The sequence below is a fragment of the Musa acuminata genome, chromosome BXJ2-10 (assembly GCF_036884655.1).
Source record: "Musa acuminata AAA Group cultivar baxijiao chromosome BXJ2-10, Cavendish_Baxijiao_AAA, whole genome shotgun sequence".
Taxonomy (NCBI): Eukaryota; Viridiplantae; Streptophyta; class Magnoliopsida; order Zingiberales; family Musaceae; genus Musa; species Musa acuminata.
Genome location: NC_088347.1, coordinates 16,335,050 through 16,407,138, shown reverse-complemented (window position 1 = coordinate 16,407,138; position 72,089 = coordinate 16,335,050). Strand labels below are relative to the sequence as shown.

Sequence of the window (72,089 nt, the reverse complement as noted above, 5' to 3'; positions counted from 1 at the left end):
TTTCATAAGTGTATGAGAAAATTCAATTGTTAAGCAAATCCGAAAATGAAATTAACACTTTCATGCATTCTGACAAGACTATGCTATAGATTTTCAAATACAATCATGAAGACAAAACATGCTTATTGTTATGGAAATTTTTGTATTCAACACATAATTTTCAGCATGTTATTTAGGCATGTAATGACAATCAAGTGATTTGATCATTCAATAAAGTCCGAAAAATAATTTTAACTAGTTTATGTATTCGGACACATCAACATTCCTAATTCTCTTCTTATGAAATCAAATTGTTCTTCACTTAGAGGTTTTGTAAAAATATCAGCTAGTTGATGTTTAGTATCAATGAACTCTATGATTACATCATGATTATTAACATGATCTCGTATAAAGTGATGTCTAATATCAATATGTTTTGTTCTTGAGTATTGTATAGGATTCTTCGTTAAGCATATTGCACTTGTGTTATCACATTTAATGGGAATATTTTTAAGATGAACTTTATAATCTTCTAAGGTGTTTTTTATCCATACAACTTGTGCACAGCATGCACTTGCTGCAATATATTCAGCTTCGGTTGTTGATAGTACAACCGAGTTTTGTTTCTTAGATGACTAGGAAACAAGGGCATGTCCTAAAAATTGACATGTTCCTGATGTGCTTTTTCTATCTAGTCTACAGCCAGCAAAGTCCGCATCAGCATAAGCAATTAACTCAAGATTATCTGATTTTGGGTACCATAATCCTAGATTTGTGGTACCATTAAGATATCTAAGTATTCTTTTAACTGCTTTGAGATGAGATATCTTAGGGTTTGATTGAAAACTAGCACAAAGTCCTACACTGAACATGATATCTGGTCTAGTTGTAGTGAGGTAAAGTAAACTTCCTATCATGCCCCTATAAGTTTTTTTATCGAAGCTTTCTCCACTTTCATCAATTTCTAACTTAGTGGAGTTGCTCATAGGAGTGTTAATAGCTTTTGAGCTATTCATATTAAACTTTTTCAGCAAATTCATAGCATATTTAGTTTGACTAATAAAGATTTCATTGCTTAGTTGTTTGATTTGTAAGCCTAAGAAGAATGTTAATTCTCCCATTAAACTCATTTCGAATTCAAGACTCATAGTTTTAGCAAAAGATTCACAAAGAGATTCATTCGTGGAACCAAATATAATATCATCAACATAAATCTGAACAATGAGAAAATTATTTTCAAAATTCTTGATGAACAATGTAGTATCAACCTTGCCTTTTGTGAAATTATTTTCAATAAGAAAAGAACTAAGTCTCTCATACCAAGCCCTCAGAGCTTGTTTTAAACCATAGAGAGCTTTAGTTAATCTAAACACATGATTAGAGAGGCTCTTATTTTCAAATCCAGGAGGTTGTTCAATATAGACTTCTTCGGAAATAAAGTCATTAAGAAAAGTGCTTTTAACATCCATTTGAAACAACTTAAAATTATTACTACTAGCGTAGGCAAGGAGCATCCTTATGGCTTCAAATCGAGCCACAGGAGCGAAGGTTTCTTCGTAATCGATACCTTCTTCTTGGTTGAAACCTTTGGCCACTAATCTAGCCTTGTTTCTAACCATGATACCATATTCATCTTGCTTGTTTCTAAAAACCCATTTAGTACCAATAACTAAATAGTCATTTGGCCTAGGAACAAGCTTCCACACCTCATTTATCTCAAATTGATTTAATTCATCTTGCATTGCGATAATCCATGAATCATCTTTCATGGCTTCGTCAATACATTTGGGTTCAATTTGGGAGAGAAAAGTGGCGTTGGAACAAAAAATTTTAAGAGAAAAATGTGTTTGAACCCCCTTTGATGTGTCTCCTAAGATTAGCTCCTTAGGATGAGCATCTACATACTTCCAATCCTTGGGTAAGGATGTTTCGGAAGTGGATGCATCCAAGTTGCTAGTTGGAGACGGGGTTTCATTTAAATTCAAGGAATCAAAAGTAACATCATCATCAAAATCATTTTTCCTAATTTCGAAAATCTCATTGAAAACAACATGAATGGATTCTTCAATAATTAAAGTTCTTTTATTGAAAATACGAAAAGCTTTAGAAACCGAAGAATAACCAAGAAAGATTCTTTCATCAGATTTAGTATCAAATTTTCCTAAGTTATCTTTTTCATTCAAGATAAAACACTTACACCCAAAGACTTTAAAATATGAAACATTGGGTTTTTTGTTGTTCCATAACTCATAGGGAGTTTTGGTGAGTAAGGATCTTACTAGAACTCTATTTAAAATATAGCATGCAGTGTTTACGGCTTCGGCCCAAAAATATTTGGGTAGGCTATGTTCATTCAATATGGTTCTTTCCATTTCTTGTAAATTTTGATTTTTTTCTTTCTACTACTCCATTTTGTTGAGGATTTCTAGGAGTAGAGAAATTATGGTTGTATCCATTGAGTTCACAAAATTCTTGGAAATCATGGTTTTGAAATTCACCACCGCGATCACTTCTAATTGACGAAATCATAGAACCCTTCTCATTTTGAATAAGTTTACAAAACTTGGCAAAATATCTAAAGCATTCATTTTTCTGTTTTAAGAAGTAAGTCCATGTGTATCTGCTATAGTCATCCACAATGACGAAGGCGTATTTGTTACCTCCTAGGCTTGTTGTAGAGATTGGTCCGAACAAGTCCATATGGATCAATTATAAGGGCCTAGAGGTGCTTATTTGATTCTTAGATTTGAAACTACCCTTAATTTGTTTACCTAATTAGCAAGCATCACATACATTATCTTTGATGAACTTGATATGAGGAATTCCTCTTACAAGTTCTTTAGATGATATTTGAGTGATTAGTTTCATGCTAGCATGACCTAATCTTCTATGCCATAGCCAAGCATCCTCATTCAAAACCGAAAAACACATTTCATTACACAAATCATTGATGTCAATAGTGTATATGTTATTTTGTTTTAATGCAATCATAGACGTGTTTTTGTGTGGTTTTTCAATGATGCAAGCATTAGATTCGAATCTGACAATATATCCTTTATCACATAATTGACTAATGCTCAAGAGGTTATATTTTAAACCATCAACTAACAAAACATCTTCAATAAAGAAGTTGGATTTGTTACCTATGGTTCCTTTGCCACTGATTTTACCCTTGTTGTTGTCTCCGAATATGACATAGCCTTCGTCTATGCTAGTGAGCTTAGAGAATTGAGATGGATCTCCGGTCATATGCCTTGAGCATCCACTATCAAGGTACCATCTCTTGCTCCTAGCTTGCGATGGTATAAGTTTCTACAAGAAAGGATTATCTTTAGGTACCCATTTTCTTTTGGGTGCCTCAAAAATATATCTACATTTTTTATCATGTTGCATAGAATTTATCATGGTTCCTTTAGGAACCCAAATTAATCTGTTTGGACTAATTTTCTTGAATGGACAATAATGTGTTTTGTGTCCAAGTTTGCAATAAAAGTTGCATTTGCTTTGGTGTCAAACATGTAAGATGGGGCCTTTTATGAAGATGGTTGGATTTTGGTGAGGACTTCTCACAAATCCGATTTCACTTCTTTTGGGAACGTGACCCTTGTTTGCAAGGATCATGTTCAAAGACTTGCTACCAACCTCGAATTTCTTCAAGGTGTCTTTAAGTAGCAAGTTTTCCTTTTGGAGAGTTTCTAGATCATGACATTTTATGCATGAACCTAAACTATTATGATATTCAGTTTTTAACTTATCGAAATTACAAGTAAGACTATCATGCTCCTTTTTTAGCAATTTGTATTTTCTACTAATAATCTTGCATTCATCGAATAAGTCATGGAAGGCATTTAATAATTCATCAAATGATAAATCTACATCTATTAAATTCGTTACCTCCTCTCCGATGGCCATTAAGGCGTAATGAGTAACTTGCTCAGTGTTGGACTCCTCTTCTTCGGACGTGCTCGAGTCATCCCACGTTGCTTTGAGTGCCTTCTTCTTTGATGTTCTCTTTTTGACTTGGGGACAATCACTTTTGTAGTATCCCGGCTTTTTGCACTCGTAGCAAATAACTTGGTCCTTCTTGGGTTCAAGTTTATTTTTGTGTCATTCTTAAACTTGTTTCTTTTAATGAATTTTTTAAATTTTCTTGTTAGAAGTGCCAAGTCATCGTCACAGTCCTCATCACTTGAGTTTTCTCTCAAGTGGTCTTCTGAAGTTCTAAGTGCCATATCCTTCCTGTTCTTTGGAAGGATGTCTTCTTGCTCTTCATGAGCTTTGCAAGTCATCTCGTAGGTCATTAATGACCCGATTAGTTCTTCAAGAGGGAAGTTGTTTAGATCTTTCGCCTCTTGAATAGCAGTGACTTTAGGATCCCAACTCTTAGGAAGGGATTTTAGAATCTTATTTACGAGCTCAAAATCCGAAAAACTTTTTTCGAGTCCTTTTAGACCGTTGACGACATCCGTAAAACGGGTAAACATGTCGCCAATAGTCTCACTCGGTTTCATCCGGAAAAGTTCGAAAGAATGTAACAAAAGATTGATTTTTGACTCTTTCACTCTACTTGTGCCTTCGTGAGTCACTTCGAGTGTGTGCCAAATATCAAATGCGGTTTCACAAACCGAAACACGGTTGAACTCGTTTTTATCTAGTGCACAAAATATGGCATTCATAACCTTTGCATTAAGAGCGAAAGCCTTCTTCTCCAATTCATTCCAATCGATCATTGGAAGAGAAGACTTCGAAAATCCATTTTCGACAAAATTCCAAAGTTCAAAATCCATAGAAATAAGAAAGATCCTCATTCGGATCTTCCAATAGGTGTAGTCCGTCCCATTGAACATGGGTGGACGTGTAATAGAATGGCCCTCTTGGTTTCTGGCGTATGCCATCTCTCTTGGGTTTTAATCCATTTAAGAGTTAACCCCGCTTTGATACCAATTGTTAGGATCAAGAGCACTAAGAGGGGGGGGGTGAATTAGTGCAGCGGAAAACCTTCTACGATTAAAAAAAAACTACGTTCGTTCGATAAAAGTGATTTCAGTAAGAAAGCCGATTTGTAAATCACTTTAACTTTTGATTAAGCGAGATGCAGCAAAGATATAAATGCAGTTTGCAGTTATGGTTCAAATCAGATAGTAGGCGTAAACTGAAATATGATATTCGTACGAAAAAATTGATTTACGTCTAAATGTTGATTCGTAAATCACTTGATTAAGCGAGATGCAGTTAAAGCAAGGATATAAAGGTAGTTTGCAGTTATGATAGAAATCAAAACGTAAACATAAACTGAAATATGATGATCGTACGATAAAATTGATTTACGACTAAATGCCGACTCGGAAAGTGCAAAGCTTGAAACCCAATCGTATATGCGCAGAAAGCAGTAAGCTTTTGAGGAGGTTTACAGTAAAGATAATATGCTCAAAGTAAATGCAAACTGAGATTTAGAGTGGTTCGGTCAATCTTGACCTACTCCACTTTTAGCTTCCTCCACCGACGAGGTCACCGACATCAACTAGAGGCCTTCCTTCAATAGGCAAAGGCCAACCACCCTTTTACAGTTTCACTCCTTTTGACGGGCTTAGGAGACAACCCTTACAGAATTTCCTTTCCTCTCTTAACAGATTAGAACTTGAAAGAAAAGAGGAAAAAGAACTTTCAACTCATACAACACTTTTGAGCTCTAAAAATCATAAAGTAAAATCAGAATTTCGGTGGTTTCTTGGTGCCCTTTCAGTGATGAAAGGGTCGGGTATTTATAGGCCCCAATCCAGTTTGAATTTGGAGCTCAAAACTGTCAATTCCCGGAATTCCGGGATATGGTGGTTGTACCGCCTGACTTTGGCGGTTGCACCACCTGGCAGAGCTCAAAGACTGAGCCTCTGGGCGGTGCCACCTCCTATCAGGGGCGGTTGCACCTCCTGCCAGAGCTCGAAGACCGAGCTCAGGCGGTGCCATCGCTTGACTGAGGTGGTTGCACCGCTCAGCCAGAGCTCGGAGACTGAGCCCAGGCGGTGCCACCGCTTGGCTTAGGCGGTTCAATCGCCTGGCAGAAATCAGGGTCCGAATGGGTTGATCCATTCGACCCAATTTGGGTTTTTCAAGGCCCAATTGCCCCAAGATTAAGTTAATGGGATCACCTCTCATTTTCAACTTAATCATTGTGCTAACTATGATATTTCCTAAGACATTTACTGTAACTTGCTCCGGTGCGTCAATCGCTTCTTCCGGCGAACTTCCGTCGATCATCCGATGAACCCTCAGTGATGCTCTTGCGGACTTCCGGCAAACTCCTGGACTTGCGACGATCCACTTGGCGAGTTCCGACGAGCTTCTTTGGCAAGCTCATGGACTTCTCGGATTTGTTCCCGCAAAACCTCCGACGACTGTCCGAACTTCCGTCGAACTCTCGAACTCCCAACGTGATCATTGTCTTGACTCCGGCGCAACTCCTGCTGCATATCTTATTTTCATCGTAGTTAATCCTGCACACTGATCTCAACATATAGATTAGATAACAAATGACAATTGACTTCATCATCAAAATCCGAGATTCAACAAACATGTTAAAACAAGTAGAGAGAAACTAGCTCTAATACCAACTGTTAGGATCGAGTTAGCACTGAGAGGGGGTGTGAATTAGTGCGTACTTAAAATTGAGTCAGTATAAAAAACTTTATATGATGAAAATGTATCGAAAAGATGCTTGACTTGAAAACGTTCATGAGCATAGTGTAAGTAAGAATTTAATTTTCAATTAAAATGAAAAGCTTAAAGTAAATACAAACCAGATTTTTATAGTGGTTTGGTCATCGTGACCTACATCCACTCCCGATTCCTCTTCACTTGAGGCCACTAGCTTCTACTACCGATCTTCTTTTAATGGGCGAAGATAAACTACCCTTTTACACCCCTTTTCTTATTTTTATAGGTTTAGGAGATAATCTTTACAACCACTCACTCCTCTTTTAAACTTCACCCAATACTTAGAGCTTGAGAGGAGTTATCACAATATTACAATAGCATTTTCCTTCTTTTTTGCTCTCAATTGATGTGTTTTCTGAGCGCATGGATGAATGAGGCTTTTATAGGCTCCAAATTGATTTAAAATTGGAGCCTAAAAGTATCTCATCCCCGATTTTTGGGGTACTAGCAGTACCACCGTCAATACTAGGTGGTACCTACCACCTTTCACTCTGACACTAGACGGTACCACTACCTAGTATAGCGGTACCTCCACCTAATAAAGTCTCAAAGACTGAGCTCTGGTGGTACCACCGCTTGACAACCTTTATGGCCGGTAGTACCACCGCCCAGACCTCCTTGGAGGCTGAGCCTCAAGCGGTTCCACTGCCCACCCTAGGCGGTGCCATTGCTTGGCATGGTTCTAAGTGATCGAGTGGTCCTTCCATTTGGCCCCAACTCAGCCCTTACTTAGGCCCAATGATCATGTTGGGCTTTGATCAGGGAGAGACATTTAAAGCAGGAAGAATCATATTGGGCTAGAGAAATATATTAGAAGATTGGACGTCACGCCGAAGGATCGATCGACGTACCGACAGAAGGCTTCGGGCCATGGTTTCAGGCATCGAGCCAATAAGAGTAGATATTATACTAAGGATATTAGAGTTGCAGAGGTCAAATGGTCGATTGGGCAATAGGCCGCAAGAGAGGATGATGCGTCGAAGAATCGGACGAAGCGTCGATGGACCAATGATATGCCGGACGACATGATTCATGCTTAGTAATAATTGTCTAGATTTAAGTGTATTTTTATGTGTGCGGGATTAACAATGATAGCAAGGTATAAAGCAAAATAAAGTCCTGGAGTCAAGAACGCGATTTCGTTAGGAGTTCGAGAGTTTATCGGAAGTCCGGACGTTCATCGGAAGTTCTACCGGAATTGACCGAGAAGTCCTAGAGCTTGCCAAATCAGAACTTGCCAAGAAGATCGTTGTGAAGTCTAGGAGCTTGCCGGGTGTCTGTCGAAACATTGCCATGAGATCGTCGGAAGTTCGCCGGAAAATCGTCGGAAGTTCGCCGGAAAATTGTCGGAAGCTCGCCGGAAGAAATCAGACTTATTTTGCTTAGAATATGTCTTAGGAATTGTAGTTAGCACATAATTGGAATTGGAATTGGAAGGTAATCCCATTAACTATGTTAGGGGCCAATTGGGCCCAAAGTTGGGCTAGTTTGGGCTAGATTCAAGGCTCAACCAGGATGCTGAAAGCCTGGCCGGCGGTGGCAACTCTTGGGAGACAGTCTCCCAGGTGGTCTGGGCGGTGGTACCACCAACAATAAATGCAGCCAGTGGTGGTACCACCCCTGCCAGGCGATGGTACCGCTAGAGCTCGGAGAAACCGAGTGTTGTCAAGCGGTGGTACCGCCTAGTGTCAGGATGCCAAGCGGTGGTACCACTCGTATTCGGGAAACCCAAGATGAGATATTTTTAGGCTCCAAGTTTGAATCAACTTGAAGCCTATAAATACCCCTCTCATCCCTGGTTAAGATACATAAGTATTGAGAGTAAAAAAGGAAAGAAACGCTGTTGCAATCTTGTGTGAACTCCTCTCCGTCTTCTAAGTGTTATAATAGTTTGAGAGAGGAGTAAGTGGGGGTCTAAGGGTTATCTCCTAAACCCGTTAAAAGAAGAAAAAAATGTAAAAGGTGGTTGGTCTTTGCCTATTGAAGGAAGATCGATAGTAGATGCCGGTGGCCTCGACGGAAGAGGAATCGGTGGAGTGGATGTAGGTCACGACGACCGAACCACTATAAAATCTGGTTTGCGTTTTCCTTCTTGCAATTTACTTTTTTAGCAAACTATCTCTCCTCTTTATTATGCTTTTACTACGCTTACACTCATATACTCTTTCAAATTTTCGAAATCGGTTTTCAACATATGAAAGAATTTTTAAAAACTGACATGATTTTATTGCTACACTAATTCACACCCCCCCCCCCTCTTAGTGTCGACTCGTCCCTAATATGAATTAGTGCAGTGGATAAAAACGTCAGTTTAAAAATCTTCGTACATTAAAAAATCGATCTCGGAAGATAGCTTGAAAGCGTATCTGTTCGTAAGGGTAGTGAAAGCCAAGTAAGGAGGATGTGAAGCAATTGTAAATGACAATAATAGAAATGCAAACTAGAATTTATAGTGGGTCGATCATTGTGACCTACATCCACTTCTGATTCCTCCTCCGTTGAGGTCACTGGTGTCCACTAATGATATTCCTTCAATAGGCGAAGACCAACCACCTCTTTACAGTGCTTTCTCCTTTTCACGAGTTTAGGAGATAACCCTTACATGCCTCACACCTCTCTTGAATGATCACAACACTAGAAAGGGAGGAGGACTCTTTGCACTTTTACAACACTTTTAACACCCCAAGAATTCAAGATATTGTTCACACTTTCGTGCCCTTTCATGCAGAAAAGGGTAGGCTATTTATAGGCCCCAATGACTTCAGAATTGGAGCAAAAAAGTATCACATTCCCGGATTTCGTGGTATTGACGGTACCACAACAATTATTGGGTAGTACTACCACCTACAGACTAACACTAGGCAATACCATTGCTTAGTCTGGGCGGTACCACTACTTGATAGCATTAATTGCCGACGGTACTATCACCCAAAGTACTTGGAAGATTGAATCTCAGGCGGTACCACCATCGGTCGTGACTTCAGGAGATTTGAATGGGCTGTTCAACCGGCCCAATTCAGCCCTGTTAAGGGCCCAATTGGCTCCTAATTAAGTTAGTGGGATTATCTCCCAATCCTAACTCAACTCATGATCTAACTAAGATAACTAAGATATTTAAACAAGCAAACTATGTCTGGTATGTCAATTGTTCTCTTGATGAACTTCCAGCGAACTTCTGGTGAACTTCCGGCGAACTCCTGACGAACTCTCGAAGAGCTTCCGGCAAACTTCTGGCACATCATCCAAATCTTCGACGTATTGTCCGATCTTTGACTTCGGCCCAACATCTGCTTTATACTTTACCACTATTGTAGTTAATCCTGTACACTTATCTTAACATATAGATTAGATCAAACAATTACTAATGGATTTCATTATCAAAATTCGAGAGTCCTTTTTTTATGATGACAACCAATTGATGACGGAAACCTTAACTCCCTCTATCTATATGTCATACTTGAGAGAATACAAACTTAAATTCATAACCTTGAATTCAAGCTTTAATCGATTTTAATTAGAAATTATATATATTGTGCATCATCATAGTTTCAAGTCATCAAGATATTAAATGCATAATTTCATCACTTCATATATGATAAAATGCTTCGGGCATAACCTTACACCGCTACTTGCATGATACATCATCTTGATATAACCTTTATGATACTTTCATTATTGCATGGTAACATTCAAAAGTTTACAATATTAAGAAGAATTTGACATTGCATTGTATGATAACATTCAAAAGTTCTCAACATCAAAAGTTATCAACATTAAAGAGATCACAACATCAAAGTGAACACACCATCAAAAGTTATCAACATTAAAGAGATCACAACATCAAAGTGAATACAATATCAAAAGTTATCAACATTAAAGAGATCACAACATCAATGTGAACACAATATCAAAAGTTCTCAACATCAAAGGTTCACAACATTAAAGAGAGAGATTCCGTCAACTTCTCTCCCTTTGTCATCAACATAAAGACATACATTAGCTATTCAAATAGTAGTAAATCAAAATGTCTAAATAAAGCATTAAGTTGTCGATGAATTTGCTACAACTTAGTTAAGATTTGGTCTTAACGTTGTTCAAATCGATCCATTCGAGTGCCTACATCGTCAGCAGATGAGGAGGGTGCTTGCTCTGTTGGAGGTGTTGCCTCAAAGGGATCAATAGGAGGAGATTGACTTTTCTCTAAATATTGGTGTTTCAGGTTCTAGATCAGGTGGGGGTTTGGGGGGGGGGGGGGGAGTGGTGGAATGACTATATCATTTCTGACTATACATCTTAATCTTCTTAGCAGGTTTCTATTTATGATATTAAATCTATTTAGTTTCAATATTTCTTCATCAGGTGGAATGACTATATCATATGCATGGATTAGTCTAGTGATCAAGGCACCATATGGAAGCATCATATCCTTTTTTTATAGTTCAATCATGTTTTGTTATATTAGGTAACCAAAACAATTATCATGTCCCTTCATAATTCAATACATCGTTCTTAATTCTATTTGGCTAACTTCATCATGATGATATTATTTTGAGAGTATAATACTTATCAAGATGTGATGAAGCAATTTGGTGTTGAAAAGTAGTAAATGTTCATAACTTTTTGGAAGGATAAACAAGTTTGGATTACCAAAAATGGTACCTAAGGCTTCAGAATAAGTGGTCCCAACTGATTCTTCGCCTCATTGTCCTCTAAAGTAACAGCCACTCCCTTTCTTAGTAATTCTTATGAGATTATAGATTACACTATCATTAATGGGTATGTGATGTCTTAAGAGATAAGTGGATATCCTATCGTATTCATCCGCATGCAAATTGTTGTAAAATAGCCTAACAAGTCTAGGATAAATAGGTTCACTTATTTAAAGAATTAGGAGGATATCTAGGTTAGCAAATAATTGAATTGGTTCCAAATTACTCAATTTCTTCAAATCTATGTATTTACCCTTATGAACATTTCTAGACTCTATGGTTGGAAATTTAAGGGCATGTTGAGGAGAATCAAATAGTAGGGAGTCATAGGTTTCATCTAATCTCCTCTTCCCTTTGTCCCTTGAGGATCTTCTAGAAGTCATGGAGACTACATTTATTAAGAACAAATGAGAGGCAAGAACAAGTAATACAAAGAAGGAAACAATTTGATTTAGAGATTACCTTAGTAGGTTAACCTTCTTGTGATCACCAAAGGAGGGTTTGAGATTGATCCTTGATTTTGTAGAGGATGAGGGTTCTTTTGAGTTAGTAGAGGGAGAGCAAGAAGAATTGGGGATTTGGGGCTGTTTGGAGAGGTATAGAGTGAGTTGGGATCGATTCTATCGCCGGCCCTAACTTGTGTTTATATAGGGCAGGTTACGGGCGGTGGTACTGCTAGTTGGGCGGTGCTACCGCTTATAAGCAGTGACCACTGACGGTGCTACCGCCAATTGGGTAGTGCTACCGCCAATTGGGCGATGCCACCACCTACAAACAGTGACCACTAGCTTCATTGGGGTGTGGTGCAAACATTATGTGGTGCCAACATTGTATGATTCCAACAAGCAAGATCTTTATCATTATGTGGTGCACATACTTATTTATGCAAACATCATATAAGGTTTTTGAAGTTCTACTTTCGTAAGAGAAGAAAATTTATATGGAAAAATTCATATGGCTCATTAAACATACCATAGATCCATGATTCAAATCTTATCTCAAGTGAAGAAATAATAGTGAATGATCTCGAAAAAGAGAACTCAATTAAGAAAATTTGGAGAAAAATTTAAAGAGGAACTCATGTATTAGAAAAAAATTAACATACATAATTCTCTTATTATAAAATCAAATTATTCCTCAATCAAGGGTTTTGTAAAAATATCAGCTAATTGATGTTTTGTGTCAATAAATTTAGAGATATGTCATGGTTATTAACATGATCTCTTATAAAATGATACCTAAAATCAATATGTTTTGTTCTAAAGTATTGAATATGATTTTTTATTAAGTATATTGTACTAGTGTTATCATATTTTATAGGTATGTTTTTCAGATGAATTTCATAATCCTCTAAAGTGTTTTTAATCCATATAACTTGAGCACAACATGCACCTGCTACTATATACTCAGCTTCCATTATAAATAATGCAACCGAGTTTTGTTTCTTGAAAGACCAAGAGACAAGTGTGTGTCCTAAAAATTAAAATATTCTGAATGTGCATTTTCTATCTATTTGGCGGCCAACAAAGTCGGCATTGGCATTAGTATAACCAAGCAATTCAAAGTTTTTGGATTTTGGATACCATAAGCCTAGTATAGGAGTTCCTTTTAGGTATCTAAAAATCCTTTTAACAGCTTTTAAGTGAGATTGTTTGGTGTTAGATTGAAACCTTGCACAAAGTCCTATGCTAAACATGATTTTTTGTCTAATTGCAATGAGGTATATTAAGCTATCTATCATACCCTATAAGTTTTTTTATCAAAGCTTTCTCTACTTTCGTCATTATCTAACTTGGTGGAGGTACATAGAGTATTGATAGCCTTTTAACTATCCATATTAAAATGTTTTAGTAAGTCTAATGCATATTTTGTTTGACTAAGAAAAATACCATCACTAAGTCGTTTGATTTGTAAGCCTAAAAAGAAAGTTAGTTCACCCATTAAACTCATTTCAAACTCTTGACAAACGATTCGCATAAGGATTCATTTATGGAACCAAAAATAATATCATCAACAAAAATTTGAATAATAAGAAAATTATTTTTAAAAATTTTATTAAACAATATAGTATCAACCTTACCTTTTGAGAAATTATTTTGGATAAAAAATAAGCTAAGTCTCTCATACTAAGCCCTTGGGGTTTATTTTAATCTATAGAGAGCTTTAGTCAATTTAAACAAATAATTAAAAAAATTAACATTCTCAAAACCGGGAGGTTGTTTAACATAAACATCTTCGGAAATAAAGCCATTAAGAAAAGTGCTTTTAACATCCATTTGAAATAACTTAAAATTATTACTACTAGCATAGGCAAGGAGCATCCTTATGACTTTTAATCTTGCCACAAGAGCGAAGGTTTCTTCATAATCGATATCTTCTTCTTAGTTGAAACCCTTGGCCACTAATCTAGTCTTATTTCTAACCACGATATCAAATTCATCTTGCTTGTTTATAAAAATTCATTTAGTACTGATAACTAAACAGTCACGAGGTCTTGGAACAAGCTTCTATTAGGAACGAGTCGCCACTAAGAGGGGGAGGTGAATTAGTACAGCAACAAAAACATCGATTTCGGAAAATATTCGTTCATTGAAAACCGATCGAAAAGATGTTAACTTAAAAACACTTACGTAAGCGTGTAATGAGGAAGTAGAGCATTGAGCAAGTAAAATGATTTGCAGTAAAGGTAAACAGTAAAGTAAAAGGTAGCAAACCAATGTTATAGTGGTTCAGTCATTATGATCTACATCTACTCCCGATTCCTCTTTCGTCGAGATCACCGGCATCCACTAACAGTCTTCCTTCAATGGGCGAAGACCAACTACCCTTTTACACCCCTCATCTCCTTTTCATAGATTTAGGAGATAACCTTTTACAAGCACTCACTCCTCTTTAAATAAAATTCTAAACTTAAGCTAGAGGAGGGGATCTCTCAAGTAATTGCCATAGTGTTTTCTCACTTTTAAGTTCTCTATGCTTATCTATGTTAACCAAAGATGAGAGGGGTATTTATAGGCCTCAAGTGGATTCAAAATTGGAGCCTAAAAATATCTTATCCTCGGTTTTCAGGGTACTAGCGGTACCATCGCCTATGCTGGGTGGTACTATCGCTTGTGCTGGACGGTACCACTACTTGACACCCTACCACTAGGTGGTACCGCCACCCAGTCTGGTGGTACCACTACCTGACAGTCTCTTGGAGACTGTGTTTGGGTGGTACCACCACCTAGATAGGTGGTACCACCGCTTGACACAGTCTCGAAGACTGTACCATAATTGTACCACGTGTTGGGTCATTGTTTGGGCTTTTTACTTGGCCCAATATAGCCCAAACTTGGGCCCAATCGACCCCTAATTGAGTTGGCCCAATTCCAACCCAATTATGTGCTAACTATAAATTTTAAGACATCCACTAAGCTAAATAAGTCTATAATTCTAGGTTTCTTTCAGTGAGCTTTCAGCGATCTTCCGACGAACTTATGACGATCTCTTGGCAATGTTCCAGCAAACTCCCGGCAAGCTCTTGGACTTCATGACAATTTTTTTGGTGAGTTCCTACAAGCTTCTTTGGTAAGCTCTTGGAGTTCTCGATCAATTCTAGCAGAACTCCCGATGAACATCCGGACTTCCGACGAACTCTTGAACTCCCAGCGAAATCTTGTTCTTGACTCCGGGGCTTTATTTTTTTTTATGCCTTAATCGCTATCATAGTTAATCCTACACACTTAAAACCTACTTCAATCTAGACAATTATTATAAAGCTTGAATTAAATGTTGTTAGGCATGTTATTGGTTCATCGATGCTTCGTTCGATTCCTCGGCGCATCATCCTCTCTTGCGGCATATTGCCCAATCGGCTAGTTGACCTCTGTAACTCTAATTTCCTTGGTGCAATTTCCGCTCTTATTGGCTAGATGCCCGAACCCATGGCCCGATGCTTTCTACTGATACATCGATTGATCCTTCGGCTCGACGTCCAATCTTCTAACATGTTTTTCTCTGGTCCAACATGATTCTTCTTGCTTTAATTGTCTCTCCCTAATCGAAGCTTCCTACGTCACTCAAAACATAAATCAAATCATAAACACTATCAATTGGTTTCATCATAAAAATTCGAGATTCAACAATCTTCCCCTTTTTGATGATGACAACCAATTGATGATGGAGTTTAAACAAACTCCCCCTATCAATATGCCATATTGATAGAACCTTGAATTCAACTTGAATTCAAGTCAAAGCAAATTTTAATCATGAATATTTGTAACACGTATCAATTGGTTTCATCAATTGGTTTCAAAACACAAATCAAATCATAAACACTATCAATTGGTTTCATCATCAAAATTTGAGATTCAACAATCTCCCTCTTTTTGATGATGACAACCAATTGATGACGGAGTTTAAACAAACTCCCCCTATCAATATGCCATATTGATAGAACCTTGAATTCAACTTGAATTCAAGTCAAAGCAAATTTTAATCATGAATATTTGTAACACGTTATCATAAAATCGTGCATAATCAAAATTTGAATACATCATTCCATGCATGATCATTATCATAACTTCTCCTTCTTTGTCGTCAACAAAAAGGAGAAGTCCATTTAGCAAGTTTCAAATCATTGCATTATAAACATAATCTCAAGTTTTATCATCAAGCAAGCTAGAAATAATTTTGAGCTTTGCAAGTTTGTAAATTTTGTTAGATGTGCAAGTTAGCATATTTTGCTTCTTGAGATGGGCAAGATAGCATTTTTGCTTCTCTTGAAATTGCAAGCTAATAATTCTTGGTGATGTTCAAGATAGCAAGTTCTACATCATGAAAGCTAGTGAATTTTACAATGTTTTAGAACATGCAAGCTAGCAATTTGGCAAGTCACTTCTCTTTGAAGTATGAAGACTAGCAAGTTTTAGAAAAAGAATGCAAGATAGCAAGCTAGCAAATTTAGTAAGAGATATACAAATTTTGGAACATGCAAGCTAGCAAATTTTACACATATGAAAGTTGGAAAAAATTTTGCATCAAGCTTTTCGCTTCTCTTTATGATGTGCAAACTAGCAACTTTTTGCTTCTTCTTGAAGTATGCAAACTAGCTAGCAAGCTAGTAGATTTTATCTCCCCCTTTGACATTGTTTTCAGTTTTAAATATGATGCTTATTTTGATTTGACATAAATGACAAAGGCATACTTGTATGAAATAAAAAGGAAATACATTTTTCTTGAAAACTTCTCAATTCCTATCTTATTGTGTTTTCAAGGAGAGATTAATGAATTTTTTTTTTATGAATCTCTTGAAAATGATTTTGATTTGACGATTTGAATTTGAATGAGATTTATCTTGATTTTTTTAGATTTATAAATTAAAATTTCTTATGCCTGAATAAAGATATTATATCATTTGATCTCCTATGTTTCTTTTTGCTATTTATAAAAGAAGAGATTTGTTAAAATCAATCCTGTCTTGTGACATTTATGATTTGATATTAATATCTTTCATGTCATAATTTTCATACGACACCTTTGTATTTTTGTGATGACTTGAACATTTACATCATCATGTTCTTTCCTTCTTCTTTCTTATTTATAATGACAAATGGGGAAAAGAAAATAGCTAGCATCTCAAAATAACCAAATTTACTAGCTTACATGATAAAATTTAGATATGTTGAATCTCCCAAATGCATAAATTCGTCTTATACATTTTTTAGATCATGATATTGATTTCTCAAATTTTAGACTTGAATCTTCTTTTTGAATCAAGATTGTTTCTCTATCATTCCTTCTATATACAAAAGAAGAGATATGTCAAAAATCATGACTTGATCTTTCATTTTTTATGATTGAAATAATGATTAGAATATTGATGTAAATTTATTATTTATCTTTGTCATGCTTTGAAAATTATTGTAAAAATCTTTCACTGAGGCAAAGATTAATAAGCCATTAATCACAAGAATCATCATGCATAATTTTGAAATATAAACTCATTAAACATGATTATTATGCACTATTAGATCATCAAGCATGGTTTCATTGAACATAAGGCATCTTTAATTAAAATAAAAAAATATACGAAAATCATCAAAAGACACATTATTGCTTCTTAAGAACATACATAAGATTAATCTTATTTGGTTTACAAGCATTAGATTTATATATCTAACATTTTATTATATTTTCATAAAATATGCAATGGTCGTTATCATTTTCAAAATTACTAGCATGATCCTTTTTTTTTTACATTTTTATTACATCATTAAACATGTAAGTTTTTAAGAAAAATTTAAAAATATATATAATTTTTCTAAACTAAATTAAAAATAACTTATGAAAAGCATCAAGTAATTTCAAAGTAAACTAAGGGGATTTTGATTACCTTGTCATCGAAACCGTTAAGGCGTAGTTTGCCACCTCGCCTTTGTTGGTTTGCTCCTCGTCTTTGGATGAGCTCGATTTGTCCTAGAGTGCTTTCTTTATCTTGCATTCACAGCAAATAGTTGTGATCTTTTTAGTTTATTTTTATTCTTTGATTCTTGTTTTAAAAACTTTTTAAGCTTTATTGTGAGAAGTTCAAGTTCATCATCACTTGAGCTTTCGCTCGAGTGATATTCTTTTGTTCTAAGTGTAAAATCCTTCCTATTCTTTGGAAGGTTATTCTCAAGTTTGTCGTGTGCCACATAAGTTATTTCATAGGTCATCAAAGATCTAATAAGTTCTTCGAGAGGAAAATTATTTAAATCCTTGGCCTCTTGAATGACCGTTACTTTAGTATCCCACTTTTTAGAAAGAGATCGTAAAACTTTATTCACAAGTTCAAGATTCGAAAAACTTTTACCAAGAGCTTTTAGACTATTGATTACATCTGTAAAATGGGTGTACATATCTCCAATAGTCTCGCTTGGTTCCATATGAAATAATTCAAAATCATGCATCAAAATATTTATTTTAGAGTTTTTAACTCTACTAGTATGTTTGTGTGATTTCGAATGTATGCCAAATGTCAAAAGCCGTTTCGTAAGTAGAAACCCGATTGAATTCATTTTTGTCTAAGGCGCAAAATAGAGCATTCATAGCTCTAGCATTTAAAGAAAAAGTTTTCTTCAAATTATTCCATTCATTCATTGAAGTAGAAGACTTTTGAATGTCGTTTTCAATAATATTCCATAAATTTAAATCCAAGAAAAGTAAGAAAACTCTCATTTGAGTTTTCCAATAAGTGTAGTCCGTTTTATTGAATATTTGAGGATGAACGATAGAAAAACCCTCTTGAAAGTCGAAAAGAGCCATTTCTATTGGGTGTTAAACCAAATGAGAAATAACGTGGTTCTAATACTAACTATTGGGAACGAGTCGGCACTAAGAGGGGGGAGTGAATTAATGCAGCGGTAAAAACATTGATTTCAGAAAATATTCGTTCATTGAAAACCAATCAGAAAGATGTTAACTTAAAAACACTTACGTAAGCGTGTAATGAGGAAGTAGAGTAGTGAGCAAGTAAAATGATTTGCAGCAAAGGTAAACAGCAAAGTAAAAGGCAGCAAACCGATGTTATAGTAGTTCGATCGTCATGACCTACATCAACTCCCGATTCCTCTTCCGTCAAGGCCACCGACATGCACTAACAGTCTTTCTTCAATGGGCGAAGACCAACTACCCTTTTACACCCCTTTTCTCCTTTTCACAGGTTTAGGAGATAACCTTTTATAGGCACTCACTCCTCTCTAAATAGAATTCCAAACTTAATCTAGAGGAGGGGATCTCTCAAGTAATTGCTACAATGTTTTCTCACTTTTAAGTTCTCTATGCTTATCTATGTTAACCAGGGATGAGAGAGGTATTTATAGGCCTCAAATGGATTTAAACTTGGAGCCTAAAAATGTCTCATCCTTAGTTTTCGGGGTACTAGCGGTACCATCGCTTGCAGCATTGACACTGGATAGTACCATCGCCTAACACCCTGCCACTAGGCGGTACCACCACCTGACAATCTCTCGAAGATTGTGTTTGGGTGGTACCACCACTTGACATAGTCTCAAAGACTATGCCACGACAATGCCACATGTTGGGTCACTGTTTGGGCCTTTCACTTGGCCCAACACAGCCCAAACTTGGGCCCAATTGATCCCTAATTAAGTTATCCCAATTCCAACTCAATTATATGCTAACTATGAATTTTAAGACATTCATTAAGCTAAATAAGTCTATAAGTCTAGGTTTCTTCTAGCGATCTTCCGGTGAACTTCCGACGATCTCTCGACAATGTTCCAGTAGACTCTCGGCAAGTTCTTGGACTTCACGATGATCTTCTTGGTGAGTTTCAACGAGCTTCGTTGGCAAGCTCCTAGACTTGGTCAATTCCGGCAGAACTTCCAATGAATGTTCGGGCTTCCAATGAACTCTCGAACTCCCACCGAAATCTCATTCTTAACTCCGGGTCTTTATTTTACATAATGCCTTGATCGCTATCATAGTTAATCTTGCATACTTAAAACTGACTTTTGTCTAGACAATTATTATAAAGCTTAAATCAAATGTTGTCTAGCATGTTATTGGTTCATCGATGCTTCATCCGATTCTTTAATGCATCGTCCTCTCTTGCGACCTATTGCCTAATCGGCCAGTTGACCTCTATAACTTTGATTTCCTTGGCGTAATTTTCGCTCTTATTGGCCCGATGCCTAGATCCATGACCCGAAGCCTTTGGTCGATATGTCGACTGATCCTTTGGCTTAATGTCTAATCTTCTAACATGTTTTTCTTTGGCCCAACATGATTCTTCTTGCTTTAATTATCTCTCCTTGATCGAAGCTTCCTGCATCACTCAAAACACAAATCAAATTATAAACACTATCAATTGCCTCATGCTGCTTGAACTGGGTGGGTGCTAGTTAGAGCTTTAACAAGCATCGCCTCGCAAACTTTCAAAGTTTTTGGTCCTTCCTCTACAAAATTTACTCATCGACTCTTCTTTCACTTAGTTGTCACTTCCAAGTAGATTCGCATCACTTCCGCTTTCGATTGACATTTTGTTGGGAAATAAGGCGGATACTCTACTCTCAGTAGCACTAATCACCAATGGTGAGGATTTGACAACTATTGTCTTCTAATATCTTCGAAGGGTCTTTGAATATGTGCAGAGCTCCTCTACTGGATAGATAAGATAATCAGGGTACTTAGTTTCACCCATTCTCTTAAGGGTTGAGAAGGCAAAGGTTACATGACTTTGCTCGCCTCCTCGAGGTTGCACTCCATGCATCGAGCTAGTTACTGGCCTTCACCTGCTCTTTGCTCACACTTCTGAAGCACTTGAAGTGTTTGCACTCCTTGCGTTGAGTTAGCTACTGTGATTCACCTTCTCAATGTCATCGAACTTCTGGAATGCAAGAAGTTTTCACCCCAACTTGGAGTAATTCTCTAATAGATTTAGTTACCTTTGGGATTGTACCGTCTTCTCCATCAACCCTGCCGCCTACTCCCCTAAGTAGCAAAGATACAGCACCACGTACTGCCTGCTTCGTTCCTTGGTCATGCACTCTTGCATGACTCGAAGTCCTTCAGTTTCGGCTATCTTAATGAGAAGCTCGTTGACACTAGTCTTACGAAGTTCCTTGGCCTCTGCCCTTCAGCCTTGTCTCGATACTTAGAGTTTGCCTTTGCATGCTCTTACTAGTCATAGGTGCCCAACAAGCCAATCACGTGAGTGATGACACGTGTGACTTGATACAGAATCTTTTTGCTTATTATATTTTGACGTATATTACTTTATAACTATTGCATATGTGTATATATATATTGTGATGTCGTTGGATTTGTGTAGTCCTGTGAAAGTATAGGAAGAGAGAAGTGTCTAGTTCTCTTTGCGGATTCATAGCGATCTTAGATCTAAAGACAATGCCTTTGCAGATCATAGAAAGATCTTCTTTTCAGATGACATCAAAATGTTCGCATCGTAATATTGTTAGATATAATTTTATTTGATTTAAATCCTGACATAAAAAATTATTTTCACATTATAATAGTATAATTATAGATTTTATGCTAACACTAGTAACCAAAACCTGTCACTTGACCTTGCCATTGTTGTATAAATTGCTTGAACATTATCTGAGCTACAATAAATGATAATAACCGAGAAGAAGTCTACCAAAATTATAGTGTCAATTTAATTATCATCTTTTTGTTGATTATTAAGGGTTTGCTCTAGTGTCACTGCTATCATAATTTATATCAATTCTGTATTGGTTTTAGCAGGTTCAATGAGATTTAAAAAGGTTAAGAATACTAAAAAGGGCCGCCTTTGTAGTTTCAGTCCTATAAGGTATAAAGGTAGATTGAGCTTTGTTCACAATTCATCACCCTTACAACCAAACGATATATTTTGCGAGAAGCCACAGTTTTCCTCTGGATAAGAGCAACAGCGGAGAGAAAAGGCAGAAAATAAGATAAATGCTGAGGAACTATGGAAGGGGGATGAGCAAACTCTATTAAGGAGAAGGTTTTGGCACCTTGAACTTCTTGGATGCTTAAGGAAGCTCAAGCAAGAGAGTTATGTGAAAGAGTATCGAGCGTAGCAGATGCCATTAGACTGCAAGGGATGTGATGATGGGAGTTAAAGCATAAGGGTTGGGCATTAGACAAATGTTCAGTAAGCACCAGATTTCAAGTATTGGAGGATTAAGATTCCTGTAGCATATTTTATCTCATTCTTCTGAACAATGGTTTTTGAATATCATATTAATCTCAAAATGTTTAAGAGATCTTTGGGTTCCTTTTCTGTTTTAAGGTAGATTGAGTATACATATTGTTCACCATGGTGAAAGATGCACAAGTTTATAAATGTTATATAGGTCTTGTTTAAGTCAGTCTTGCATTGTTAATAATGTTGGAAGTGGCCTTTTATGTAAATCTTTCTTAAATGTTTGGAGTGGTTTACTTTCTATGACCGTCATACTGTTCTTACTCAAAGTTCTTGGTGATACCAGCATTGGTCCATTTTAAAAGAAAGAGAGGTTCAAAGTCCTCCATAGGATCAACGAAAATGTGTATTGGATTCCAGAATCTGCTTGACACGCTTGTGATTGTTTAAAATTTTGGAGAGAGCTTCGGCAGATTCATGGATTGGACAAGGAAATAATATTATAGGCTGCACTCTTTACTTGTGAAACCTGCTTAATGATAAGTGTTCATGTAAACCATGCACCAAGCAGGTTGGTTCATTTTGTTTTATCTGATACACTTCTTAATAGGTTGAAATGGGAAATGATGGGCATCTCAGAAGGGCATTCTCCTACTTTGATAAAGATGGGAATGGCTTGATTGAACCTGAGGAAACTTTGTGAGGCCTTAGCTGAAGATGGAACTGCTCCTGATAGCATGGATGCTGCAAATGACATCTCACGAGAAGCTGACACTGACAAGGCAGCTATCTCAACTATCTCTGGTTACTACATCTTCATTCTCTCCATCACATTCATGCTAGAGTATTTATGTGATTGTAGGACGGGATAATCATGGCAACGATGAAAACTGGAACAGGTTGGAGGAAAGCTTCATGGCAACTGGATAAAAAAATGGATTGATTTAAAAGGACCCGACGGATATACAATTGTTAATGGGGGGCTTGAAGTAATCCAGATGCACAGTGATGATCATGGATTGGCTCGGAAGATGAATCCTGTCATCTTTAACTCTTAACTTTGGATTTTTGCTGCGATATATGCTAAATCAGACCATATTACTTTTCCTTATAAAGCACTGAACTTTTTTACTTCCAAGACCATATATTGTACCACATTGATGCTTATATAGCTTCGATCATAACATATAACCCAGCATGTGGAACTATGCAGATATCTATTTATCAAATCAGGTGCATGGAATTAATCATTAAACAACCTGCTGCTGAAGTTTGAAGCAGAAGCTCTCATATGAAACTTTTGGAGTTGGGTCTGCGTCTCTTTCTGGTTAGTTCATCTAATTCCGAATCACTTCTCCCGGTATGCAATCCAACAGAATGACCCACAGAATTTGAATCTGCTTCCTTGCAGGAAATTCTTCCATGGTAGTACAGCTCCATCAACAGGTTTAGGCTCATCCCTTAAAGGCAGCCATTCTTCAAGCTTTTGTGCTTTCTAGGATACTGGTATGCTTGGCAGATCTGAAGTCAATGTCTCCATTGGTAGCAAGTTAGATCTTTGATTATGACGGACATTGTAGGGTAGTGTATAAGATGAGACTTCCCCCTATGAGTATATTCTAAGTACGATTCCCAGGAAAAGCAGCTGAAAGTTGACAGACTGCCAAAACAAAACCTACCACTTAAATTTGGTTGGTTCAGATTTCTTGACTCACATGCAATCTGACAATTTGTTCATGTAGTAAGGTTTGACTTGGTATGGTAGACCAATCTGAATCAGGTTCAGTATAATGTATCAGATCAGAGTTGGATTATTATGCTGCCTAAGAAACTCAATCAAACCAACAGTTTCCTAGTTCCTTGCATTTTGCTTTAGATAGTTCTTGAGATATTTCAGAATGAGACAAAGCAATATATTGGGTGAAGAACTCTGTTATATCCTTTGATTGTTTGGTAATATGTTACATCCACTTTGAAATGAAAAGGCTGATTAGTGTCAAAGAATCACACCAAACAAAGTTTCAGAATAGTAAAATGCCAGCCAGAACGTGTTAGATTTATGAAAAGTGGAGGTCTATTATTGTCCTTTTCGAGACTATAAAACCCTAGTCATAAATTATGTGAATAAAGTTGGAACCTTCCAAAGAATATGTCAGAGGAGCATATTTGAATTATTATCACCAAATTTTGAATTATTTTAGTTTGAGAACCTGGGTCCGGTCACCTCACAACAAGGCGGTGAACCTAACCTTACTTTATCTCCTCTTTGTGAAAAGCTAAAGTTTCATGGTCCCTCTTATACATGGAATTGAAACCCTATTTTATTCCATTTCCTGTCTTATAAGCACTCTCGCTTATGGAGAGAGCACTAATAGAAATTAGGATAACATTCTTTTTAAATTGATGAATTTATGTGCACATGCAAACTACAAATATTTTACGGCGTGGGTTGCGTGACGCACCGGGCGGTGACCGGACCACAAGGGGAGGACCGGCGGGCATCAGAGAGGGAAAGCAAAGTATCAACGGCTCGGAAAAGCTCCGCTTCCCTTTCCCAATTCTAACTCACGTTTGATTCTATACCCGTGTGCTTACTCGCTGGACTGACCACAGTCATCGTCTCTAATGCATACGACAGAGTGGGTATGTCGTTAGGCATGTACGTTATAATTTTAGCTCAGAGAACAGATACGACCTGACCCAATCCGTTAGGCGTCGCATCGCACGTGGACCTACTTAACGAAGGTGGATCCGATGCAATGCTAGTTGTGCTGGTACATCCTACAATTCGTTCGTGGCAATGCCTCATTTTTGATGAGGTTATGTGGGGATGGACGTCGACAGTGAAAGATGGGTTCACTGCAGCGTCGCGAGAACACGATCCCGCCTTCCATCTTTCTCCGCTCTCTCCTCCCCCGTCGAAGGCAGCCTGCTGCTTCGAATCCTATGGTCCATGGCGGCGCCGCGGGTGGAGGATGTGATCGCCTTCCTCACGGCGCGCGGCTTCTCCGCCGCCGCCGCCGCCCTGCGCGACGACCTCCTCTCGAGCCGCTCCCCCGGCGACGCCGCGGGCGACCTCAACCTCGATCTCGACCTCGACGTCGGATCCGCGCTCCCGCCACTAAGGCTTCCGCCGCCGTCCCGTGGTGGAGGGGGCGAGGACGCGCTGCCCAGCGCCGCCTCCAGCTCCTCGGATGCGTTCCTCAGCCTTGGCTCTTCCCCATCTGGTACGCGATCCAGGGATCCTGGACTATGGTTGTTTCTTGATCTCGGCACCCGACGTCTCCCTTTGCTTGCTCACGGAAACCGATTTGCTGTGACTAATGCGCTGCTTTTGATGACCTCTCGATTAGAGAGTCGAATCGCTTATAAAGAATTTATCGTTTCCTGAAAGGATAAAAAACGCTTCTTTTTCGACAAATGAGTATTTAAACGTCAAATGTGAATGAAGTGCCATTGGGAAAGCCGAGCTGATTTGTATGCTTATCCTAAACTTTAGATGAAATTTTCAGTTCTCTAAGGGAAAAATGCATCTTTTTGTTAAACGAGTAGCTATAGATCAAATCTTGAATTGAGTTGTGATTCCTTCTCACTTAGATTTCCTGGAACAGAGCTTCTCAATCCCTATGGAGTCTGGTCACCAGGTCGAGCAAGATCGGATGACGAGTCAACCGATATGCACTCAGAATTTGGGACTGCCCGAGAGTATAATAGCTACTGGTATGATGACCAGTATGGAGGATCTCGCAATGATCATTTCTTTGTGAGGACCGACTCTGGCAGATTGCGTAGTGAGGACAAATTCATCATGTCCACAGAGGGGGAGGAGCAGTTGAGGAAGCGAGACAATCTTGATTTTTCAGCGAATGATCATAGGTATGAGCATGATGATGATGGTTGCGAAGGATGTGCTGAGATTTACAGCTCTCCGTTCCCTATTTGCGATTGCTGCCGTGGATCGAAGATGCATGACAATGACGAGGTTGCGGAAATGATTAGGAGCTCGAGTTCAGCTGTTTATGGCCGCTATCAGATATTAGATGACCAGACGGAGAGGTTGGATGAATTTGGGGAGGATGAGTTTCAATTGAGAAGGGTATCTGAGCAGACTGTGACTATTGTTTCTGCAAGTGATCTCTTTCATGACAGAATCCAACCTGAAGAGAAGGAAAGCCCCGAATTGGGTTTACCGGAGAAGGAACTGCGGATGCTTGATAATAATGTAGTTAATGCTAGTATCGATTCCACAAGTGAGTTTCTTATTTATTGCCTATATTCTTTTTTGGTAAATTTAATATGCTTATGACTTGATTTATGCATATGTGACAATTAATTTCTGATGAGAGCTCCAATTCAGCTTTATTTTTTGCTTCATTTGCAGTTTATTGAAAGGATTCAATCATAAAAAACTTTTGTTTCACTGTCTCCTTGTACATTATGTTGTGCCTTCGTTTCACTTTTCTAATGTGACAGCGCACGCATATCTAGAATCTCATGGACATGAGCATTGGCTTTGCTTATGTTTCATTTTCCAATTCCTAAATACAAATTTTTCAAGAGGTTCATCCTGCATGACAGATTAGTGAGGATGTTACTGTTTAATGCTTATATGTACCCAGTTTTGCTGCATGTCTACCAAAAAATATCCTAAAAACACTATACTGTTTGTCTTGTGAGAACTTCTATTAAGATCTCTTGCATTATATCTAAACACAATCAGAGCATGAGTGCTATTGTTTTTTTTGTTCCATGTGAACTTGTTGGTTTTTGCAGTTCTAATCATCATGAAAGTTTGTTTCTGAATGCAGACTGTAATCTTATATGCAATAAAGATCCCAAGGGAGATTCATACAATAAAGAAGTAATTTTTGTCAATGAGACGGATGAGGAGGTGCTACAAAAAAGAAATTACAGTACACCACCATTTGAAGAGAAAGCTTTCAAACAAGGTGCTAATGATGCCTGTGGATTCAATGATTGTGGAACAATTGATAGAGAATTCCAAGACAGTGGAACCGCTGACCTTAAAGGAGAGGATGATATTAACGATGACGTTCATCTTTACAGTACTTGTGAGGATGAGCTGGAAGTTTTCGACTTGAGAATAATTCATCGTAAAAACAGGTTAAGAATCACATTTTCTTCCTACAAATTTTGGCATAACATAGCGAACAAATAAAGAAAAAACTATTGTGCTGATATTCTTAGGTGATCAACTACAGGACCGGCTATGAGGAAAATAAAGATTTTCCAATTGTTTTGAAGTCAGTTGTGGCAGGCAGATATTATGTCACAGAGTATCTTGGTTCAGCTGCATTTAGCAAAGTTGTTCAGGCACATGATCTCCACACAGGAATGGATGTGTGCCTTAAAATAATAAAGAATGATAAGGATTTTTTTGACCAGAGTTTGGATGAGATTAAACTCCTCAAGCATGTTAATAAACATGACCCTTCTGACGAGCACCACTTATTGCGCCTTTCTGACTACTTCTATCATCAGGTATGTATTATCTGGTTTTATATTTTATCTCCAGCTTGCCATCAAACTCTTGTTTTTCCTTGTTCCTTATGGCTATCATATTCACATCTCACTCAATAAAAATCATTTGTTCATATTCCTATCTAGATAATGATGAAGTTTCTTTTACGGTTACATTAGTCAGTTATCGTGGATGTTCTAACCTGATCTGAGTTGCAAACCATTATGGACTGTCGTTGCATATCTTACTTCACGTAAATTGTTAATTCATAGAACTGAATATGCATGGTTTACAGGCCCAAATATGAAAGCTTACCTATCAATGGTGCAAGAAGCACATTGAGTTGAACCACCTGTGTAGTGGACTACACATGCCATACATACTTCTTACTAGGGAATGATTCTGGAAAATGTTTTGGACCTTGGACCTTGGACCTTGATGCAGATGTCAAATATATGATCATGGGAAATTGTAACTTCTTGATTGGTCTCACATCAAAAGTTCAACGAAGAATGTCGCATGGTACATATGGTTAAATAGGTCTACCACTAATAACTTGGACTAAAACATATATTTATGGTTCTAGACCTCTAAGTTATTAGGCTGGTCGGTTTATCGAGCCAGGTCATGATAGAGCAAGCATGATAAATGCTTGTATTTTTTTAGCATCTAGATTCTTAATGTAAACCTGAAACATAGAATTTTCAAAATGACAAGCTCTTGTGACAATGAGATCCCACTGACCATTTACTTTATCCCATTATCCAGTACAGAAGAAGACCATTAAGGATAATCTCCACAAAGGACCTCAATGATCATCGAGTAAGCTAAGGTTCTGTTGCTAGAATCCAAAGGATACCATGCCCTAACATCAATTCATTCCTTTCAAGGATTCAACAGGATATCTAATTTTTCCAAGAACTGGTGCAAATCTCATTGATGCAGTCCATATTACTGCACCATCATATGAAACTAATACTTATATATTTTGATATGGATTTGGATGAATTTATTGACTTTTGAGTCTTTGGACTTTAAAGATAGCAATATTAATTTTCATTGAGTGGTCAGGGAAGAACTTCTCTCCTAGACTGCTTTGAATTCATTATGTAATTTCTTTCATATGCTTTCCAAATTGGTACTCAAATATCTGAAATTTTTATCAATAAAATTTTCACATTTATGAGTTGGTTCTGGTTTTTCTTGGCATTCTGTATATACGTGTTCTTTTTTAAAATTGGTTATAACCTTGGGAAGCAAACATATCATTGTGATACACTAATTCTAGTTGATAGAGAAAGTGTACTGACATCAATAATTAAATGTTACAGGAACATCTTTTCATTGTCACAGAATTGCTCCGATCCAACCTGTATGAATTTCAGAAATATAATCGTGAATCTGGCGATGAAGAGTATTATACATTGCCCAGAATACAGGTATATCATTGACTCATTGTAATTCATGAAAAGAAGTATGGTATTTAGTCGCAATTAGGGAACTATGATTGGTATAAGGAATGACAAAGAAAGCACACAGTGTACTGTCAAGGGAGTTTGCATCGTATTTCTGGTCTTGTACCAAAATGGATTTCTTTCAATAGAATGCACACACTTAAATCTTGTCATTAAGATCCATATCATGCAAGCCCTTTCATGGGAAAATTTCATTGAAGATTAAACTCTTGTTTCTCAAAACACCTCTCTCTCTTGTGTCAGTGATTGCCTTCTCATTTTAAATTTCTCTTGTTCCTATTGGTAGGAAGAAATTGTGATGTTAATAATTGTTATTTATTTCATTGATATTGGATTAAATATATTATCCTCCTCTTGCAGGCTATAGCTCGACAATGTCTGGAGGCATTGGAGTTCCTGCATCATTTAAGGATAATTCATTGTGATTTGAAACCTGAGAATATTCTTATCAAGAGCTATAGCAGATGTGAAATTAAGGTTATTGACCTTGGAAGCAGTTGCTTTGAGACAGACAACTTATTCTTATATGTCCAGTCTCGTTCTTATAGGGCCCCTGAAGTTATTCTAGGACTCCCCTATGATCAAAAGATTGATATATGGTCTCTTGGTTGCATCCTGGCTGAGCTTCACACTGGTGATGTAAGTTCCCATCTTATCTTATTTAAGCTAAATCTTTAGAATATAATCTTCTTTATTTATTGGCCAGGTCCATATTCAAGTATGGCAGCTGTTTAAAAGTTATAAGTTCTTGAAACAATGCAATTCAAATTTCAGCATGTTTCTACCAATAGGTTGTTTCTTGTTTATGATAAGGTCGATCCTATTCTACCTAGGTTAGTAGGTGATTGAAGTATTTTTACTGCAGAGGCAAAGCTGCTTCTATTGACCTTCTCCGGATCCTGCATTTCCCTTAGGTTGTTTCTTGTTTGCCTTTACTAAGAAGCAATAGTTAATGTTTCATGAGTCTAGCATCCGAAAAGAAGTCTGATTGAGAGCTTCAGAGCCAAGCATTGTTAAATTATCATTGTGCATTCAATTCCTACAAATGGTTTAAAGAGTGTCATTATCATTCTAGATTACATAGCCTTCAGTTTGGAGGCTTCCCAGTGTTTTTAATAGGTGCTTTGGCACTCGCCTAGGCACTCATGGGAGGCAAGGCGAGACCCGAGTGCCTCACACAACTCCAGGGCAACGCGCTTCATTGAAGCGCCACTTGGGCGCTCGCTTGAGCCCAAGCTCAGAGCGCCTCTAGCAAGTGCCTGAGTGAAAGTGACATGTGCTAGAGCCTGGTTCGATTTAATAGGTTCATACGTTTAATTGAACCGACTAAAGAGAAGAGCCCTAACATTAAACCACACCCCCCCTCCCCCCGCATGCTCGACCCAACTTTGAAACCCTAAACCTTACGTTCGTCGCTATTGCTTTTGTGTGCAACTCCCTCCACTGCCATTGCCTTCATGCATAACTCCCTCCACCACCATTGCTTTCGTCCAATGCTCCCTCTACCTTCACACGCAGCTCCCTCTGCAACTGACGCCTTCATTTGAAGTTCCCTCTACTGTCGATGCCTTTGTCCGAAGCTTCCTCTGCCACTGTCACCTTTGTCTGAAGCTTCCTTTGCCGCCACTACCTTTGTTCGAAGCTTCCTCTACTATCGCCACCCTCTTCTTCCCTACCTTCCTCCATAGTGTCACGGACAAAATTCTAAATATGATGTTTGAAGTAATGCTTATGTATGTCCATGTCCATTGGTATGTTCATGCTTTGCACAACATGTAGAGGGACGGTCGAAGGCTTAACAACCCCATTTTAGTTGGGTTTGATAGTCGTTTTAGGCTTGTAAATAAAGGTTGTGTCATATGGACAATTGTGAGAGATATTCGATCTGTAGTGGACCATTTTAACCCTTTGTTGTGCAACCATTCAGAACTTGTAAAGTCTATTTGTAATTTACATTGTCTATGTAGTGTTTTTTGAAATGTTTGCTTGTGGATCCCGAGTGAGGTGCTTTTCCTAACCTATTTTCTCTTTTGTAGGTCCTAAGGGACCATGGGAGGTTTTAGAGAGGTCGACCTTTGCGGACGGACACGCAAGGGTGCCGCCTGACTTAGGCAAAACTAACTAAGTCCGTGACAGATGGTAACAGAATAGGATAAGCACTCATAAAAACACTTGGTATGCGAACATGGGGGACCTAGCTGGGTTGCATTGAGGGCAGTCAGCACGCGCGACCGTTTGGGGGAAAACGGGCATGGAAATGTAGGGAAAAGGAGTCGCTCGGAGGAGCAGGCATATGAGATTGGCATTCAGAGGAATAGCCAACCCTTCGTGCAAGAGATACCACGAGAACAAGTAAACTTAGAAGAATGCATAGCCCACAAAGGTTGGGATGGCTGAGTTCGAGCTGCGGCTCGACGTTGACAACTATACTTGATGGTGTTCAAGACGAGTGAGGCGCTTAGTAAAGGATGAGACCATGCAAGGTGGAATGGGTTGCTCAGCGACCGAAAGAGTTGTGTAAAGCTCATAGAGGTGAGGGGAATTGCTAACTCGAAGAATTCAATACTCATGCAAGGGCTTCTATGCGGACGATGGAATGTTCGCGGCCATCCCAAGGCGACCGAAACTTGGCGCCATGGAGCATTGAAACGTTCTCTTCGGCATGAGAAGGATACGTCCATAGGAGACTGAAGTGTGCAGCGAGTTCAGCATGTTGCTAGGCCTTGAGTGGTGCAGCGGGGGCTGTATTGACGTGGAGTCACAATCTAGCAAGTGCGTTTGCAAAAGGCAGAACAATGCACAGTTTGTTTAGCAAGTCGGAGTAGTCCAAGGGGATGGTGGTCTCCGAAGCTTTCAAAAGGAAGGAAACGAAGAGAGATGTTATTTCAACGGGATAGATACCCAGGAGGGATAAGTCTCGGCTCTCTAGAGAGAGAATCACGTGCAACATACCGCACATGTTGAGGAGTACCTCAAAAACAACAATTCCACGAAGCTCAATAGACCGAGTGAGTGGCGATGAGTCGTCGCATGATCTCGCTTGAGAGAATGCATTGGTGGATGCATTGCGAGATCAAGTGGGGGAGCGACCTAAGGCAATACAAATGAAGGCACACTTGGAGTCGATATGAAGATCGGACTCAATGGAGGGCTGACCCGTGGAATGGTGGGCGCGAGAGCCACCATCAACTCAATGCAAAACGAGGAGCGGAGCAACTAGGGTGTAACTTGGCGAAGCACCCATGTCACATGAAGGGAGCCGGCATAGAAGATAAAACATGGAGCGGAGGCACAGAGCTTTCCTTGGACAGAGGTCAAGGACGTGAACTCTTGCAGAGGCAAGAGAAAGATCATGTCGTTCCATGGGTCCTTCATTCTGATGGAACGGGCTCATCCTGTATAGTGCCAAAGACAAAGGGAGCTTCGAGGCACATGCACTTTACCTCAGAGAAGCATTTGACGGAGGAAATGAGGCGACTCAACTTACGGAGGCGAAGTTGGGATCAGAAGGCCTTGGCACAGTGCAAGCAGACGCGGAGGCGGGTATTCTTGAAGAATATGCCGCAGTGCTGCCATTCAAGTTGCCATGAAGGAAGCGGTGCGCAACGGAGATTGTGCTTGTAGGGGGTAGAGGCCCAGGATCCAGACAATGGTGCACCATTTTCAACGAAGTCAGTGGACTTCGGGGGCTACTAGGCGACGGACTGTCCTAGAGCGGTGCTTCATCTAGGTGTTACCTAAGAGCGGGTGGATAAAGGTCGATTGCCAAAGGAGCGAATACAATCAAAGGTGGAAGAGGCCCTACGATATGTTGGCAGAGGCCACACATGGAGGGATCGCAATCCGAGTTTATCATACAATAATCAGAATGTAATGGAGATGTCATCAGGAGGTGACATGGTGCAGCGGATCATAGTGGAATAGTTCGTGACAATGCGATACACACAGATTGTAGCCCGGTGAGGAACTATATCATACGAAGGTATGATCGGGAGCTATTGGGAGCTCTACTTCGGTGAACAACACGATAGTAAGAAGGGCTATGGATTCAAATAGTGAAGGCCATGGTACCATAGAGGTGGGTCTTCCGTGCGTACATCGAATTTTGCATCGAATGAAAGCCTTAGTCATCAACATATGGGGGCTATGTACCACCGAGGGAAAAGTTCGAATGCAAGTACCAGTGAGTCCTATGGGAGGGACTTGATCATGCAGAGGTATGATCGAAGTAGCTGGAGAGTTGGATTGCTCCAGAGCCTATATTCGCTTAAGGGAGCCCAACAAGTCAGAGGACAAGGTCGAGTAAGTGAACGTTGCTACCAAGGAAGCTAAGGAGAACAAAATCGGTGCAAACCCTACAACATGATAGCAAAAGCCATGTATAGGAGTTAAAGTCTGTCTTTCCATTGACCAAAGGGGAACTGCTTGAAGAATACAGAGGTTTTGAAGCAGGGGGTCGAAAGGGGCGAGGAAGCGACGATGAGTCCAAAGGGACTTAGCTACCCAAAATCAAGCATATGTTAGAATGGAGATGCACTCGAAGGAGTACCACAGTGCCTCAGAGGCAGATCTACCGATCATGAAGAAAGAGATGCAGATGTCAAGCAACGGATAGTAGGGCCATGGGTATGGTAGCGCCATAGTACCGCAGAGGCGGGACTTCTGTGAAGTCATCGATCCCTTGCTCTCATGGAGAGAGAGCGCTTGGTTGTGAAAGAGGCCGAGGAGGTGCAGCATGCAGAGGCAAACTCCAAGTATCGAGACAAGGCTGAAGGGCAGAGGCCAAGGAACTATGTCTTGTAGCATATTATCTAAACCTGATAATTCAATTTCAATATAGTCTTGGAACGCGATCAGATTTATTATCGGCACTAAGAAATGTTATATATTGACTCTTGTCAAACACTACTGATGCAACTGATGCTATTATAGAGGGTCAATTAATTCGAGAAATAATTGATTCATTCTCTGATGTTATAGCTATATCGTGTCGTTACAATAAACTATATTTAATATTAATTATTTGTTATGCTAATAAAGTCTTATTTATATTTTTTTGCAGTTGAGTGGTGGCTATAATTTGGAGGGGATGCACCAAATTTAAGAAAAGTTGTTGTCCGTGTACTTTCACAAACGACAACATCTAATTGTTGCGAACATAATTGGTTAACATTCGCATTGATTCACACGAAGGTCCGCAACAAACTGTCATATAGACGATTGGAGAAATTGATATATGTCCACTATAACATATGACTAAAGTTATGATGTGCCGAGCTAGACAAAGAGCCACAGAGGAAATAGTGGTTGATCCTATTGACCTCCAATTCTACAACGAAGATTCAAAGCCGATGTTAGAGTGGGTTAAAGCGACATAAAACCAAGAGGATCCTCCACTTGATGAGGCGAGAGATCCTTAACGTCCTTTACGTTTTATCATCGAGACAATAGAAGAAGAGGAAGCACATCCCCAACAGGAGGAAAATCCCCCTCGGTTAGAATGCTGCAAAAGGAACTAAACAAGATCGAGTCAAACTGTTCTAGGAACTAGAGACACCCAATCGTCATAATCGTCCACCTAGCATACAAAGGCAAAGGAAAAGGGGATGGCGGTGGCATCAGTTGCACTATAAGAAAGAATTGAGTCGGGCGACGAGATACCTTCGCAATCACATTCAACAACTCGCTTAGTTTAGAGACATGGCTACAACATGGATAGCAATGCCTCGATCGATGATGGCGACAGTGCCAAGGAGTCAATGGTCTCGTCTAACACAATTTGAGAGTGGTGTATTGTCACGGACTTAGCTGGTTTTGCCTAAGTCGTGCGGCACCCTTGCGTGTCCGTCCGCAAAGGTCAGCCTCCCTAAAACCTCTCATGGTCCGTTGACCTATAAAAGAGAAAACAGGTTAGAGAAAACGTCTCACTCAAGATCCACAAGCAAACATTTCTAAAAACACTTCATAGCCAATGCAAATTACAAATAGACTATACAAGCTCTGAACGGTTGCACAACAAAGGGTCAAAATGGTCCACTACAGACCGATTATCTCTCACAAGTGTTCACATGACACAACCTTTATTTACAAGACTAAAATGGCCACCAAACCCAACTAAAATGTGGCTATTAAGCCTTCGACCGTCCCTCTACATGCTGTGCAAAGCATGAACAAACCAAAAGACACAGACATACATAAGCATTACATCAAACATCATGTTTAGAAATTTATCTGTGACATTCTCCCTCGCTTTTTCCTTCGACGTCCTCGTCGAAGCCTTTGCCAACACTACAACTCCTCACCTTTGTTGAGTCTTCAATCTTTTGCTTCAGCTGTAATGCGCCTCTTTGTTCCTAGCTGCTCTCTGTTGTTGTTGATGAGTAGTTGAACTTTTGATTCGCCATGCTGCTTCAACTCGCCAATGACTCTGACTCTAGTGTGGGGTTGGCTAAGTTATGTTGATCCTTGTTGGTTCCTACGGATCCTTCAGATGAAGGAAAAGACCATCCTTACTATGCGCCAATCTCTCAAATGTCTCATGCTGCTTGAGCTCGGTGGATGCTTGTTGGAGCTTTAACGAGCATCGCCTCGTAAACTTTTGAAGTTTTGGGTCCTACCTTCACCAAATTTGCCCATCGACTCTTCTTTCACTTAGTTGTCACTTCTAAGTAGATTCACATCACTTCCGCTTTCGATTGGAATTCTGTTGGGAAATGAAACGGATAATCTACTCTCAGTAGCACTGATCACCATTGGTGAGGATTTGACAACTATTATCTTCCATTATCTTCGAAGGGTCTTTGAACCTGTCCAGAGCTCCTCTACTGGATAGATAAGAGAATTTGGGTACTCGGTTTCACCCATTCTCTTAAAAGTTGAGAAGGAAAATGTTACTTGACTTCGCCCGCTTCCTCAAGGGTTGTACTCTATGCATCGAGCTGGTTACTGATCTTCGCCTACTCTTTGCTCACACTTCTGAAGCACTTGAAGTGTTTGCACTCTTTGCGTTGAGTTAGCTACTGTGATTCACCTTTTCAATGCCATCGAACTTCTGGAATGCAGGAAGTTTTCACCCCAACTTGGAGTAAGTATCTAATAGTTTTGGTCGCCTCTGGGATTGTATCGTCTTCTCCATCAACCCTACCGCCTACTCCACTGAGTAGCAAAGGCACAACACCGCGTACTGTTCCACCACGAACTGTTCGTGTGTATTGCATTGCCACGAACTGTTCCACCACGATCTGCTGCACCATGTCGCCTCCTAGTGACATCTCCATTACATTCTGATCCTTATGGGATGAACTTGGTTTGTGATCCCTCCATATGTGGCCTCTGCCAACACATCACAGGGCCTCTTCCACCTTCAATTGTGTTCGCTCCTTTGGCAATCAACCTTCGTCCCCCCCGCTCTCGGGTTACACCTGGACAAAGCACCGCTCTAGGACAGTCCGTCGCCTAGTAGTTCTTGAAGTCCACCGACTTCGCTGAAATTAGAGCACCATTGTCTGGATCCTAGGCCTCTGCCCCTACCAGCACAATCTTCGCTGCGCATTACTTCCTTCATGACAACTTGAATGACAACACTATGGCATATTCTTCAAGAGTACCCGCCTCCGCGTCCTTTTGCCCCGTGCCAAGGCTTTCTAAACCCAACTTCGCCTGCACAAGTTGAGTCACCTTAGTTCCTCCATCAAATGCTTCTTCGAGATAAGGTACATGTGCCCAGAAGCTCCCTTCGTCTTTGGCACCATGCAAGCTGAGTCTACTCCATCGGAATGAAGGACTCATGGAATGACACGATCCCGCTCTTGCCTCTGCAAGAGTTCATGTCCTTGACCTCTGTCCAAGGAAAACTCTGTGCCTCTACTCCATGTTTCATCCTCTATGTCAGCTCCCTTCATTCGGCTTGGGTACTTTGCCAAGTTACACCCAAGTTGCTCCGCTCGTTTTGCATTGAGTTGATGGTGGCCCTCGAGCCCACCATTCCATGGGTAAGCCCTCCATTGAGTCCGATCTCCATATCGACTCTAAGTGTGCCTTCATTTGTGTTGCCTTGGGTCGCTCCCCCACTTGATCTCGCAATGCACCCACCAATACATTCTCTCAAGTGAGATCATGCGACAACTCCTCGCCGCTCGCTCGGTCCATTGAGCTTCGTGTAGTTGTTGTTTTTGAGGTACTCCTCAACATGTGCGGTCCGTTGCACATGATTATCCATTTAGAGAGCCGAGACTTATCCCTCATGGATATCTATCCCGTTGGAGCGACATCTCTCTTCGTTTCTTTCCTTATGAAAGTTTTGGAGACCACCATCCCCTTGGACTACTCCGACTTGCTGAACAAACCGTGCAATGTTCTGCCTCCTGCAAACGCACTTGCTAGATTGCGACTCCACGTCAATACAGTCCCCGCTGCACCACTCAAGGCCTAGCAACATGATGAACTTGCTGCACACTTCAGCCTCCTACAGACATATTATTCTCGTGCCGAAGAGAAAGTTCCAATGCTCCATGGCATCGAGATTCGGTCGCCTTAGAATGACCACAAACATTCCATGGTCCGTATATAAGTCCTTGCATGAGTACCGAATTCTTCGAGTTAGCAATTCCCCTCACCTCTGTGAGCTTTGCACAACTCTTTCGATCACTGAGCAACCCATTCCACATTGCATGGTCTCATCCATTACCAAGCGCCTCGCTTGCCTTGAGCACCATCAAGTATAGTTGTCAACGTTGAGCCGTAGCTCAAACTCAGCTATCCCAACCTTTGTGCGCTACGCATTCTTCCAAGCTTGCTAGTTCTTGTGGTGCCTCTTACGCGAAGGGTTGGCCATTCCTCTGAATATCAATCTCAAATGCCCACTCTTCTGAGCGACTCATTTTCCCTATATCTCCATGCTCGTTTTCCCCCAAACGGTTGCACGTGCTGGCTGCCCTCAACGCAACCCTGCAAGGTCCTCTACATTTACATGCTAAGTGTTTCTATGAGTGCTTATCCCACTCTGATACCATGTGTCACGGACTTAGCTGGTTTTGCCTAAGTCGTGCGGCACCCTTGCTTGTTCGTCTGCAAAGGTCAGTCTCCCCAAAACCTCCCATGGTCCCTTGACCTACAAAAGAGAAAATAGGTTAAAGAAAGTGCCTCACTCGGGATCCACAAGTAAACATTTCCGAAAAAACTTCATAGCCAATGTAAATTACAAACAGACTTTACAAGCTCTGAACGGTTGCACAACAAAGGGTCAAAATGGTCCACTACAGATCGATTATCTCTCACAAGTGTCCACATGACACAACCTTTATTTACAAGCCTAAAACGACCATCAAACCTAACTAAAATAAGGCTGTTAAGCCTTCGACCGTCCCTCTACATGCTGTGCAAAGCATGAACATACCAAAAGACATGGACATACATAAGCATTACATCAAATATCCTGTTTAGAATTTTGTTTATGACACTATAGAGGAAGGTGGGGAAGAAGAGGGTGGCGATAGTAGAGGAAACTTCGAACAAAGGTAGTGGCGGCAAAGGAAGCTTCAGACAGAGGTGATAGTGGCAAAGGGAGATTCGGACGAAGGCTTCGACAGTAGAGGGAACTTCGACCGTCCCACCAAACCCAACTAAAATGAGGCTGTTAAGTCTTCGGCCGTCCCTCTACATGTTGTGCAAAGCATGAACAAACCAAAAGACACAGACATACATAAGCATTACATCAACATCCTGTTTAGAATTTTGTCTGTAACATTATGGACCGGGGAGCAATATTTTACACATGCCACCCAAGATTTAGATCATAGAGCTCGACGAGATATTGGTTAAATTTATGCACGAAAGGAGAAGCCAATGGATGATTTTGAGCAGATGCGACAAAGCCTACACGGCGTAGACATAGAGTGAAACTCATCGTATTCACAGCCGTCGTATTATAGAGAATCTACGGCCAACAACAGTACGGTGATAGTTGGTCATACTTCTCCGAGCAACAATATGATACAGAGCAATAGATTAATAGCGAAAATAGAAGTTATGACATTCATTATGCTTCGCACCAATACATGCCACATTCATCATTGCCTCAAGAGCCACTTCAAACACATGTAGTTCACGACGTCAACCTACGACTATCACCACATTGATGCACCATTGGCATACAATGTATTAGTACACTATGTCGTGAGATCATTTTCATGATTAGATCTGACAAACAGATCATATTGATATACAGATATATAGGATCGAGGATCCCGATCCACCGCACGTGGAGTCCCGTCGTTCTTTTTGGTGGTAGAAGTAGGTATATCCATCGGTTTATTACTTAATTCGTTTGAATCTTAAAGCTTAAGTTGTATAAAAAATAATCTAACAATTCAAATTTTTTTTATAGATAATTCAATATTAACGGAAGGACGATCCGGAATGTACCATAAAACTACTCTTAAAACCCCAAAAAGATATGTGACACTATTTTTTCCTAATTGACATTATTTTTGCTAAAATTATACTAAATTTATATTTATTTCTAACTTAAAAACCTTATTCTAACTTTTGTTTTCTATTTTTCTAGTATTTTTGGAGATTTTTCAGCTCATTTTGGGTATACTGTCAGTGTACCTCGGTACGTACTGTATTGAGTAGGGCTCGGTACATCGATACGGATCGAAATTGCAAACCTTATTTTGCATAACAATATTGAACGCTAGGAATGTGTTATCAATTAATTTTAATGACTTGCAAGACATTAATAACTTGTCCTCAACCTGCTAGTTGAACTTCTAGCAGTAAAAACTCTTTGAGGACCTAATGGTCTCTAACACTATGTAACCCAGAACTGATGGCTGCAGAATGTATACTAAGAAAAAAAAGATCCATAGATGCTTTCTAACAATACTTTCTTATCTAATCACTAGACAACAATCATATTGAAGAACCATTTAAGATTTGTTCACCTTTACCCATGGTATCTACCTTCTATTCCTATTCTTTTATAATTTTTATGAAATAATGTAGTGGTTCAGAGTCCTATTACTAACATAATATATGATACTTCCACTTGACAGAGGATACAGAAATGGCTTAAAAGATATCACAGGCAAAACTGGAAAGTTTATGACTAGCATAACACAGATATTTCAATTTTTTTCCTAGGGTTAAAATGCTAATTACAAATGGTACAATAGATGGTGATACTCATAACAAAAAATGTATGCTCTAGTTGCTCTGAGACAGCTGAAATGATTGCCTCTGAAGACAATACTCTTGCTCTAGGATTACAAAAGGCATGCCTATGATTATTCAGTCTCAAAAAAGCGAGAGGTCCGGATCAAATGTTTTCTTTTTTCTTAATTTTTGTCAAATGATTCCTGCATCTTTTATACTTAACTTTGTAAGCCTTAGTGTTTTTAAAAATACTAGGCACCAAGCAAGGTTCACCTTATTGGTCCGTACCAATATACCAACCAACCATCGGTATAGTACGTATCGAGGCATACGAGCATACCATATGTCAGTACACTTGGCCATACCGATGGTTCGATAAAATTACCGAAAATAGCTCCAAAAGTTCTTGAAAAATAAAAAATAAAAAGTTAGATTAGGGTTTTTAAGTTGAAAATAAATATCAATTTAGTATAATTTTAGCAAAAATAAACTAAATTAGGAAAGAATAGGAACATATCTTTTTAGTGCTTTGCGGAATAACTTTGTGGTACGTTCCAAACATTTCTTCTATTCATATTGAATTATCTATAAAGACATGATTTGAATTGTTAGATTATATTTTAAATAATTTAAACTTTAAGATTTTATGAATCAAGTAATCAATCGATGGATATACTTGATTTTACTACCAAAAAGAACGATGGAACTCTATGGGTGATGGATCGAGGTCTTCGATCCTATGTATCTATATATCAATTTGATATATTTGCTGGACTTAATCTTGAAAATGATCCCATAACATAGTATACCGATACACCGTATGCCATTAGTGCATCGATGTGGTGATGGTCGTAGTTTGATTGTCGTGAACCACATGTGCCTGAGGCAAGGACAATTATGGCATGTATTACTACGGAACATGGAAAATGTCAAAACTTCTACTTTCGCCACTAATTTGTTGCTCTGTATCATAAGATCAATCACTGTACTATTGCTCGAAGAAGTATAACTAACTATCACCGTACTGTTGTTATTCGTAAGATTCTCCATAATATGACAACTATGAATACGATGAGATTCGCTCTGTGTCTACGTCGTGTAAGCTCTATCGCATCTACTCAGTGTCACCATACTACCTTCTCCTTTCGTATATAAGCTTGACCAGTACCTCGTTGAACTCCATAATCTAAATCTTGATTGGTATGTGTAAAATGTTGCTCCTCTATCCATGCATCACTCTCAAATTGGGTAGATGAGACCATCAACTCCTCGGCATTGTCGCCATCATTGGTCGAGGCACTATTGTCCACATCGCTGTCATGTCTCTGGATCTAGCAGGTTGTTGAATGCGATTGAGAATGTGTCTTATTGCTCGACTCGATTTTTTCCAACAGTGTGACTGATACTATTGTCTTCCCCGTTGCCTTTGCCTTTGCCTTTGTACGCTGGTGGACAATTGTGGTGGACGAAAGGGTTCAAAATCCTTTCCTATAGCTCAAGTAGTCAAATTGACCGTTTGAAATAAGGCACTCTGAGCCCTTAATCGGTAACGGTCGAAATCCGATCATTACCGACTAATACAGGCTAGTAACAATCAGATTTCGATCATTACTAACCAGTACAAACTTTGTATCGTCCGATACGGGGCCATGTAACGAGTACTACTCGATAAAGGGCGGTCCATATACCGATCCCCTATTAAACCAATACATACCGCCCATACCAAGTGATACAACTCAATATGGCAAACCTTGGCACCAAGTTCCCAAAACGCCTAAGGTGCTAGGCACTCGCTTAGGCGCCCGCCCAAGTGAAGCGAGGTGCTCCAGAATACTAAATTATAAAAAATATATTAACTAGCGATAAACAGTTCCAAACAAGGATTGAACAATCTAAACAACTTTAAAGACAGACTGAGGACAGTTCTAAAGAGGGATTAATCAATACCAAACAACTCTAAAGAGGCATTAAGAAGAGAAGTAACTAGCCTATTGTCACGGACTTAGCTAGTTTTGCCTAAGTCGTGCGACACCCTTGCGTGTACGTCCGCAAAGTTCAGCCTCCCTAAAACCTCCTATGGTCCCTTAGGACCTACAAAAGAGAAAACGGTTTAGGGGAAGCACCTCACTCGGGATCCACAAGCAAACATTTCAGAAAACACTACATAGACAATGTAAATTATAAACAGACTTTACAAGCTCTGAACGGTTGCACAACAAAGGGTCAAAATGGTCCACTACAGACCGAATATCTCTCACAAGTGTCCACATGACACAACCTTTATTTACAAGCCTAAAACGACCATCAAACCCAACTAAAATGAGGTTGTTAAGCCTTCGACCGCCCCTTTACATGCTATGCAAAGCATGAACATACCAAAAGACACGGACATACATAAGCATTACATCAAACATCCTGTTTAGAATTTTGTCTGTGACATTCTACCCCACTTATTCCTTCGACGTCCTCGTCGAAGCCTTTGCCGACACTGCAACTCGTCACCTTTATTGAGTCTTTAATCTTCTGCTCCAGTTGCAATGTGCCTCTTGGCTCTCAATTGCTCTCCGCTGTTGTTGTTGAGTAGTTGAACTTTTAATCCGAAATGCTACTTCAACTCGCCAATGACTCTGACTCTAGTGTGGGGTTGGCTGCGTTGTGTTGATCCCTTTTGGTTTCTGTAGATCCTTCAAATGAAGGAAAATACCATCCTTACTATGCGTCAATCTCTCAAATGTCTCATGTAGCTTGAACTGGGTGGATGCTTGTTGGAGCTTTAACGAGCATCGCCTCGCAAACTTTTGAAGTTTTGGGTCCTTCCTCCACCAAATTTGCTCATCGACTCTTCTTTCACTTAGTTGTCACCTCCAAGTAGATTTGCATCACTTCCGCTTTCGATTGGCATTTTGTTGGGAAATGAAGCGGATAATCTACTCTCAGTAGCACTGATCACCATTGGTGAGGATTTGACAACTATTGTCTTCCATTATCTTCGAAGGGTCTTTGAACCTATGCAAAGCTTCTTTATTGGATAGATAAGAGAATTAGGGTACTCGGTTTCACCCATTCTCTTAAGAGTTGAGAAGACAAAGGTTACTTGACTTCACCAGCCTCCTCGAGGGTTGTACTCCATGCATCGAGCTGGTTACTGACCTTCGCCTACTCTTTGCTCACACTTCTGAAGCACTCGAAGTATTTGCACTCCTTGCATTGAGTTAGTTACTGTGATTCACCTTCTCAATGCTATCGAACTTCTGGAATGCAGGAAGTTTTCACCCCAACTTGTAGTAAGTCTCTTGTAGGTTTGGTCGCCTCTAGGATTGTACCGTCTTCTCCATCAACCCTGTCGTCTACTTCCCTGAGTAGCAAAGGTACAGCACCGCGTATTGCCTGCTTCGTTCCTTGGTCGTGCACTCTTGCATGACCCGAAGTCCTTCACTTTCGACTATCTTGATGAGAAGCTCGTTGACACTGATCGTAAGAATTTTTTATACATTAAAAAATTATGAATTAAATTATACTGAATATGAATTTACCTGCATTATGAACTTACCTGAATTTATCTTGGTCCTTATGAACTTCAATCCTACAATTGATGATTTGTAAGTATTGGTCGACCGTAAAATCATCTTTGAATGCTTTCTTAACCTCCTCTCTTGCTATAATCAGCATATGCCGAAGATAAGGCATTTATAGACGCTTGTCCATATTGACCTTATGTGAAGTGGTTCCACACCTATTATGATTTCATTTACGGTCTCCTAAAATCTAGAAGAAAGAATGGTCTTTTCTATCTTTCCATCACTCGATTTCGAATACCTGGATTCGAACTATTCTTGTAAGGTGACCATTGCCTTGAGGCCTTGCCTCTTTTGCTATATTGACTTTAAGGCAATGAAATTTGTAGCAAACCGAATGACTTCAAGCTTGAGTATCTTATCATTTATATACTTTTGCATTAAAGAGTGTACCCAATGATGATTATATATAAACTTTGTAATCGACTGTACTTAAGCTACACACTTGTTGATTGATGGTATCTCGCCAATATCCTTCAATATTAGATTCATGCAATGAGCTGCACATGGAGTCCAAAACAATGTTTTCTTTTTTTCCATCAATTGTAAAACGACCTTCTTGAAATTGACTCCATTGTTAGTGACTATCTGGACAGTGTATTATGGTTCGATCTCTACTACGGTGTCCATTAAATTTTTAATATAGTTTGCATCTTGAATCTGGACTTATAAAACATGACCCGTCTATTGCAATAAACAAGAAAATTGATGATAGTCATTCTTGTTAGTTCTATCCAACTGTTATATATAAGTGCCACCCCATATTCATCCCATTGCCTCTTGAAGAATTTGATCTAATCCTTTAGTTCTACCACCTCTCCATTTAAATATACGTCATGGGTCTCCCTCGGTGTTGGGAGGTTGGATTCCAGTGCCAGACTTTTGAATTGAGGAGACCATGCTATAATAATATGGACTTTGGGTTATGTTTGTTGAAATCCTGTGGAAGGTGAACCATTTTGCAATTGCCTTCCAAATATCTCGCCTCTTTTCTTTTGTATATGCATCGTCAATCCGTGTCTATTTCACTATTTGTAGAGGACAAGCTTGCAGATTAATATCAGTAATATCTAGTGTGAACCTCCTGCTAAGTCTTCTCATAAAACCACGGATTCCACTCTACCTCATGCTATCAATTCGACTTAAATGGGGAGGGCCAGTTGGTTACCTCATGCTTGTCAGCCTATGGATTCCTTGTAGCGCATATCCACTGCCACCGCCATGCTCCTATTATGAGTAGGTCATTGATGTCTCATTGCTTCCTCGTACATATATTGATGCTCCAATGTTGCACGAATACTAGCTCTGAGATCCGGGTCAATTTTATCGCCGCGACCCTTATAGTCATCATAAACTGGTTTCTGCATAACCCTATAGTATTTTTCCTCAACTCTTGCCTTCTTTTTTTATTGTATCTTCTCTTGCATGTTGTAACTTATTTTGAAATGATTTACGAACCTCCGTTGGAACCTTCTTGCATTTTGCAACATCGAGATACCTGCAGGCCAAATGCATCTTCCTAAAAATGATTCCTCCACCCTTGTCGACATAGTCACAATAAATACACTATCAATAATGATGGTTCCTGTTCATCTTTTGGGTATGATCCCAAGTGTCATCATGTGCCTATTCCTTTGGTGTCATGTTTTTATCAAATTTAAATCAAATAAGCAAGTTACAATTACTCTTGATTTAAAATAACAAAGTGTAATTATACGTAATGTTATAATGAACCCTAACAAGGTGCATTAATTACGTAGAATTGACTCAATATCATTAATTCATCATTAAAACAGTCGATCACAGTATTAACATAGTTAATTAAACCCTAATTAGTCCTCTTTCACCACTGTAAACAAGTCAAATACCCTAATAGGTATTAAAGACATTGAATTAACCTAATATTGATCAAATTTCGATTAAATCATCATTAAAACCATTAATTACAGCATTAAAAAACTTAATTAAAACCTAATTAGCTTTATTTTATGTAATTTTGATCTAATATAGGTCAAATAACGATGAAATCATCATTAGATACACTAATCACATTATTAACATAATTAATTACCCACTAATTATTTCTCTTTCAATACTATAAACATGTCAAACACTCTAATAGGTATTAAAGATATTTAATTGACCCAATATGGGTCAAATTTGGATATCATCGTAATTAAACACACTAATCACAGTATTAACATAGTTAATTAATTCATAATTAGTTCTTTTTCATTGTTATAAATATATCAAACACCCTAATAGGTATAAAGACATCGAGTTGACCTATAGATCAAATTTCGATTAAAACATCATTAAAACCATTTTTTGTAGTATTAAAAAACTTAATTAAAACCTAACTAAACTTATTATACCATCACAAACATATGATCCAATCCTTAATTTCAAAAAAATCAATATTAAACACACTAATCATAATATTAAAGACCTTCATTACTCCATAATTAATACTATTTTCTTATCAAAAACATATCAAACAACATATTAGACATTAAGTCATACATCACATAGAATAGGTTTAATCATCTCATAAATCAATAAAAATCTAGAAAAAGAATACATACCTCTTGATTAGAGTATTCTTCCTCTTAATCCTCTCAAATTAGTCTTCTAAATTTGATCCGATCCACAAATCATTGCTTTGTTAAGTTTAGGAGAGTGAAAATGTGAGAATAAGAGAGAGATGTGAGTGAAAAAAGGTTTGAATTTAAGAGATTGAGTGAAATGAGTTAAAAGAGGGGGAGTAAGGGGTTCAAAAATCTTTTTCTAAGCCCTAAATGGTTAAATTGACCGTTTGAAATAGGGTAATCTCAACCTTTGATCGGTAACGATCGAAATCCGACCATAACTGCCTGTTACAGATCTCGTATTGCCTAATATAGGGTTAAGGCATTGCTGCCGCCCGATAGAGAGCGGTCCACATACTATTATTCTCTCTGATTGGTCTGTACCACTCTTACCGGGCAATGCCCATCAGTAACGCAATCCTTGATGCAAAATACTAACATTTTCCTTGTTTTCCGTTGTCTCATAAGTTTGCTTAATATGAAGAAACTGAAAAATATGATTTCTTAAGCATGTCTTTAAAGAAACTTGTTGCTTTTTGTGAGATGCTTTGGAACATTTAACTATTTTTCATGCTAGGACCTTATTAGTGTATATAGAATCATGCATGATCTAGAATTTCTGTCCTACATCAGGTGTTATTTCCAAATGACTCGGTGGCCGTGATACTTGCCCGTATGATTGGTATCCTTGGTCCAATTGATGAGGAGATGCTTGCACTAGGTCAGGAAACAAGCAAGTTCTTCACTGTAAACTATGATCTTTATCACAGAAATGAGGTTTGTGTCTCTCTCATGTCTATCACTTGATCATTCTTTTTCTAACTTGTTACTGTAAGCTGTATAGGATCCTTAAAAGATGGCCCTTAGTAAGCCACTAGAACATTTATGGGATCTTTAAGAAATGTCCTTTGGTAAGCCACTAGAAATTCTACTGTAGGTTATACCTGCCATAATCATGGCTCCAACTTAAAAGTCCTACGATATACCAATTCTGCATACCAGTCCAGTGTCATACTTAGTATATTGGTGTATCAAGTGTTAGTCGTACCATCCAGTAATAAAATATTAAACTTCTTTTTTGCATTTCTTTTATTATTTTACTGAGGCAGTGTCTGTCCGATAGTGGGGTATGAGTAATAATACCAGTCCTCAAAACCTTATTACATATTATGAAGATAAGAATCACATAAAGTAAAACACTAGTATTTTGGCTTATTATAGTTTTAACTCTCCTGGTGGAATTGCAATATATGTGGAATGGAGATAAAGGGACGCAAAGTAGCTGAACCCTATATACATCAGTATGTTCCATCGTATTCGTTGTGTTAACTAAAGTTGCTTAGTGAACAGTATTAGTTAGAATTTTCTATTAGTTTTTGGGAAGTCACTGAAACATAATTTAAAGAAAAAGACAAAGAAAATAGCTGATATCAAATATCAAATATGACTTAAAAGGATGACCAATGTGATTAGGTTCATAAATTCTCATCTTGGATGAATAATGATATTGGAAAGATGATGAACAAAGAAAATTATCTAACTTGGAAGCACATATAGCATAGTTACAGAAATATCTTATTTTTGTATTTACTACAAGGGAATATTGATTCTCCAAATTCGTCTAATCAGAGGATCATTTTCATTTTTTATACACCCAAAAGTTGAATAAAGTCTTCCTTAAGGGGAGAATCCGAAACGGTTAGGGTCTTCATGTCTGGTTCAACTTGCATAGTATTGGTAGAGGAAACCTGTGTAAGCTTTAAATACCAGATTTTATATGGTCCATCTTGTGGATTTTTCTCAGAACACTTTTATCTTCTTACAATAACATCATACCAACAGCCATAAGTTGATCAATGTTCCCCAACTGCCTGATTGATTATAATTGTTCTGTAAATACACCAGGCACTTTATGCAACATATTAACTTGTTTGGTCTGGTGTTTTGGTGCCATTTCAACTGTCAACATGCTGAATGAGGCATCTGCTTATAGAAGCTATGGAAGATATTGTTTAGATCTAAGATCTTTGCACCGCTGCACGAGTGTTTGCAAATGATGAACTTAAAAATCATCATCAGCCTAAATTATACTTGCTGCTCAAGCGACTACAGTTAACTGATAAAAATTCTGAGTAGATGTAAGGTCTCATTTTTTTTATTCGAAAAGGAAACTCTAATTTACTCTCAAAAAATCATAATTCTCTTTTTATTGCCACCTTTTTACAGGAAGGAGACCAAGTGGAGTACTTAATACCAGAAAAGTCCTCACTGTCGCATCAACTGCAATCTTCTGATGCTAAATTTATTGATTTCCTTTCTTATTTACTCCAAATAAACCCTAGGAGAAGACCGACAGCAAGTGAAGCACTAGAACATGAATGGCTTTCCTTCTCGTACCAGTGAATCTGCTAAAAGTTTCACTTTGTGCATGTTAAGTTGGATAAGGCAAGTCTATCCAAGCATATCATGCATCATTTCGCAAGATTCCTCAGCCTGAAGTTTCAAATTAACCTGTTGTTGTGTGTCTGCAATTCAGCACCCCAGTTTACCACAGTGAGTGAATATACATGTACGGAACATGTAAATATCGGGAAAATCATGTGTTAATGTGTATAGTCGATGGCCTTTTGGATTATGTGACATGAATTTGTGTTCCTCATACACGGTTCTTTGGAGGCTGGAGAGAATCCAGCTTAGTTGTTTTCTTTTTCTTCTTAATTTTTCTATCTGTAATTGCTGGGCTTGTCTCTTTCCTGCATGTCATAATGGGTAACTCCCAACTTTTGTAACAGATATCTTGATTACAGTCAATTACTAACTGGTTTCAGTTCCTTATCAGCTCTGTAAGCTTCAGAAACTCATCTCACGTCTCAGCATATGTGACTGAATCTTTTAACATCAAAAGGAGAGTTGCTGCTAAGAGACTATTTCTTCACTGGCCACATCTTATATCAAGTGACTTGCATTCATGTGGTTTTTATGTCTCTGTGAGCTCCATCCTTGCACATAGACAAATCCCTTCACACCCCAACACACACACACACAATCCAAACTTGTATTACACGTCTTTAATGAAATTTACTTAAAAATTGTGAAAAAAATTATTTACAAATTCATGGGATTAACTAAGAAATATATTCTCTATCAAGATATTCGATTGATTAATAGTGCATTATTGCATGAGTCCACGTGTAAACATTTTGTACGTTACGTAATGTAATAATTTTTTTTAATATTTAATAAAAAATAAGAAATGTATCCTGATCAATGTAATCACCAAGACACAATTTATTGTTCCACCAAAGAATCTTCCAGTGCAGAAGCCTTGCAGATTTGGGCATACATTCTTAATCGGTAGCCATGTCTTAAGGCAACAAGAATGTCAATCATGTCCACTATTTTATCCTCTTGGGAGATAATCTGTCTTTGTATGATTCTCAAGGATAAAAGCTATTTTATCCTGTTTAGCTACCTCAAGATGGCAAATCTCCAATTGATGGAATGGTCCGTGTTTACATTACCAATCTGTTCTTCTAGAGCAAATAGTTCCTATAAAATACGAAATAGATAGCAGATACATTTAGGTTGAAGTAATTATATGAAAATAGAGTGGGATGAACAAAACCCACACTTTTACCTCAGAACTCATGTTGTCTATGTTTAGTCTCAACTCATGGCGCTCATCAAATGGATTCCTTCATCACAAATAGAGACTGCACTGTCAAGGCATGATGGACTATGCTCTTCTGATGCACAAAATTAAAGATTGAGCTTTTGAGTATTTATTTATTTATTTATACCTTGATCGATTATTTACAAAGTTTGTGCTCATAGCACTTGGTATTTATCTCCTCGAAGAATCCTTCGTTTCATTTAAATCTCAGCTGTATACTTCTCCTTATATATTATATGTATCAAGAACAATTTTGATCGTCAACCCAATATAACAAGTTGAATCGACCTAACCTAGTTTTTGTTAATCATGTTGCCTTTAAAGCTCAAATCGAATGTGCTAATTTGGAGTTCTTGGTGGAGATGTCGTGAAGTGACCAGACTTGTAAAGATTAGCATCTGAATAGGCTCCTATTTGTAGTGTAAAGACCCTAATCATATGCAATTAAATTGATATATCTACCTTATCATACATATCATATTCATACTAAGCTGCAAGTAGATGGTAAATCGAGAAAGAGCTGACTCACAACTGTTCATAAAACAATGAAGAGAAACATAAGCCCAACTTACAACCTTCAAACCACAACACTTCCAAGTTTCGACAGAGTAGCAGTTTCCTAACGTACCCTGGCAGCTACATCAGGAAGCTAAATCATCAGAAAACTCCGGACGTGTAGGGAAACCGTGGCATCTTTTTGCTGCACAAACAATTTAAACCGTAAAAAGTATTTATGCCTGTGTAGCGATGTGCTAATTGGTAATGCTGCTAGGGTGAGATGCACATGAGAGATCCAAAGCAAAGCATTAGGCATCAACATTAGAAGTCACGTCTATGCCAAGTTGTTCATTCCTATAAGCCTACGACATTAAAGAAACCCTTGAAAGTGCAAGAGTTTTTTAAGTGCAGATCCCAAGAACAGTGTAAATAAAAGAGATATTAAACCATAAGTGACAGAGAAGTGCAAAAGTGTTAGCCCTAAAACAGGCGCCTGTAATTCCCATAATAGTCATCGTCGTAATCAGAATCATCGTAGTCCTCATCCTCCTCATAATCCTCGTCTCCATCTTCATCATCGTCCAATTCTGAATCCTCATCAGATTCATACTCGAACAATGGGCACTTACATGTTTGGGTTTTGTTCTTCCATTCAGCCCCACAGGTGTAACAGAATTCGTATCCACACCTGCATATTCATATATTATGAATTATCCTCATTGAACAAAGTGTTATGATGTTAGAATTAGATATATAATGTCAATGGGCATGCACTAGGGTGGATTAGAGTCTGAAGAAAACACTATTCAAAGAACATTGACAAAATCACATGGTTCAAAGAAAAAAATTGAAATGAGGAATTTTAAAATAAAACCATTGTTATAGTCTGATCCTCTCTTAACCAAAATGTTGGTCAAACCATTATTATCTCAAACTCGGACCTCCATCAACCTAGGAGTCCAGAGAGTCATTATCGACAAACAATGTCTTTTCCTTTTATAGCTCAAAAACATTTCAGTTAGCAGTCCATCAGGCCACGAGGCATTTTCAGTATTCTCTTTTCGGTAGATGCAGCCAACTTGAGTTAGCTACCACTATTACAGAGGCAGATTGAAAATCTCTTGGAAGGCTTAACCAAATAGAAGAATCAAGAAATAAAGGGCAGCATTGACCATTGAATTAGATGGATCATAAAGAAACATCTTTCAAGAAGAGCATGTGCTGGAGCAGACATTATTGGCACCTACTCTATTTCTGTAGATTGATAAGATAATAGAAATAATTTTCAATTCACTAAAACATGAGCTTACAAAAGAACAAACAGTAATGTTGCCAAAATATTCATAGGTTAATTGTAAGTAAATTTAGATAGCCCATCAAACACCTAATGTTTGCAATTTTCTTATGCAAAACACAACAGTGGAATGGAAAGGCATCTCATGTTATGCCCATATGACCAATTGCCATGATGAATGACACATGTTGGCATGAGTCAAGATGCACTGTGCAAAAGATGAGCAAAACATGCATCCCAATCTATGACACAGGTGCCAAATATGGTTAGACCACTTTTTGGCCAGTCTTGACCTACACAGGAGCACACCAAACGATATGAATCAAGGCATTATCATGCCAAGGAGGTATCAACAAACCCCTGAACCATTACATGATAATTTGTGCATTAAACCATATCATTATGTCAAGAAACTATCCCAATTCTAGATTTATAATTTGCACCAGGCTCTGAGAACCTCAGGATCATAATGTAATGTGTCTTTTCTTCAACCTAAGCAGACACCAAAGAGGATGCCATTTCTTTTCTCTAGAAAAGGAGATGAATGATTATATATTTAATCGATGAAAAAACAAGACAAACTAAAAAATAATGAGTCTAAGTTCTGTGGAGGATAAAACAGAATGAAACTGTAAAAGAGAAATGCTTATTCACTGACTCTATATACTCAGTATAGGACAAAAGCACATAGCGCACTATAAACCCAAATAACACAACTACAATTATTACCAAGATCTCAAAATATGGGTAAGATTGGTATGTAGTACCGATCAGTATTTGCCCTTCAGATCAAGGATCAAAATTGGACCATATATATCAATGCCAATCAGTATTTTTTATCTATGCTTTGGTGAGGGTGATATAAGTCGGTATAGCAGTCTGATATACCTCTTTTGTATGAGTTTGACAAGGTGTTGAAACCAATATTAGATTGAGGTTTTAAACCTTAACTATCATTATCCCAAAATAAATTCATCTAAGACTATTTTAATTTTGTTTTTATTTGCACTCAAAGATGAAAAGGGAAGAGAAAACAAAGTGAGCCTTAAAATGCAGAGAAAGAGATACCATCATTCTCTTTTATGTAACTCACAGCAGAACAACAAAGCTAATACCAGAAAGGTCCAAAGTCCTTACAAGTAAAAAAAAACTGGTACTGATTCTTGATGTAAGGTTCCATTGCACTACTAATTAACCAACCAGTATAGAATAATTTGATAAAAGCAGAACATACAAGATGATACAATCATCCATCAAATATGCAGTCAGATATAGAGCATAAACCACAGAAGGTGACTTCTGTCAGATTAGCATGTGCTATATTCAGGGATGAATCATCAAGAACAAGGCTACTTAAGCTACTCAAGGTTACCTGAGAATGAAATTTATTCTATTGGATCAGAAACTCGTGTTCTTTCCATTTGCTTTTCTGCTGTTTGGTTGGTAAAAAACAGTTAGATTGCTGTTTCAAATATATGAGACCTGCTATGTCAATGACCTACATATAAGTTAGTTCAACAGCTTTTAAATGAAGTCATTAGTAATCTAGTATAATTTAGTTCATCATGAATTAACTATCTCATGGACAAGATTTCCAAATAAAACTACAGACACCATTTGTCTTTCTGAAGATCTGTCATTAGATTTAAGAGATATTTCGACATTGACCGTTTTACATAAAATAACTGAGTACTTTTTCTTATAATCCCAACTCTTCTTTGAGTCTAAATCATATTATATTTCATACTTATTTGTTTAAACCATCTAGGAAATTAGAACCTTGCATTGATGAAATTAGAACAAATCCTTCTGCATCAAGCTTCCAAGTCAGAAAATTTCCACCATGGTTATGCCATTTCAATGACCATGAGTCTTGGTCCAATAATAAGGATATATTTTGGACTAGAATTATCAAGGTGGTTAAAGAGGTAAGGTTGTGTATATTGACACTCAAACCTTGCATTGGCGGAGAACTCGTACTCCTTTTTTTGGTTGTCATTTCAATATTATTTATTTTCCATCAGCTCCAACAGGTACTTCTGCCACTCTGAACAGACAATCACTTAAGCTTCGTTTTTGTTTCAGCAAACACCACAATGACATAGAAGTATACAGTGATGAGACACTCTATCATGCCTCCACATGTTCAGCTAGATGGACAATGCACCATAGCTGGTGTAATTGAATGAACCGTTAAGAATGAATTAATCTCTGGGCAACCTGAACTGTAGATCTTATACTTCTAATCGTAGACTTCTTATTAAACTGTACAAAAGGGCATACTCAGTGCACTAGGCTCCTGTCAATGCAGAGTCTAGAGAGTGTCAATATACATAGTCTTCTTTCTATATTATCTAAATATAGAGAGACTGGTTCTGTGACATGAACCTGGTGTACCAGATAGACCTTACCATTATACCAAGGTCAGCCCTTCACATTGAGCTGTGAGAACATAAAAATCACAAACACCAAAGCTGACACATTCATGTCAAGAAGTTTTTTTGTCTTTTGAGTCCAGTGGCAACTGTTGGATATGAATCATGAAATATTCACCCTGAAATAACTCACCAACTTAGAATTACAATTGCACTAGTTGTGTAACAGTAATCCTCTCTTCATTAGTTACCATCTCATTCTATATTTAGGTTTTCTCTTAAGTCCTATGGTTGGTAGGACACATTAAGAATTTGATTGATCTATTTGACAAATAGCAGCTTGTGTGCAAAAATTTTCATGTTACAAATTCTAAGTAACCATTTTATTAATATAATGAACAACAAAAATAAACCAGACAACAAAATGAAAAATATACAAATAAAATAAGAAATCAAAGTCCATGAGAAATCAGCATATCGAAAACAACATAGGTCCAATAGTAAACAGCCTAGAAATTATATGTAAAAGAGACACGGAACAAAATATTACCTGCATGTCATGTGAAAACAACCTTCTGTCAGTTCAATCATGTGGTTGCACTTAACACACTGGCGCCATAACTTTTGCTTTGCAAGGGATTGTAACTTTGTCTCTTCTGGATGGAGATGTGGATTTAACCTCTTGAAGTCAGAGCATGATAGTCTCTCATGCCAAGGAACCTTACACCTAATGCAAAAAGAACCATTGCATTTGCTACATTTCCTTAATCCAGATGCATCAACATTCACTTTCTTAAAAGAAGACTCCAACTGAGGGCAAATTGCTTCACTTCTTGACATCAGAGCTGAGCACCTAGGGTATGGGCAGTAAACTCTTTCAGTTGCAGGTATTGATGCCTCCTTTAGACGCTGACCCATAATTTCTAGTAATCTAGGTGGTAAAAATTTCCTAGCACCTTCTGTATCAAGCTTCACTTCGCAGCCATCTTGTGGACAACCAGGTAGTATTCCATGATGCAGTTTAACTTCGACATGCTGTTTCATACAGGAGAAACAAAACCTGTGCAAACAACCATCCACAGCAAACATTTCAGAAGAATCGTTAACTTCCAAACAGATATTGCATGTCTCCCTCAGAGCTTTGAGGCCAACTAGGTCCACATTCTTGGACAGCTGAGAGTCTAAGACATCCCTTGCTAATCTGAATGCAAATCTGACACGGCAACGTGGCAGCAAAAATATTTGGCATTTTTCAAATTTTCTCTGGAGCATGTGGACTTGATTGATCATGTTGGCAAGTTTAATCTTTTTAATGCCCCATATACCTTTAACCTGTAAATGAGACCAGACATTACATGAAATGAAGGAAAGGGGATTTGATATGATCCTTTTGTTAGGAAAACAATCAAACAGTTACCCTATTAATAATTTGTGAACATCCAAATGGGTTGAAATGAGCATATGGAAAAATTACACATATATGAAACAATGCAGATTGACAAGGATAAAAGCAACTCACTAGAATGAACATAAATTAAGAGTTCGTAACTGGAAAACTTCACTTGCAAAATTTAATGCAATTTGAAGATTTCGATGCCTCTAAGTGGAAAAAACATGAAAGATCTGATATTATTTATACAGTGGTATGAAAACTGGGCTAGGATTACAAAATGTAATAGTTGGAGGACCTGAACTACAGCATAGTGTACTGGGTTTATATCAACTTGGTATGGTTGAAAACACACACCATCAACCTACACAATCATTCATCAGGATGGTGTTTAGTTCATGTTGTTGAATGTTGATTAAAGAAAATCTCAAGCCAGCATCAATTGGGGTTAGATAGGCTTGATCTTGAACTCGCAGTGAAAATCAACCCACACCCAATGCGAACTTAATCTATCCCATCCCAGCGATTTCAATAGGCGCTCGGGCGCTCGCCTAGTCGCTCGGGTGAGGCGAGGCGAGGTGAGGCCCGAGCGCCTTGCTTCATGTCCAAGAAGTGTGCTTCAAAGAGACGTCGGTTGGGTGCTCGCCCAAAGCGCCCGGCGCTTGGGCTCGGGCGAGCGCCTGGGTTATACCAAGCAACCCTGGTGCTTTAGTTCGTTCCGATGCTTTAGTTCGTTCAATCGAACCAACTAAAGCACCGATATTAGCCTCCCAACATCCCTCTCGCAACTTCCCCAACCCTAACCCTGCTCGCGATTCTGCTACCAATATTTCCTCTCCGCTGTTGCTGCCTCTCTCCACTGTCGTTGCCTCTCTCTGCTGTCGCTGCTCTTCGCTGCCACTGCCATTGTTGTTGCTCACCGCTACCACTATCATTGCTCGTCATTGCCATTGTCGCTGCTCGCCGCTACTATTGCTGCTCGCCGCTCCCGCTCTCACTGTCGTTGCTTGCTACTACTGCTGCTGCTGCTCTCAGTCAACAGCATCGGTCTTACTCTTACGTTGCGCTCTTGCTACCGCTGTCACTGCCACTATCGCTGCTCGCCCGTGCTTGCCATTGTTGCTGCTCCCGCTGCTCGCTGCTGCTATCTTACTCTTATTCACTCATCTCACATCGACTCGATAGTATACTGTTAACAGTATATTAATAGTATACTGTTAACTGTATACTAGTAAGTAGTAACAGTATTTTTATTTATTAGATTAATAATATATTATTTTGATTTATTACTCAAATTTTTATTTATTTGAAATTATTATTATTTTTTTGAATTTTGAGACTTTTTGTTAATATGATCAAGGTATGCAATTTCAAAAATACCGCCTGGTATAGGCGGTACGTACCAGTTCATCAACTGATCGGTACACCGATCGCCCGTTAGCAGACGAAACAAAAAATATATATATATTAATATATATATATATATATATATACACACACACACGGGGTGATGTCGCCCCGCGTGGGAGAAGGAAAAGACGACGTCGCCTTTTATAAAAATATATATATATATTTATAATCTTTTTTATATATAATATATATTTATTAATTTATATATATATATAAACATAAATGAGACGACATCGTCAAATTATATATATATATATATATATATATATATATATATATATATATATATATATACCGAGTGGTATACCGAACGGTATATCGCTCGGTATACAATATCATATCGTACCAAGCGAACATTGAAACTTCGGTACGGTACGATATTGCGTACCTTGAATTTAATTATATCATATTTTCTTAATATAATATCATATTTTATTTAAATAATTATATTTATTAATTATATTATATATTTTTATATTTTAGTGTCTTGCTTCGCTCAGACGAGCGCCTCGGGCGTTTTTGGACCTTGGCGCCTAGTGATTTTTAAATCACTGTCCAATCCAAACCTAAACACTGCTTGTATCTACAAAATAAGTCATATTACATTTTAAAAAAATATTATTTGATAGAATCTTTATATTTAAAACTGAACCTCATGTATTTTACTTGTATACAACTTAAGTAACCCAATCCAACACAGAACAACCTTAACCCAACCAGAATTTGGATTAGATTAGTGTTGGGAAAGCCTTACGCTGAGATCAGTTTGGGGTTGATTTCTAATATGGCTCAACCTACCCATGTTGTAGCATGAACTCAGACATCAAATATACATATAAGTTATTCTTATAGAACTAACACCTTTCACGGTTCAAAAGTTCAAATGAATAAAATTGTCATAAGCAAGTCAAAACTATAATCTTGAGCAAAAGTTTCTAGATTATGTTTACTTTCACAAGAAGACAATAATCCTGATTTTCACAGGAATAGAATCCTTTCTTGCCTGTAAATAAGAATGACTCTAGTAATAGTATGCTCCAAAAGCTCAGTGTAACATCAAAATGCCCATTGGACACATCAGATTCAACTAGAATGCTCAAGTGAAGTTGTGTTGCTGGATGAACTCCCCCGGTGGTTTCATTTTCAAAATTTTGAGTATGCAAAAATAGATTTCATATGAAGTTCAAGCTTTTAATAAATTTCAACCAAGTTGCACCAAATCAAAGTCCTTTTGTTACCTTATATCATGAATGAATGCTCTGATATCAGAAATTTTAGCAGAAATCAGGGGAAGAAAAACATAATCTACTCTAAACTGGTTTGGCATACATGTCGATAGATGAGGTGAAGATGATATGCTTCATTTGTCATAGTGGAAGATAAGAGTAAACCAAGATCATAAACATTGTGAGTTCTTGATAATGTTCAAGAGGATATATATTCTACAGATCATCTGTTAGTCCAAGTTCTGCAGCTTGAACTTCTCTAGTACATAAATGTTTAGATTGATAGAATATTCTACTAAACTGGACAGCTGGTCCATGTATTTTATCAGAAAAAAAATCCTTGATTATTTCGAGGGAACTTCATAGACGTATCCATATTTCTTTCTAATGCCAGATAATTATCAAATTTTGATATTGATCATGAAACTCATTTTAAAATTGAACATCAAACTAATTGGTCCAAGAACAATGAACAAGTTGACAGAGATGAATCTATAATGCAGGTCATTTGTTTCCCCTCCATGTACAATGAACTGACAGGTTAGCTACAAACAATAATGCAAATTCTGAAAATGCTCTCTGACATCAAGAGAACATAGCTTGATAGAGAAAGTAATCATGGTACTCATTAATAATGAAAAGATATACACAAGCAATATCATTGGAAACATAGTGCCTTTTTGGGATCCAATGCAGCCTGAGCAGCATACCATATATATAAGTAGAGGCAGAAAACAAGATGAAACCATAAATGTGTCCTGGGTAGCTGCCATTGGCCAGCACCTATATTGTATACATTTAGTTACCTCTCTTTAACTCCATCTGATTGTGGAAGGCCAGACATACGGATTTCATGCTTAGATCGCAGATAGACTCTTATTATACTCACTGCATCACAATTACCATCCAGCATATATTTCCTCTTCCTTCACCAACTCCTCTTATTCCTTCCATACATGCTAGTATACCATGTACTGATACACCAATACCGGCTGTACTTACCAGTTAGATATGGGACTGGTACAGGGTCTGGGACGAGATTGCATTCCTTGCAAATGATTATACAAATGAATACAAAATGTAAACATAAAAGAAAATAATTCAATAAACCATAATAAGATCTTTGTGAATATACTGACAACCAATTCTGAGGAATTATAGGAACCAACTTATTATAAGTATAGTAACTAGTATATCACCTTCTTATCTTGATATATAATCTTTGCAGCAATGCCAGAAAAGGGTCATAGTTTTTATATCATTTTATATTCATATTCCTTTGACATACCATGACTTTTGAACATTTTGTATGATGTAATATCTTTGAGAACTCATAGTAAGCATACAACTATCTATCCACCTATAATTCTTTACTGTTCAAGCCAAGAGAAGAATAAGAAGAACAATTGCCCCAACATAGTAACAAATCAGCTGGACAAAATCTGCAAGCATAACATGAGCATGCAATATATATTGAGTCCCTCCAAAATGAGCAGAAGGAAACCTGTGTTGAATCTCGGATTTTGATGATGAAGTCAATTGTCATTTGTTATCTAATCTATGTGTTGAGATAAGTGTGCAGGATTAACTACGATGAGAGTAAGACAAGCAGCAGGTGTTGCGCCGGAGTCAAGATCATGATCACGTTGGGAGTTCGAGAGTTCGACGGAAGTTCGGACGGTCGTCGGAGGTTCAGCGAGAACAGATCCGAGAAGTCCAGAAGCTTGCCAAGCGAAGCTCGTCGGAACTCGCCAAGTGGATCGTCGCAAAGTCCAGGAGTATGCCGGATGTCCGCAGAAGGATCACCGAGGGTTATCGGATGATCGACGGAAGTTGGCCGGAAACTCGCCGGAAGAAGCGATTGACGCATCGGAGCAAAGCTGCAGAAGTTGTCTTAGAGTTAATCGTAGTTAGCATGATGATTAAGCATGAAAATGGGAGGTGATCCCATTAGCTTAATCTTGGGGCAATTGGGCCCCTGAAAAGATTCAAATTGGGCCGAATGGAGTGAACCATTCGGACCCTGATTGCACCAGGAGGTGCAACCGCCCCAGCCAGGAGGTGCAACCGCCTGGGCTGTGGGGTTGGGAGGTGCAACCGCCCCAGCCAGGAGGTGCAACCGCCAGGGCTGCGAGGCTGGGAGGTGCAACCGCCCCAGCCGAGAGGTGCAACCGCCCAGAGCTCAGTCTTCGAGCTAGACTGGGCGGTGCAACCTCCTCTGCCAAGAGGTAGCACCGCCAGAGCTCAAGTTTCGAGCTCTGCCAGGCGATGCAACCATCGAGCTCAGTCTTCGAGCTCTGGCAGAGAGGTGCATCAGCCTGAGCTCAGTCTCGAGCTCTGCCAGGTGATGCAATCACCAAGCTCAGTCTTCGAGCTCTGGCAGAGAGGTGCATCAGCCTGAGCTCAGTTTCGAGCTCTGCCAGGTGATGCAACCACCGAGCTCAGTTTCGAGCTCTGCCAGGTGATGCAACCACCAAGCTCAGTCTTCGAGCTCTGCCAGGTGATGGAACCATCGAGCTCAGTCTTCGAGCTCTGGCAGAGAGAAGCAACCGCCTGAGCTCAGTCTTCGAGCTCTGCCAGGCGGTGCCACCTCTCCAGTCAAGAGGTGCAACCGCCTGATCCCAGAATTCTGGGATTTGATCGATTTGATCGTTTTGAGCTCGAATTTTGAATTGGGTTGGGGCCTATAAATACCCCACCCATTCAGCACTGAAAAGATATAGACCTACACCGAAATCTTGATCTTTTCTGTGATTCTAAGAGCTCAAAAGTGTTGTAAAGCCTTTAAGTCTCCTCCTTCTGTTCTTCAAGTTTTCAGTTGTAAAGTGAGGAGAGAAAGGTCTGTAAAGGTTGTCTCCTGAGCCTGTCAAAAGGAGAGAAATTGTAAAAGGGCAGTTTGGCCTTCGCCCATTGAAGGAAGGCACCTAGTTGACGTCGGCAACCTCGTCGGTGGAGGAAGCCAAAAGTGGAGTAGGTCAAGGCTGACCGAACCACTCTAAATCTCTGGTTTGCGTTTATTTTCGAGCACTTTATCATTACTGCAAACCTCCCTCATTACTACTGCTCTCTGCGCTTTCACGAACAAGTTCTAAGTGCTGTTCTTCCGAATCTGCATTCAGACGTAAATTCGTATTTTCATACGTTACTGTTTAAGTTTACATTTGATTCTGCAGAACTGTCTTCCATGCTTTTGCGAACAAGCTTCTTTGCAGTTTATACTTACATTTTGATCCTATTGATAACTGCAAACTTTCCTCTACGATTTTACGAACGAGTTTCAGCATTTAGACGTAAAACTGCATTCAGACATAAATCGGCTTTCCTTGCTCAATCATCAGATCTCAGTTCACGTTTATGTCTTGATTCCAACTGCATACTGCCTTCTGCGAGTATACAAACAAGTTTCAAAGTTTAGACGTAAATCTGCGTCTAGACGTAAAACTGCGTTTAGACGTAAATCTGAGTTTAAGACGTAAATCTGAGTTTAGACGTAAATCTGCGTTTAGACGTAAAACTGCGTTTAGACGTAAGTCTGCGTTTAGACGTAAATCTGCGTTTAGACGTAAATCTGCGTTTAGACGTAAAACAGCGTTTAGACGTAAATCTGAGTTTAGACGTAAACTGCGCTTAGACGCAAAACTGCGCTTAGACGCAATCTGCGCTTAGACGCAAACTGCACTTAGATACAAACTGAGAATTTGCTTTTGCATCATAACAGTTTTTGAACGAACGCAGCTTTTGGTTTTTAATCGCTGTAAGATTTCCGCTGCACTAATTCACCCCCCCCCCCTCTTAGTGCTCTCGATCCTAACAACCTGATATATAAAAGAAGGGTTTCAGCATCTGAGAGAGCAAATACAATACCAGCCAATTATGTGGTAAAAAAACTCCCAGAATACGATATTAAAGTAAGAAAAGAAAGTAGATATCTTTTAGTCATTAATCTCCACGACAAGATCGAAGTCCATATCTACCATCTCAAACTGATAAAACTGATCAAATCCAAATTCCATCATTTTTCATTTGTTGCGGATTTGTTTTCTCAAGGACAATGGAACGATGAAAGTCTTGATCTTCTTTTTTGACCTGTCCTAGGAAAAAAAATTATGCTCATTGGCATACCTCTTGAACCTGATGAGAATAAATGGATACCGAGACATCACCTAAAGGGATAATTACTGCTAAATCAACTTATTCCTTTCTTAATTCCAATGAATATGAGACAAATGTGCATAGGGATTGGTGCCACATACTTTGGCACACTCCTAGAGTTAAAAGGTATTTTGATAGAAGTTGCTGCTTGGTCGACTCCCTAGTGCTGAAAGACCACATCATCTGGGCATTAGCAATCGACTATGTCCTCTTTGTGGGCTTCATGCTGAACGCTGTAAACAACTTTATTTATATGTTCTCTAACGAGATCAGAAAAATGTTTGAACAAAATTGTTCCGTTCACTTTTGCATTTTTAACTATTGGAAGGATGGTAAGTGGTTGGCTGAAGGAAATGATGATCACAAGAAACATGGTATGATTCTTAGGAGTCTCATTGCCAATGCACTTTGGTGGATTTCAAAGACCCATAATAATGCTATTTTTAGTAGTATTAATGCCAATCATAAAGGTGTATTCTATAAAATTATTGCTTCTATGGATCCAGTGATGAATGATTGTGTATTTGATGGAGATAAAGTGGTATGATCATTGAGAATTAGGTGGGAACGACTTAGCTTGGATTGGATTAAATTAAATTGTGGTGATTCTTAGAACTTAAAGAAGGAAGAGGGGATCGGTTTTGTCTTAAGAAATGATACAGTTAACACTTTGATTGTTGAGTGCAGGTAATGAAGAGGGCAAATGTGTACTCTAGTATGAGGTGAAGGCTATTTTTGAGGAACTAAAGGCTGCAAAAGCAAGTGGTGTGCAAAAAATCCATATTGAATATGATTCATTGGCTGTTTTTCGGTTCTTGCAAGAGGAATCCAAACCACTGTGGATGGTCCATAATGTAATTAGAAATAACCACATTTTGTTGGGGAAATTTTTGAATTATAAATGGATGCAGGAGAAATTTTGTTTATATGTTATTTGAATAAATTTTACTATTTTAGAGATATTTTAAATATGTCATAAGTGTTGGTGAACAAATGTGCCGTGGCTGGTGAGTCAGCACGGCTCAGTCCACGGGTTGATGTTCGGAGTCTTCTGCTGCCTGAGTTGGACGCCGAGGTAAGCCGGGCCCTTGCGACGGGGTGTTGATCAGCATTTCTCAGTCCGGGCACCGTCTGCGTTGAGCAGCATCTCTCTGTTCCCGGGCTAGTTGGCAGCTCGCCTTCATTCGCTGGATGGCGATTCCCAGGTCGAGACGCTCATGGCTCGCGGGTGGTCGCTTGCCTGCAAAAATGGCCTTCGTCGGGTAATTCCCGACTTTGGCCCCTCCGACGAGCAATTCAGTAGTTGTTTTTCCCTTCTCTTTTTGCGTTCTCCCCCCTTTGGCTAGATGCCGACCAGGGGCTTTTATATTATTGTACAAGGGTCGGTCGCACGCGGGTTCGGCGTGACGACTGATCCTCGAGGGATGAGATGATACTATGCGGCCGCTGTCCCAGGACGCGCGGGACGACGTCAGACGACGCCGCCCCGAGCTTCCGGGATGGGACATGCCAAACAATGCCTCGGTAAGGATTCTGACTTAGGATGTGGGGGTGCTCCCCTTGCTGACCCGGCATTGGTTGTGACGTGTCCTGGACCCAAAGTATACCTTATCAATAAGTTACCACATGGCAACATCTACTCAAGGAAAGGAAAAAGGACAAAAAAAAAAAACAAATCAAGTTTGTTATTTGATAGGGCATATTTTGGCCCTAGATGAATCACAGCAACGTCACATGCTATCAGCCACGAACCTGATGTCACACGCCGTCAGAACCGCGGGGTGCATGCCACGTCAGGTTCGGTACCGATACACTATGCGACTTGACCGTCCCGAGAGCCCGGGGCGGTGCCGTTTGACACCGCTCAGGCACCCCCAAAGACGCCATCTCGTCAGAGAAGTCGTCTCGCCCTCACGAAAGTCAGCGGCCATGTCGAACCAAGGCGCAACCAACCCTTGCACGCAGGTATAAAATCCCCTGTCCAATGCCCTGCCAGGGGGGGAAGGAAGAGAAAGCAAACGGAACTGACTTGCTCGTCGGAGGGACCAAAGTCGAGAAGCACCCGACGAAGGCCATTTTGCAGGGAGGTGGGCACCCCCGAGCGGCGGGCGTCTTCACTCTAGAGTCGTCATCTGGTGCGTAGAGGAGGGTGGCCTGTCGGCCCAGATCCCGACCAACGCCGGTTTGCAACCCCCTTCCCAAGGGCACGCCCACGTCGCGAAGAAAAGCAGCCAACCACCCCGGGGACGAGAGGGCTCAACCCGCCACAAACAACACTAAAGTCGGCAGGACTTGGAGCGTCAACCCCCACCCACTCACGAGGACTCAATCGACCCCGCCAGTCCGACCCTCGCCCGAGACGCTCAAGAGGCGTAGCCACCTCATCATCCTACTCATTCCACCAGAAGTTCCCGACGTCGGCCCGCTGACCTAACCGTGTTGACTCATCAGCCACGGTACTTTTATTCACTAACATTATTGATTGAAGATTATAGATCTTGATTGAGGATCTTAAAGATTCACCTCTATAAAGATTATAAAAGTCTATCAATCAGTACTATCATAAAAAAGATTAACCTTCAAATCAAATTAAAAATATTATCTTCTTCAAAGGAAAAAACATATTGTATATTTGATTAGATACAATTGTAATTTTTTATTTTTTTATTTTTTGTATTCTTGTTTGTAGTTGGGCCTATAAAAAGGACTAGAACATCGTAGTGAAGATCAATTAGAAGATGAATCAATGAATGAATTCTTTTTCCACCTTGTGTGTAAGTGGTAGTATAAGACCACATTTGTTTTTTCCGATGGAAAATTCCATTGTCCACATGCAACACATGGGGAGATCGGAGTCTCCTCTTTGAGCCAAAACAAGTCTCGTAGTTATTTAAGTTATTATCCTTTATTATCTCTCTTTCTATCTAAAAAAAAATCCATTGATACTTGTCCAACTTCATAGGTTTTATCATATTTATCGAAAAAGCAATAAGGTTGCAAACTGTTGCTACTCGTCCTGCTTCATAGGCTTTCTCATATTTATCAAAAAAGCAATAAGGTTGCAAATTGTTGCTACTCATCCCACGTCAGAGGCTTTCTCATATTTACCGAAAAAGCAATAAGGTTGCAAATTGTTGCTACTAGTCCCACCGTCATAGGCTTTCTCATATTTACCTAAAATGCAATAAGGTTGCATACTACTAGCTCAGTATTTTCGACGACCAAAATGCTCTCAAAAGTGGAATGACCCTCCAATTTGTTCTTGTTACCTAACCTTGATGTAAGGGAAGATTTCTACACCCGTCTTCAAAAATTTTTAAAAAATATATCTGCAATTAGTATCGAACAAAGTAAACTACCACGCAAATAAATAGGGTTTTCAAATTCCTAATCGAAAGCCATCAGTTATGATCTCAAGGTTAACTGGCAATTCTGGAAACCCTAATTCCACCACTAAGTTAATACAAAAAATTTTAACAATCTGAAGAGCAAGCTGAACTAGAACAACAACAATGTATTAGGGATCTTCTTAATTCTTATAGGCAAGATGAAATTGCTAGGCGGAGCATAGAATCCAACGAAGCAACAAACTCACATGATTGTAGAGCGTCCTGTAGTCGCAGAACACGCGAAGCCTCTTGATGCCCAACGAGATGACCGCGTTCAGGCCCTCGACCAGCGCTTTCGCCTCCAAAACCTCGCGACAAGTCCCAGCGGCCGAGACCGGCACCGGTTTCTGGATCTTCAGCACCGGATTGTCTTTGTGATCGCAAACGGCAACCCCAATCGCGGCGAGGTGGACCCAGGCGTCCTTCACGAGGACCCGGCTGGCCATGCCCTTGAAATAGAGGCGGAAGGTGGGCTCGTCCACGATGCGGGCCGCCTCAATCGGTCGCTCGAACTCGTCGCCATACTCCTCCCACTCGTCCTCGGGCATCTCGAGGATCTCGCGGGCGAAGCGCTCGTCGTGGGCGCAGCGGCGGAGATCGTCGGCGATGCGGCGGAGCTCTTCCTGGCACCGGTCGCTGTCCTTTCTCTCTAGGTGGAAGCGCTCTAGCTCGAGGGCCTGCAGGCGCATGACTTGGGCGAGGCCTTCGTCGTCGTCGTCGTCGTCTACTTTACCACCGGCAGATGCAGCGATGATCGGCGGCAAGGCGGAGGAGGAGGTGGCGGCGGCGGCGGTGGAGGAGGAGGGGCGGGAGGAAGAGGGGCGATGGGAGGGATGGAGGGCGAGGGAGGCGGTCATGGCCTCCTCCATCTGTAGGCGAAAGGCGAATTCGAGGTCGGACTCCGCGGCGGCGGCGGCCATGAGCTTCCGGTGTTGGCTGGAGACGAGGATGTCGAGGTCGTCCGCCTCGCTCATGTCACTATGTCATGTTCCTTCACGACTCGTGCGAGCGAAGAAGAGAAGTAGACGTGCGTGCGAGGGGTCTTCCGCCCTTGATGCTCTCTATTCTTGCTTCTGTTTCGGCTTTGTACGGGCTTTAATCTCGACCGACCGTATTGAACGAGTGGAAAGTATTGACTCGTCTTTAAGTATTTATTTGTAGTTGACTTAACACCTGATCCGAGTATTATATTAGACACTAAATCTTTATAGATTATATGCTTTTAATAAAATTAATATTATGATATTATCTATTTAGAGGATCAAATCGCACGAGGATTATTGTTTGATACCTGAAATAAATTCACTAAAATGGGACTAATTATGACTCATCTTTTTCTCATTTTAACTTCTACGTTACATTGAATATTTTCAATAGATCATTCAATACGATGCAGTAGAACTTTTAGTGATTAAGGTGTTATGTACCCCAATATAAGGAAAGAGTTTATGTCTTGATGTTTATGACTCATATCATAAAAGTTTGCCAATTTAAAGCGTTAATAAAATTACACCGAGTTTAACCTTGTAATCTTATTGTATAGATTATATAATGATGTAGGATAAGTAGCAACGAAATTTTTTTATAATAGAGAAATAAAAAGAGAGAAAAAAGATAATAATTGAATGAAAAAAAAAAGATAATTATCATACTCACTTTAGGAAAAATAATTATGAGCTCATCTACGAGGTGAAAAAAAAAAAATATATTTACTTACTTTTTATTGATCTTAATTATAATATTGATAATATTCTTGATTGATAGACTTTGATAATCTTCAATTAAGACATAATTTATTTTTTTTGTCTTTGCTTACTTTTTCTCCTTATTGAGTATATATTATCATACGACAATTTATTATAAAATTTAAAATATCTCTAAGTTAATTAAATTTATTTAAATGAAAAGATAAACCAAATTGCTCCTGCATTATATACTTCCCCTACATAGAAAATCTCCTCGAGTTTATATAATCGAAATATAGATCAACCTTGATAATATAACATCTTGACTAAATCAAAAGCTCTGATACTAAAATCTAAGGTAAGATAAATAGTAATAATTTATGTTTTCATAATAGAGAAATAAAAAGATAGAAGAAAAAGATAATAACTAAATGATAACAACAAAAATAAAAGATAGTTGTAGTATGAAAATAATTATGGCCTCACAACACTCATACACAAGTGAAAAAAAAACTTAATTCATTGATTCATATTTTGATTAATCTCAATTATAATATTTTTACACCTTTTTATAAGCCCAAGTAAAAAAAATTTATAAATATATTTTTTATTTTTAATTATATATTTATTTTAGACTTCTCTAATTGATTGTTTTGTCGACTATCATATGTCCTTCCTAACAATCAAGATTCGGGTACCTGCATTCTAGAAGTCATTCAGTTCCTTGAAAATTTTCTCTATGAATGTTGGTTTTTTTATTTTTCACTTTAGAGACTAAGATGATCTTTCTAGGATGCTTGAATCTGACTTGTGGTATATTTAGAACAAGTTCCTCATTCTTCGATCCTGAAAATATGATTTTCAACTAAAGACAATTTTTTTACTATTCTAATTTGAGTAAAATATTCAACATTTTTTTTATGTGAACTTCTAAATTTGTCAGCATTATTGCTAGCGACATTAGAAAGCTATTTTTTCTATAGACCAGCTCACTAATTCTAAGGAGAGTATTGGATTTGTACTAGTGTGCGTAGATGTTTCTACTACTTCAAATCTTTCTTATGTCCTATACTTTTCCCTTAATGATGCTAAAAGACTATATTGTTAGGCTACAGCATGAATGAAAAACCCGTAGTAAACACACAACTAAATGGGTCCCGAAGCAGCCAATAGCTCCTACTTTCTATCTCACCGATGTCGATGGAGATCCCCTCCACTATTTTTGTTTCCGTGGCTTTTCTAGGCTAATTACTTCTGTGCCAATTGTGTCATAGGCAATTCCTATTTTAGTTGTATGTGATATTGGTCCTACTAAGTTAGTGAATCTTGTGCCACTTAAGTCTATACAGATTGTCTCTATTATCTCTGCATTAGTTATCTATACAGATTGTCGCCGTGACAATCTCGATAGCTTTGATGCCCTCATGAGTACTGATATAATTGATTTCGAGGAGGTGAAAGAAGATAGATATTTTATATTTGTCAACCTTTAATTTTATATTGATTGAGTATCACGTACTTTGAACTATAACTAACATACCACGTACTTTAAACTATATGCTAGCATAAATAATATGTATACTTCGTAATATGATTTATAATGTTTATATTTTAAAAATATGGTAAATGATATGCTCATGTTTTTAACTTTTATGAGTGAAATACATGCTTTCCAAAAATATCATTCTTAGTATTTTACGAAATATTGATTGAGCATGCATAAGAATTAATGTTTACGTTAAACATAATGTAACAAGTTTAAGTATGCTAGCGAACTTGAATATTAGGTTATGATAATAGGCATACATATAGTGACTAGAAGTGGTGGTTGAATTTGTTGGGAAACCTTTAAGAACCATCACATGCATAGAGAAAATAAAATTAAAAAATCAGTTTCTCAAAATAGGTTTATCGAATCTTCGTATGAAGATCGGGAATGAAAAACTTATAAAAATTGAAAACTATATAAGATATGTGAGACACTCTTACCTAGGGGAGATCGTATATCTCATAAACTGTAGATCCTAGTCTATGGATGATGGAGCTCTCGTAAACTTCTCTCTAGCGGTGATTCACATGATGGATGAAGCGGCAATGCAACTCCTCTCATGACATGTACTTTCTTTGCCTTTGCGCACCACCACGTAGTAGCAAAACAAGAAGGGGTTAACCCTTCTTACTATTCTCATGCACAAGTAGGGGCTGGTGGCAAGGGAAGAAAGAGGAGGAGAAGAAAGGAGGTGAGCCGCCAAAGGAGTCTAGCCCATGATCATTTGGTCACTTTCTTATTTATAGAGAGCCCTTCTTTCTTTAATCATAATGGATCCTACCCTATTGGGTATTGCATCTTTCTCCAATTACCGTGACATATTAGAAATAGGATCTCTTTCCAATTATCCACTTTTAGCCTTTATTGGGTTTTGTTGAATATCAGATTTTGATGATGAAATCAATTGATGAAGTTATTGTTGAATCTCGGATTTTGATGATGAAACCAATTGATGGTGTTTATTTGATTTACGTTTTGAGTGATGCAGGAAGCTTCAATCAAGGAGAGATAATTGAAGCAGGAAGAATCATGTTGGGCCGAAGTGGAACATGTCAGAAGATTGGACGTCGAGCCAAAGGATCGGTCGACGTGTCAGCAGAAGACTTCGGGCCAAGAATTCGGGTATTGGACCAAGAAGAGCGAAAATTACGTTAAGAAAATCAGAGTTGCAGATGTCAACTAGCCGATTGGGCAATAGGCCACAAGAGAGAATGATGCACCAAAGAATTGGACTAAGTGTCGAACCAATGACATGACCGGAGAACATTTGATGAGCTTTGTAATAATTGTCTAGATTGAAGTAGGTATTAGGTCTAATTAAATCGGCATTAATGTGAAACAATGCCAACTCAATTAGGAGCCAATTGGGCCTAAATTAGGAGTGATTTAGGCTTATTGGGAGGCTCATTCAATGACCCAAATGTTGGGCCACACGGTGGCACTACCAGAATTGGAGGTAGAACCGCTTGTGAGTTCAAAAGTATCAGGCCAAGAAGAGTAGAAATTATTGAATCTCGGATTTTGATAATGAAATCAATTGATGGGTTAATTGATCTAATCCATATTATTGAGTTAAGTGTGCAAGATTAACTATGATAGCCTAAAAACATAAAGCAAGGATACCGGAGTCAAGTTCGATAGGTATTTGAGAGTCCGAAGATTCGTTGAAGATGCTGCCAGAACCAACCAAGAAGAAATCGAGGACTTATCAAGTTTTCGGAAGTCCACCGAAGAGATCGTCGGAGGTTCACGGAGATCACTGAGAAGGCTCGGCTACTCGCTGAACTCGCCACAAGATTGGGAGTCTGTTGGGAGTCCGCCGGAAGAAATCCAAGGGTGTATCAGAAGTCTGCCGGAAGATCGCAAAAAAACTCATCGGAAGGAGACTTGACATTTGCCAGTTAAAAACTTGCTTAGGACTATGCTTTCAGTTACGTAGTTTGCATGTAATTAGGGTTAGGATTAAGGGATAATCCTATATCCTGGTTAGGGGCCAATTGGGCTCGAATATGACTTGGTTTGGGCTAGATTTAAAGCCCAACCAATGACCGGTAAGGTTGGGCGGTGGAACCGTCGGACTAGGCAGTGGCACCACCCAGAACCCAAGGATCAGGTGGCACCGCCCAGCACCCGAGTGTTCGGGCGGTGGCACCACCCAGAGCCCGAGAGTTCTGGCGGTGCCACCACTAGAACACTATCAATGTGAAAATTGACAGGTGGTAGCACCGTCACCGACAAGCGGTGGCACCGCCAATACACGATCAATGTGACATTGACAAGCGATGGCACCGCCAGCTTCGGGAATCCAAGAGAATTCAAATTTGGAGCTCAAATTTGAATCCTCTTGGGGCTTATAAATACCCCTCAATTCTCAATTGAGATTACAACTTTTGAGAAGCAATAGATTGATTACAAAAAAAGCCTTAGCAAAGTCTTTAGCAAGTCTTGTTTTCAATTGCTTGAGTGTTCACCTCCTTCTTTCTCGTTGAAAATTTGTAAGAGTGTGAACCACCGTAAAAGGTTGTAAGAGGGGTATTTGTCCTTCCCCTTCAAAGTGATTTGCTAGTGGAAGTTGGGAGCCTCTTCGAAGAAGGCTTCGCAAGTGGGTGTAGGTCATTTTGACCGAACCATTTTAAATTGGTGAGTTCCTTGAATGTGTGAGTTTTTTACTTTCCTGAAATTGTTATTTATACTATTGCTAGCTTTCGATTTTCATCTACTTAAGTTACTATCGAAATGAAATCTCCTCGTATTTACGAATTCATTATTAAACTTACAAGTTTTAATCCGCTGCACTAATTCACCCCCCCTCTTAGTGTCACTCCGATCCTAACAATTGGTATCAGAGCTAGGCTCACTCTCATATTTGGTTTCATACCTAAGGGAGATGGCTTACTCCAGTATGCATGAGGGTCATTCTATTACACGTCCACCTATGTTTAATGGGTCGGATTATACGTATTGGAAGACTCGTATGAGAATCTTCCTCATTTCCATGAATTTCGAGCTTTGGACTATTGTCGAAAATGGATTTAAAAAATATTCTCTTCCGATGAGCGAATGAGATGAATCGGAGAAGAAAGTTTTTACTTTAAACGCAAAGGCTATGAATGCCTTGTTTTGTGCATTAGACAAA

General features: G+C 38.9%; 2 protein-coding genes across 3 annotated transcripts; one reads left to right on the top strand and one right to left on the bottom strand.

Annotated features, from left to right (window-relative positions):
• The first annotated feature begins 24,850 nt into the window (after positions 1–24,850).
• On the top strand, positions 24,851–49,150 carry LOC103999855 (uncharacterized). Of its 2 annotated transcripts, XM_009421734.3 has the most exons (8): positions 24,851–25,262; positions 25,647–26,285; positions 26,844–27,159; positions 27,258–27,537; positions 28,849–28,956; positions 29,353–29,631; positions 46,946–47,089; positions 48,539–49,150. In XM_009421734.3, the coding sequence occupies exons 1-8, from the start codon at positions 24,866–24,868 to the stop codon at positions 48,713–48,715; spliced, it is 2,340 nt and encodes a 779-aa protein (XP_009420009.2). In that variant the 5' UTR covers positions 24,851–24,865; the 3' UTR covers positions 48,716–49,150. The 2 variants fall into 2 exon arrangements, with proteins under 2 accessions (XP_009420009.2, XP_009420010.2); XM_009421735.3 differs by lacking the exon at positions 46,946–47,089.
• A 1,627-nt stretch (positions 49,151–50,777) lies between these two features.
• On the bottom strand, positions 50,778–66,782 carry LOC135624327 (E3 ubiquitin-protein ligase RSL1-like). Its single transcript, XM_065127815.1, has 3 exons — positions 65,926–66,782; positions 54,703–55,484; positions 50,778–51,171 (listed from the first exon to the last, which is right to left on the bottom strand). The coding sequence occupies exons 1-3, from the start codon at positions 66,691–66,693 to the stop codon at positions 50,964–50,966; spliced, it is 1,758 nt and encodes a 585-aa protein (XP_064983887.1). The 5' UTR covers positions 66,694–66,782; the 3' UTR covers positions 50,778–50,963.
• Between the last annotated feature and the right edge of the window lie 5,307 nt (positions 66,783–72,089).

Bases quoted from the DNA above. Each gene is read 5' to 3' on its own strand.
- LOC135624327 (XM_065127815.1), bottom strand. From the start codon at position 66,693: ATGAGCGAGGCGGACGACCTCGACATCCTCGTCTCCAGCCAACACCGG. The intron at 55,485-65,925 runs GTGAGTTTGTTG...TCTCATTTACAG, and splicing joins ACAGGACGCTCTACAATCAT to GTTAAAGGTATATGGGGCAT. The intron at 51,172-54,702 runs GTAATATTTTGT...ATGAATATGCAG, and splicing joins TGTTTTCACATGACATGCAG to GTGTGGATACGAATTCTGTT.
- LOC103999855 (XM_009421734.3), top strand. From the start codon at position 24,866: ATGGACGTCGACAGTGAAAGATGGGTTCACTGCAGCGTCGCGAGAACA. The intron at 25,263-25,646 runs GTACGCGATCCA...TTCCTGGAACAG, and splicing joins CCTTGGCTCTTCCCCATCTG to AGCTTCTCAATCCCTATGGA. The intron at 27,538-28,848 runs GTATGTATTATC...TAAATGTTACAG, and splicing joins CTGACTACTTCTATCATCAG to GAACATCTTTTCATTGTCAC.